The 72,089-nt window shown below is 37.0% G+C and overlaps 5 protein-coding genes across 6 annotated transcripts in view; 4 read left to right on the plus strand and 1 right to left on the minus strand.

The window, feature by feature from the left end:
- The first annotated feature begins 18,577 nt into the window (after positions 1–18,577).
- Positions 18,578–36,426, plus strand: LOC107094837 (CTTNBP2 N-terminal-like protein). The gene is made up of 5 exons (XM_015390699.1): positions 18,578–18,718; positions 21,691–21,798; positions 31,823–32,074; positions 32,527–32,634; positions 34,945–36,426. The coding sequence occupies exons 1-5, from the start codon at positions 18,713–18,715 to the stop codon at positions 36,214–36,216; spliced, it is 1,746 nt and encodes a 581-aa protein (XP_015246185.1). The 5' UTR covers positions 18,578–18,712; the 3' UTR covers positions 36,217–36,426.
- A 3,837-nt stretch (positions 36,427–40,263) lies between these two features.
- On the minus strand, positions 40,264–45,264 carry capza1 (capping protein (actin filament) muscle Z-line, alpha 1). Its single transcript, XM_015390728.1, has 10 exons — positions 45,105–45,264; positions 43,707–43,770; positions 43,352–43,403; positions 42,667–42,730; positions 42,365–42,571; positions 42,214–42,293; positions 41,997–42,075; positions 40,937–41,008; positions 40,789–40,851; positions 40,264–40,690 (listed from the first exon to the last, which is right to left on the minus strand). The coding sequence occupies exons 1-10, from the start codon at positions 45,141–45,143 to the stop codon at positions 40,550–40,552; spliced, it is 861 nt and encodes a 286-aa protein (XP_015246214.1). The 5' UTR covers positions 45,144–45,264; the 3' UTR covers positions 40,264–40,549.
- Positions 45,265–46,798: 1,534 nt separating this feature from the next.
- On the plus strand, positions 46,799–59,297 carry LOC107094859 (acylamino-acid-releasing enzyme-like). Of its 2 annotated transcripts, XM_015390732.1 has the most exons (23): positions 46,799–46,927; positions 47,319–47,448; positions 47,535–47,661; positions 47,761–47,848; positions 48,601–48,676; positions 48,776–48,867; positions 49,372–49,446; positions 49,544–49,681; positions 49,777–49,868; positions 49,997–50,037; positions 51,217–51,338; positions 51,452–51,512; positions 51,617–51,714; positions 51,787–51,838; positions 51,919–52,007; positions 52,102–52,240; positions 52,909–52,992; positions 53,365–53,445; positions 55,988–56,076; positions 57,313–57,503; positions 57,632–57,734; positions 58,606–58,712; positions 58,794–59,296. In XM_015390732.1, exons 1-23 carry the CDS (start codon positions 46,916–46,918, stop codon positions 58,897–58,899), a joined length of 2,193 nt encoding a protein of 730 aa, XP_015246218.1. In that variant the 5' UTR covers positions 46,799–46,915; the 3' UTR covers positions 58,900–59,296. The 2 variants fall into 2 exon arrangements, with proteins under 2 accessions (XP_015246218.1, XP_015246217.1); XM_015390731.1 differs by lacking the exon at positions 46,799–46,927 and having other exon boundaries at positions 47,108–47,448; positions 58,794–59,297.
- Positions 59,298–62,424: 3,127 nt separating this feature from the next.
- LOC107094851 (toll-like receptor 7) lies at positions 62,425–66,006 on the plus strand. Its single transcript, XM_015390713.1, has 3 exons — positions 62,425–62,521; positions 62,742–65,711; positions 65,800–66,006. Exons 1-3 carry the CDS (start codon positions 62,519–62,521, stop codon positions 66,004–66,006), a joined length of 3,180 nt encoding a protein of 1,059 aa, XP_015246199.1. The 5' UTR covers positions 62,425–62,518.
- A 4,360-nt stretch (positions 66,007–70,366) lies between these two features.
- Positions 70,367–72,089, plus strand: part of LOC107094849 (ERC protein 2-like) — a gene marked incomplete at its 3' end in the record, with an annotated part of 2,974 nt that continues 1,251 nt past the window's right edge. The window contains exon 1 of the mRNA XM_015390711.1: positions 70,367–70,469. The remainder of the gene's footprint in view (positions 70,470–72,089) is intronic.

The following is a 72,089-nucleotide window of genomic DNA, read 5'->3' on the forward strand; positions in this document are numbered from 1 at the left end:
TATGTCACGTCTCCATTTGGACATAATAAATGAACAGATTAGAGCCTGTCTTTTACAACACTTTATTGTATAAAGACTGAACTCTGCAATATTTCCACCAACATCTTAAAATAAGTGCATTTTTCTTGATTTAAACAGAGAAATTAGATGCTTTACCAATGAATTTATATTTAAAATAAGAAAAAAACAGCTGCAGTTTCTTATTTCAAGTGCATACGGTAATAATATATAACTATAAATAATAATCTAATTATTTCAGTTTAGGGTTAAAAAAGCTCATTCCATTGGCAGATCATCTTATTTTCCTACGCAAATTAAAGGTAAAAGACATATTTTAAGACATTTTTGCTCATTATCAGAACTCATTTTTGCAGTGTAAGTATTTCACTGCATGGGCACACTCCTTTTTAGGTAATTTCAGATTGGTCTCTAAGCAGGAGGCAGATAATTAGTAATCTCAGTGTATGGACAATGTGAACTGTGTGTCTCTGCAGGGATTTCTAAAACGGTGTGAAACATACAGCTACCAAAAATTATAAACTACGTTGGGAAATTTCCTTTAGTTTGTCTAAAAGTTTGGACTCATTCTTATTAAAAAATATAAATAAAATAAATTCAAAGGGAGAAAATCTATTCCACTCTAATTACGCACACTTAATGCTCTATAAATACTTAGTTTTAGGTTAAATTGCAGTATTCATATGTTTTATATTCATATGTTTTATATGAATACTGCCCCAATATAGATCTGTTTTATTGTTAAAAAAAAAAAAAAAAACAGATCTATATACAGTAGGGGCACATGTTGCCCAGAAAAGTTATAAATTGTTTCATTTTTTTTTTTTAAACTCATAATAGAAGCTCTTGGGAACACAGCGGGGTAAGATGGCCCCTGTGTTTGACTGTACCGGGTTTTCTCCAGTAGTTCTTTTGCACATTTAGTCATTTACGTTTTTAACATTTTTTATATATTCTTTTTATGACTTGTTTAATTACATCACCATTTTTTTTATTTTCATTTATTTATTTATTTTACTTGAATGGAAACACATGAATCAATGGGTCAGCAAATGCTTCAACAGACTATAAGATGTAAGAAACTTGATTCTCTTGTGTTACTCCAATTTGATGTATGGCATATTTTTGATCCTCTTAAAATAAGAAAAACATCCAGGAACATCTAATAACTTTCAAAATCTAAAAGATTATGTTACAATAATGATAGTTTACAGGTTAGTTCTTTTGCCTAAGTCTACAATCCAGATGCTCTTATGTCAGCCAAAGAGTCAATGGTTTACTGGGCACCTGTAGAGGTTTTCTACCTTCATTTGTCTGCTGCTCACCTGTTTATTACTGGTAAAATCCAGATGCATGAATCCCAATGGATCCAGTACTAGTGTGTGGGTTAGTTTAAGATCTGACCATAGACTCATCTGAAGTGCAAAATTGTATGATTTTTTTCAGCCTCTACCTGTTACTCAGTCACAGCAACGTCATCTCACCTTCAGCTTGCTGTGTGTGGAACAGCTTATCACATCCATCAGCTTTTCACATTGAAATTGTACACATTGTAAAATCACTTCGAATCACTGGAATTTAATTTATGTGCTGTGATGTTAGCACTTTCAGGCACTCATTACGGAATATGGCCTTTTTCAACACACTCCATCAGCAACAAGTCTTTTGCTCTCAATAATCTTATACAAAAGATTTTATGTTTTTAACTGAAACGTGACAGCAATGCCTAATGTATGTTCATCTAAAGGAACTCTGACCAGGAAACTGCTCTGTTCTCAGCTGCTGTGTTTACAGCTGTGTTTACAGACTGCCTGTGTCCAAACATCCGCCCTAACCCTTCAATCACTATATAACAGTCCGCTCAGACTGATGATCACTACTTTTCGCTCCCCGTTTGTCACATGACTCCAATGCCTGCCTCCATCTTAGTTCTCTTTGTTCACTTTTCAAGGTGTATTGTGGAAAATTTTGAGTCCTCTACTTTTTCATCCACAAGACTAGAAAACCATTATATGAAAACAGACCTATTTTTTTACTCATGAGCAACTTTCACACTGGTTACATCAGTGTGAAAAAAGACTATTCGCACAACTAAAACATGACTGTAATCGATTGTAGTCTTCTTTGGGAACTTTTTTGGGCTTGCAAAACAGCTACTGTATTCCCCTTACTGAGCTGTTGTCAACACAAGCCCAGTGTGTAAGTTAAAAAAAAGAAAAAGCTGTATATAGAGCCATGTGACACTTCAGGCAATACTAGTAAATTCTGATTCATTTTGTTTCCTTAAGGTAGGTCCATATAGTTGTTGTTTTTTTCTTTTTCTCCACAAATCTAGACAGCCACTAGCTTTAGGTCCTTGTCAAGAAAACAGCCATAAACAATCTTGTTATCCATCTGTTTGCCACACCTTGAGTGAGCAATAATTAAAGACCTTAATTGTATTTGCTGTGGAACAAACCTGTTTTCTTCAGAGGCAAGTTCCTTCTTTTTCGTTGTTGCTCTCATATTGGGAGTAAGCATAAGGCACTGCAACTATAAATTATTTATGCTTACGTTCTCTAATACCTTGGGCTATTCAAAAAGGCAGCAGAGCAGTGTTGGAGCAATATAAATAAGTCAGCAACATATTTTTGTTTTGTTTTTTAAATCTGACATGCAGACATACCCATCACAAATTACATCTGTACTCTGCAGCAGCAAGTCACGTTTGCATGGATATATGAAATGGAGAGATCTATAGACACAAACTGAGATTTAAACACTAGCCCTGTAAGACTGGCTTTTGAGAAAGAAGAAAGAATTACATTACGTACATTTTAAACAACATCAACTGTTTTCTAGATGTAATGGGTAATCTTTTTTTCCTTTATAAACAAAAGCATGTAATCATCTATCCACTGCTGTTGCTGGAAATAAACACAGCAGATTGATTCGATGCCATTTTTCAGTAAAACTTGGATTTCTCAGTACCTGTCTTCACAAGACTTGTTCTGTAATTTATGAGGAGAACTGTCAGTATACACATGTGCTTTGTGAGCCCCAGCTGCATATATATTCCTGCTGCAGCACCTGTGATGATGGATGTTTGGTCAATGGGGGAGACTGCATGATCCATGAGTGCTGTGACTCCATTCCTACACAAACAGGTTAGAGGGTAATTAAGTGCCACTTACATGGGGCAGTTAAGAATTCACAGAATCACACACAAAAACAAAGTTACACACACACACACACACACCAACTTGTCTCACTGTCTTTTTGGGGCCTTTCCATTGATTTCTATAGCCTAACCAGGACCTTTATCTTAAATCTAACCATTAGGGGATTATATTAACCCTAACCCTCAACATCTTAGTCCCAAACTTGACCCGTGACCCAAAACAGAAATTCCTTTTGTGGGATCAAGGCATCTGGCCCGACAAGGAGCAGTACCGCACAGTGAGCTATATTTCCAGTAATGGAATAGGTTGGAGGAGGGCAACAAACCAGGAGCAGGACCGCTGCCATTGCCTATGTGCCCTGAAAAATGACCTCCAGCAGGCCACAAATGTGCATGGGTTTGCACAAGGTGTTAAAAACCAAATCTATGAGGATGGTATGAGGGCCGGACATCCACAGATGGGAGTTGTGCTAACAGCCGAACACTGTGCAGGACACTTGGCATTTGCCAGAGAACACCAGGATTGACAAATGAGCTCTTCACAGATTAAATCAGGTTCACACTTAGCATACGTGACAGACATGACTCGACACACCGTGGAGGGTGATCTGCTGATTGGCCCTTGGTTCCTCCCAATGCAGGACAATGCTAGACTTGGTGGGGCTGCAGTGTTTCAGCAGATGATGTGCTGAAGTTCTGAAAAGTTATAAAACCCCTGCAGTAAAGGCCATTTAATGTAGAAAAAAATATCCGACTTTGAAAATCACTTACCTACACACTTTTAGTTGAAAATTGAAAATGAATAGTAGCCTAGCGGTTATTGATAAATACCATACATGATCTTCTGCATTGTGAACCGGTTTATGTTTTTTGCCTCATCCTGAGCCTTCCAACGCTGTTTCTATCAGCTCAGGAGACTATCGGAGTCTATCATTACCTGCGTGAAGGACTGATGGTTAGGCAGGAGTCCAGCTCATCTGACACACTGATGGATGTAATTTACTCTAGTATGAGAGGCTGACAAGGTAAGCCTGTTTGGGTTGGGCTCTCTCTAATCCTTTGTGTTTGCCTGCACACTGTGGGGCTAAAGATGAGAACAGACAGAATTACAAGATTTTCCATCACTCAGTCTATGATGGGTTTACACAAGTCCTAATCCAACAAATGCATGTTATGTCACCTTTTCCATTCTTCACTTCAGGGATTAGAGGATCCAACTCTAAGAGCATTTTTTTCATGACGCACATAATATACAGTAACCCCTGCTAATCCACATGCACATCGTTTCCACAATATACAGTGACAGTGTAACACATCTGATGCTTTTTCTATGAGCATTCTTGAAAGTTCTTTGTAGGAACATCTGACACAGTTAGTGATGGATTTTACAGTCATTACAAGCTTATTATTTGGTACATTTCAGTAAGCCCTCCAACTGTTGCATAACTCAGTTAGATGTATCATTGATGAAAATACCCAGATAAAAAAGGGTTTCTGCCTTGGAATGGTATCTTTGCCTAGATAAAAACCGTCAAAATCAATCCCCTATAATCTTGTTGCAGCTTTTCAAAGTTTATTTTATTATGGAAGAAATAAAGACAGGGTTACAGAAGGAGGAAAAAAAATGCTTCAGCAAAATGAGGATCTTAAACATTCAGCCAACGCTACATAGGAATGGTTTAAATAAATTATTTTTGAATCCAGTCGAGAATTAAAACCTATTGGGTTTTTAACCTGACAAAATGTTTAAATATATATATCTATATGTAATGATCTGGAACCATGTTTACTTAACATTTTTAATTCATTATTGGTATTTTGACATGATAACCCAGCTGCAGGCTTGCGTATCTAATGGATAGCCTACATTAGCAAAATTTTAGAGATCATTATTACATTACCCATAACTGATCATTCAATTTGAAGGTGCTCTTTTATTACTTGCTCTCCTTTTTCCTCCTCTGAACTAGTCTCAACTAAAATATTTATGTCTGAAATATTACAGCTTATCGTCTTGTGGAGCGGTGTACCCATACTGTTATTGAACAGAGTCACAGGCGAGCAGTGAAGACAGAGAACAGGACCAATTTATATATTCATAGATCGCTAGCAAATGAGGCAAGAGCTACATCTAAGCCGTTTTAAGGCATGAAGAGATTAGTGATGAACTGAGAGCAGTTTTAATAATCAATGCCTGCAGAGCAACTTTTCAAAGTATAAGGCTCAAGTTATGACATTAAAACTTGTTATCCCTCCCAGGGCAGTATATATAGCTGCCTCATCAAAGTAGGTGGTGTTATAAAAAAACATGCAAGGTGGCTTTGGTGTTGGTGCCTTTATAAAGCCAGCCTAGAAAAAAGTTCCCACTAAAAGGTCGAGGATGAAACACTCCTAAATAGATGCTTTCTTAATTTACTTAAAGTTTTCAGTCCAAAAAAAGTGGAGAAACATTTTATTATCTAATCAATTCTAACACATACTCCATAGAGACAGAACTACAATGTGTTTTATAGCAAAGCAAAAAGTATTAAAAACCTATAAACTGTTTTACTATTTGCCATGTTTGTTATATATTTTTTTTATTTTATTTTCTAGTGTGATTTGTTATAGATCAGCACAAAGAGCAACATATAAATGAAATGGAAGTAAGGGAGGACAAACTCTCCCAAAATAAATAGATGTGCAGCCAAATACCTTTATAAGTACCTTTTTTTTTTTAAATAGACGACACCCGTGTATGCTTCATTCCCAAAAGAAATATAGCTTTTTGTCATGATACAAATATTTGTTAGAAAGTCTTAGTGAATTATTAAACATCCTGAAAACCAATGAATACAACAAAGAGTAAGCGACAAGGTTTTTAAAAAGTTTGAGGCAGCGCCAGGTTACAAAACAGGGTTCCATTCTTTGAAAGCCTCACTAAGCCTCTTTCAGTTCATCATTCATGTTATAAAAACTTTGGCACAGATGCAAACCTGCGAAAACATGGTCATCATCCTGAACAGAAGGAGTGAGGATAAGAAAAAGCTTTTTTGCAAAGTAGTGTTTTACATATGGGATTTGCCTATATGTGCAGCACGTTAACACGAGCTGCACATAAAAGAGTATAAACCCGAGTTTACATTAATTAATTTTGAAATATATAATGTGGAATAAACCAATGCAAATTGTACAAGATTATTGAGAGAACACAGAAAAATTGCGTGACACTTTGTGGAGAAAAACACTGCCAGATAGTAAAAATATACAATGACTACACAATGAATTGAAAACAAACTGTATTTATAAGTGCTGAGCTGCCTTTACTAATTGACAGGAGTAAATAAAAAAAAGAGAAAGAAAGAAAAACAGACACAAAGACAAAATCAAATATTAATGGAGGGATAAAATATCCAACTTACTGACTTCTTCAAATACAAAAATAAGAAGTGCAATTATAACTGTTTATATACATTTACATAGAATAAATCGAAACTAATTTTGAAAACTGAGATTTTTTCTTGTTCCAAGGTAATCTTGTTTAAAATCGTACAGCAGAGCAGCTACTTCCTGGCATGCACACACTGTTATGTGTAGCCCAGAATCTTTGGATACATTTTATTACATATTTTTGTTATATTCTCTATTGTTAAAAAAAGGTTGTGTATATAGGAGTTTAACAATTTATAGTCTACTGTAGTTAATTTGCTACTTAATAAATAAAAGTGAATATATAAAATGATTTGCATAGATTGGATTTACCATGTGCTAAAATGATGTATCTCAGTGTAGGGGACCTGGATGGTGTTAGTGAGGAAGGGAAGAAGCTGTGTTTGTGCTGAGAGGTATGCAGACTCGTACCATTGGCAAGAGTCTGAAACAGTTGACAGGAGTCAGCTGCATTCTTTTCTGCTTGCCTCATAGTTCTGGAGACATGCAGTTCCTGAAGAGAAGTAAAACTGCATCCAATCACCCTCTCTGCAGAGAGAAATAAGAAAATAATAAAGGGCATCCTGTCCGTTTCTCTGGGGTTGGCAGCAGCGTACCAGATTGTGACAGAGGAGACGAGGATGGACTCATTGATGGCAGATTAGAAGTGCACCTTCATGGTTTTTGGCAGGTTGGACTTCTTCAGGAGGGTCAGTTTGAGCATTTATGAAAGAAGCAGACATGAAGATAAAGGTTATTGTGGATAAGCTTCAGAGTGTTTGTGTTTTGATGGTGCCTTTGTTTTTATTGGTATAGAAGTTCAGAGCATTAACATATATAGTGCAAATATGCAGTATGTTTACTATGTGTTCACTGTGTCCATTATTTATCTTCCATCAGTTTCCTTACTACTGTGTTTTTTATATAGTTGTTCCTTTTTCACTTCATTCTGCTCATTCATTATTCACATTTACTTTAGGATTTAAACTCACTGGTTAACATTCAGACTTCGCACAAAACTGAGAAAAGCTCTGAATAAAGGTCTTTAAGTTGTTTTAAACACTCATTTAGCTTAGCATAGATCTTTCATCTCTAATCTGAGGTCAATTCCCTCTCCCCTCTGCACATCTTCTAGAGTCACATCTGAATGTAGAGCACATGAATACTATGAATTCAGCATTTTTGTACATCTCTGAAGGCAGTGATAGTGGTTGGTCTCTGTAGAGATCTATGTGGGTCTCACAGACTACATTGCACACTGCACTTTCCTCTTACTCTTGTGATAGACAGGGAACAATGTGATAAACTCTAGCCTTCTAACATTATTGCCTCAGGAAATTTGTAGAGATCATCACTCCAATTCTCACTCAATCATGAAAGGGAGTGGATCTTGTTTTTGATTTGTGCACCGGTGGGTGTAATCAAACACTGACAGTTAAGAGTGAATGGCGGGCAATTAGGAGTGATTAGAAGCCACTAACTCACAATCAGAGCACTGCATGTGTTTATCAGTGTTTTGTGATTCTTTTTGGGGGGTCCGTTTTTTTTTATAGCTAATGTTGTTGTCATAAACGGGACAGATAGACCTAGTATTTAAGGTGAGACAGACAGTGGGAAAGTTCAAAATGTTCATTAAAATAAATAGATACAGAAGCACGGAGCTATGGATCTGTGCACCGCAGCAACTGCAGGGAGGTGAAACACAGCTAAGAGACCACAATCATCTGACTGGAGAAGATTATCTGTGGGAGTCACTTACCTGGATAAACAGTTCAGTCCATCTTTTCAGAGGAAGGCAGGATCCAGCCAATGGACTGCCAAAGGAGCTACAGCGCAGAGCCACTTAGAGTGTCCCTGACGCAGCAAACACAGTGAGCAGGCAGGAATCCGAGCCTGCTCAGGGAAACAGGACAGTTCTGGAATCCAGGAGTCCGTGGGCTGGTCAGGGGTTCCAATACACACAGGAAAAGACACGTCCAGGGTTCCAGGAATCACACACAGAGCGTTGAACAACAAGCTCAGACAGAAAAGCACAGATGCAAACAGGCAGGCTCAATGGTTGAGGGACAAAGACAAGACATGATACAGAGATTACTGCAGAACTTTAAACTGTGCTCCACCTAGGAGCCAGGACACAATCAGGAGACAAGATGAACACTAAAAACCTCTAAAACTCATGACCTCCGGGGACAGGAACACAAACCTTGGAAATAACTCTAACGAAACAAATTAACAAACATCAAACAATGATCTGGCCCCAATAGCTGGGCTGACCTGTATATAAAGCAGAACGAGCAGATGGATAAGTGACAATTAGAGATCGAGTCAAGCAGGTGAGTGACATGAGCAATTAAGGTCAGCTAGCAGGGCAGATAATGACAATTGTAGCCCCAATCATTACTGACACAGCAGAAGAAATTATTTTAGGCTGTACACAGTTAGTATTAGTTTGTCCAATCAATAAATACATAGTTAATAAACTATGTTACTGGTTCAACATTTTATTTTGGTTGAACATATCCTTCTTGGTTGCTGTGCACCAGAATCGTCATCATTATAAATATCCAAAGCACTGAACAGTTACAGACTGTGTCTATGTGGTCATTGTGAATTAAGTTCTAATGTTTGTCAGGATCCTCTACCTTTATTATATCATTGTGTTAACGATGCTATTGATATTGCCACTATACGCTCATTACGTGACATTTACACAAGTATTGATGGCCACCATATTAAAAAAATTCTGAAATCCAACTTGCAATGTACATGAGAAACATGAAATAAAATGCTTTTATCCCAAAGGGTCAGGCAATAGAGGCTGAGGTAAGGGAGGCCAACTTGCATAATAGGACTAACACAAGACCTTTTTATAACCAAAGTAAACTCCAAAGGGGCACATTCTGCATGTAAAAGCTATCTGCTCTCTACTAAAATAAATGTTTATGCACGTGTTGCACACGCAGCAAATCATCTTACCTGGGCTAAGCCCCAACAAATATTGGGTCCTACAGATGTCCCTGCCATCACCACTTAACCAATAGATTTTCTATGACCCTTAGTTGAGCTGCCTTCATTTGTTTTAGGCCAAGCCAATGAGAGACAATCTAGAGCCCCACTGGATGCTTTCATTGAGGGCTATTACATTGCAGTTGGTGAGGCTAAAAAGACGCTAATTGAAGCATCTTTTGTAGAACTCTTTGAGTCAAATCCTTGAGGCCCAATGACATAGAATTATTAGATGTGTCCCTGGTTCAACATGCCTGAATCAAACAACTGAATAAAATTTACCTTTACAGACAAACAAAGAATCCCTACTAAAAAAAAAAAACAATGGCTTAAATTGAGGCCATCAGACTTTGGCTCAGTTTTTCTGAAAACATTTCAAGACCTAAACAGCAGTCTTTGTCAATTCTGGTGGCTTGCACTCGAACAACTTGCACGTCACCAGAATAGACAAAGACTACTGGATAGATGTCAAAACCTTTTTTTTTTCTTTTCTTTTTTTTTTTTTTTTTATTTACTGAGCAAAGGTTTGGCTGCCTGCTATTTAAACCTCCTTTATGTTTGTCATGACCTCTGTGACAGAATTTGTACAATCTACAAAAAATGTGGTATAGACATTGGATATTTATGTAAGATACTAAGAGGGAAATTACCATGGCCTAAATAAGACAAAGCCACCAGATAAGGGTTTTAAGAGGAATAAATCCCAACCAGGTCTAGTCCACATTAGCGGGTGTGATCTTACAAACAAGTAAATGTCAGGTTCTAGCTTTTTTGCTGTGGTGTGATGGAGTAAAGGCATTACGTCTAATGGTGCAAAGAAAAGAGGTGCCTGTGTACAGCCTGTTGAAAAAATCACTCCCCAAAAAACACTGGAAAACACTGGAAGAGTGCAAAGAACCATAGAGATTATCCTTCCTACCAGCTGCTATCAGACTTTTTAACTCCAGCATCTTTAAAAGGATCAGGTTCAAAGAAATTAATCTCTTCATCTACATGATCACTGGTAATCTTATTTTCTAATTTAATTTCTGAATTGTGAAGTTCTTTTTTTTGTTGTTGCTTTTTTATTACAAAAATTGTGTAAAACATGTCAGATAGAAGGTCCCTCTGGCCTGCCACCAGGTGTTGCAGGTAAGTGACATTGCAGCAGCACAATATTACTCAGCTCCCCTGAGTCTGGGTCCCAGAACAGTAAGCAGTCTGAACGCCATTAACTGTGCTCCTATGACTCAGAGGATTCAGAGAGACTCAGCGCTGCAATGTGGCTTTTTTGGGGGACATACTGCTCATGATAGTACATGTAGAGCGATGTACAGAGAACTAAAAGTAAATGTTTAAAGCTGCCGCAATCTACAGACTTAAAAAAGAGGTACAAACAAAAAAATAAAAAAGAACAGAATATAAAATCTTAAGAACATATGAGATTGCTTTAGAGAAGATGATTATGCTGTACTGAGATGCTAAGCTACAGCAACATATGATATTTTAAGTGCAGAAGATGGTTATTCATAAATAAACTCTGTTCTCCTCTTCAGGACAGTTGTGACGCTTTCATTACCCTATACTGCCATCTGTTGGCTTGGATACAATTATCTTTTCAAAATTTAAACTGAAGGATAAAAATATCTTGTTTATTTTTCTATGAATTATCTCCTAGCCAAATATTTTTCCTTTCAGGTGTAGGCATATAAATAACCCCTATTAACTGATTTGATGCAAATTCATGCTCTAACAGTCATCAGCCTCCACTGTGCTCCAATTTCAATGTCTGTCCTTTCTAACCAGCTGCCATGGTTAGGCCAGTGTCTCCAGAATGACTCATACCACGCTACTTTATAAATGCAAAGATGAAAAAATACACACAAACTCTAATTCACTGCTTAAAGAGGGCAGCACTCACCAGCTCCTCTGCCAAGTTCCTGGTTGACTGATTAGCGTTCCAGTTAACCACAAACATAATGCCATAGCTCATTTTCAGGCCTCACTTTACAGCTCCACCACTAAATATGTTTTTATAATGGGAGGAAATTAGATTTCTTTCATAGTGGAATACTATAATGTACGTGCAAGTACTAAGTGTCTCATTACATTTTATGTTTACGGTCAGCGGGTAAGACAGGCAGGTGTTCCTGTCAATGTCAAAGATTGTCTCTGAGGGAGAAAGCTGACAGGCGGATCACAGACTTCATTAGCAGGTCAATCATTTCCTCTTAGACAGCATCTGGAGGACATGAAGGCCACCCAGCATCTGCCAGACACTTGTGCAGTCAATGATGTCAAAACTAATGTAACCACACTGAGTTACATTGCATTAGTTTGCCAAAAACTGATTTGTATCGTGATGTTTAATTTGATAGCAGCTTAAAAAAGTCAGATGTATGAGATTTTTTTTCACCTTTATCTGTCACCAGATTCTCTTTCTTTACTTTATATTTACCTAATTTATGTTCAAAAATCATTTTTCCCGTTACACTCTTTTTTATATACAAATACCTTGTATTTCTTGACTGTGGTATTTTGAAAGTCAAGATTGCAAAACTGATTTGAACCAAACAGGGAGAAACTAAATTATCCTCTCTCTGCGTAGCACTGCAGTCAGACTGACAGACATTGGCAAAGCGCTGGGCGCCCACGCACACACTAAGTAGGCTGACATTGATACATTCACAACATGGGATCATGAGAGTACAAGAGGAGAAATGTAAAAAAACAACTCTATTTATTCTCAGCTGACCCAGCAACAGCCAACGGCAGTCTCTCTACATCAGAGTGGTGCATGTTTTTTCCACCAAATGACATTTGACAAATAAGGTTGTCTCATCTTCTGCCTAAATCTTTCCTTTAATCATTTCTATTAACAATCCATTCATATGATAATTGCTTAAATGAGCCAAATTTCTTATATTATTGCGTAATATCCATGCAAATAGAGATCAAAAAGGAGGATTTTGTTGCACAAATAAATTATGACAAATTGTGTCAGTGTCGATCTGTGTGTACACCACCGGGTTGCATATTACAACAAACGAAGTCACACAAAGGATCAACATTAGGTCATATGTTTTATTGGTATAACGAAAGGAGCAGAGCAGAACGCAGGATGTCAGCAGGTCTTATGAGAGACATGATTCATGTTTGAATTACATCTAACCAAATGGCATATGAGCAAACACAACACAATCTAACATATATGGAAAACATATATTTAAAAATGTGATTTAGACATACAGAAAACCGTATTTGACTGATGGTCTTAACTTAATATCTTGAGCTATATTTTGTCTAGAAATCACTAAATTTTAATGATTCTGCCCTTGTGGACTTCTGTGTTTAACTGGGTTTCTTTTTATGTTATCAGTTCCACTTTGATTCATGTTATTCTGAGTTTTCTTGGTTTATTTTCAATTTTGTGTTAGATTTTGTGCCCCTATCAGATAATTAGTTCTCCAATTGTTTCTGTCTCCCACTCTATGCTGGTTTCTCGTTGTTGCTTGGATCTCAACGTGTGCTCTCCATGACGTCTCCTGGTTTTTGGTATTTTGTTGTTGGATTTTGTTTGTTGCCTTTTTCCATTAAATCAGCAAAACTCATATCTGCCTCCCTCATCTCTGCATTTGGATCCTCTACCAACCTCCAACCCACATTGACATAAATGGCTTAGCACAAAAATAGATTAAAGGTTTAGCACATTAAAATGCAGGTTATACTGAATTTTTATTGCACAGTTGTGCTTAGGCTGGCTGCAATAAAAAGCCATTCCAGAATGTGTGGTTTTAGTACATACCACTATGGTACTTATGATTCACGTTTTGAGGGAGTGTGCAATTCATACGCTGACTGCAAGGATTTCTACAAGAGCTGTGGCCCAAAATTGAAAAGATAATTTATTTTACCATAATTTTTTTTTCAAAGGTTTTTCTGAGAATTGGTCAGTACATCCAACCTAGCCTAATGACTGACGAACACAGGTAACCACATCGGCACAGGACCTCCATATCCTGCATCTCCACCTTCAGGATTGTATGAGACCAATCACCCAGAAAGCTGCTGCAAATATCAGGGGGAAAAATTTAAAAGTATCTTGGGTAAACTGATCTGCATGCCGATCATCCTCCATTGCCCCTCGATTTAACTGCAATGGCTTGTTGTAACCAATTTTAATGGCCAAACGTTTACATCCGCTGGTATCTGACATTTTGGAGCAGTGTTCTCTTTACGGATGATCCCCACACTCAAATCGAAAACAGCAAATCAACAAAACTTTTTAAAGAGGCATTACAAAATGTTGTAATGATACTGCAACTTGTGGCAAAAACACAGCACTGCAGCACTTTAGCTCGGTCTCATAGCTCCTGCTCCTACTTAACACGTTTTTGTTTGTCTTTTTACTTTTATTCACCTTACCTGGAGTCATCATTGGTGGCTGAGTTGAGCTGGAATGCCAGTCGCTTCTGGGTATCCACAAAATCCATTCAGAATATAACACTTCAATTGTTTGCTAGGTCAGACCTATTCAACATAGACGCGCTTGACGTCACATCCACAGAACAACCCGGCAACCTCTGACCAAATGTAAATTCAGAAAAATAGGCTGAAGTCTTATAGATGCATCGAGAGCTTAAATGTTCAGAACATTTGTGTAACTTGCATACTTTTGCATAGTTTTTTTTTTTTTTTTTTTTTCCCAGAATTCATGGTTTTGACTTTCATTATCCATGTGTAATTCAGTCAGATAATGATGTCCAAAAGGACCAAGGCTGTCCAGATTCTACACAGTAGTCTAGAGTTCCTTGACATACAGTAGGATCTAGGAACTAAAGTTCAAATTCAGAATCACACCCAATTTTCGTTGTATAAGGCAAATGGCAGACAAATAGAGTGGTGTTGCAGATACAATGAAGATTATGGTATGGGCAAGCAAATTTTATACTATGGAAACAAGCTCAAATTATTGTTGGAATTTTTTAATGAACAGCGGTTTGGTGACAACATCAGGAAGCCTTTTTCAATGAGTCTAGCTTGAGGTACACCTGTGCAATAATCTATTTAGCACTTTGATATGCAGCACCTGTGAGGGGACTAGCTGGGTAAAGAATAGTTCTCACAATCAGATTCAAACAGATTTGTGAACTATAATAGAGACAAATTGGCCATCTATGCACACACAAAAATAGTCCTTAATCTTTAAGTTCAGCTAATGGAAAATGGGAGCAATAGCAAAAGCTGCTATCCTACTGTTTCTGGCAAATCCTAGGGGTTAATGTTCTCCTTAAGGAAGGCTAAACAAAGTCTGAGACCTCTCACAGCAGAAAAAAAATGATTATTGAGAATAAGACATTAGCGACAATACAAACAGTTGCTGTCACTGTGCAGTCTAGGTACTAAAAGAGCAACTTCATCTTAACTTTGAGTAGAGGTTATCACGTTCTGCCCTTACATTACCGCTCCCTGATTGGAGAAAATGGATGTGTTGTGTACATGGCAGGAGCACCGTGGGGAAGGTATTCTACATAGGACGATGATGGCCACACATTTTCCAGGACAGGAGGGACTACTGCTCAGAAAACAGAATTCACAAACACTACTCAGACATGCATCAATTAAGTGCAATTAAGTGGGTTATCACACTATGCATGGCTATGATGTAGAACAACAATTATAACAGAAACTTGAAAAATTGCATGAAACTGAAAGCTGTTTGGATTGAAAGCATCTGGAGTAGTCCAAAGCCCCCCTGCTAGACCCACTGACATTTGTTTAATGGGCAAACATGTCGGCTGGGGATCATACCTCATCCTGCACCACCTTGACCACCCAAGAAGTACCCCAGGATCCTGTTTGTGTTCTTCAGCTTGGCCATCAACAGCATCAATGCAGACATCCCCCACTAGGAGCTAGTAATTCTGTTTGAATTACTAGCTTCCCAACTGACCAGCAACAGGTGAGACTGGAGAGCCTCTAAATATTTCAGGCTCTTTCTAAATCTCTTATTCTGTTCACCATGGGATTTAGAATTTTGTCACTAAATGTTCTTAGAGCTGTATATTGGTTTCTGAGCAAATTATTTGATATTCAAAACAAATATGCTATGCCATTCATTATTTAAGCTGTATATAATATTCCAGCCTTTGACTAAATCTTGATATCTGCTCTTTAAAACATCTTCTGTTGTGTTTCAAAAAATATACACCCGCATGTAGTTGAGAAGCGCAGTAAAGTACATGGCTATGATATATATATATAAAAAAAAACACATGTAAAGGATGCTATTTTATCTTTTCTAACAGCCTAAAGCATTAGACTTTGTCTGGGTGAAAACATGGACCTAAACAGGTTATTAATGTTGCATCATGTCGTTAAAAGGTGAGGAATGGAGAAAAATGATTTGATCTTTACAATTTACAAGCAGATAAAAAAAATGTTAGCAAATTTAAATGCATTTTCAATTCAAAAGTAATTTTGGGAAGCGATGGCCCAATCTGATATTGTTAGTGGAAATCAGAATGACTGAATACAGAAGCCAAATAAAGGGGATTGTATGCCACTGTATACAGTCAGTCTGTAAAGTTATTTATTAGGAGTAGGAATCATATTTCTTTTACTTCTATTAGTTATCTAAAAGGTAAAAACTTAGGACTGCATTAAGCATGAAATTCACTTCGGCAGCCATTAAATGCTAGGAACACCTCAGGTAGGTTTTGCTTACTTGTGATATTAAGGTGGTACATCAAAAAACAAAGTTTTACTGATTAGATTCTGGAAAATTGTTTTAGTAGAACTTAAAATCGAGGTTGGATAAGATAAATAAAACATTCATGTTTTAATAACTAAGTAGTTTGTAAGTTAAAGGTTTCCATTACCTCATTATAGAACATCAGATAAACAGAAATTGACATTGGTCAATGACAAGGGAAACTAAAAATGGAAATATTTGTTTTTACCCCTACAAATCTTGATTTTGCAAGGTGCTCATTGTCTCTCCGTTCTCCCCTAGTGGTGGGAACAAGCTGTTACTTCCTAAGTCACAAGTAAAACTCAGGTCTTTATAGCCACATGTCAAGAAGACTAATAACACCCAAGTTAGGTCCAATTAAGTGGTTTCGATTTCAAGTCATTGGGAAGTCTAAGGCTATCTTTTAAATGTTAACAATGTAACAAAAAGTTTTTTTGTTCTCTCAACTATTTCTATTGTGAATGTTAATATTTTGGCTTTGTAAGACCATCAAATAATTTCAAGTAAAGACAATAAAGTTCAAATCTCTAATATCTATGCCTAAATACAGTTACAAAATAAACAAATCATGCTTTAATTTATTAAATCTGTAACCTGGGTGTGACTTCAGTTAAGTCAAGTCCACACCTGTGGATCTACTTTCGTCTGAACACAGGCAAAAGGGAAACTCACTTAATCTGTAGAAAGTTAATATCCTCACCTTTCTGACCTATCTTTACACATAAACTTGAACATACTGCTTTCAATCTGTGTACCGTCCATGGTCATACAATAGAGGGCAGTGGCATGCCTTTTATTGAACACACTATAAATGTAAAACCCTTGATTTTTGCCAAAAGGAAAAGTATTTCCTTTCACCTTTTGTTGGACTTGTATGGAATAACTGCCACAGCTATATTTAGGAGTTCCCTTTATACTACACAAATCCCATTACAAAGCAATCAGATCCCTATCTACACTGTGTACTTTCTCAACGATGGACTGTGAGAGAAGAACAAAAGAAGCAGAGAACACACTGAAGACAGTTAAATGCCAAACCTCAAAAGCAAAACAAGACAAAAAAAGCCCTACAGTAACTATTTCCCTTCCGTTGAAACAGTTACTGTTTATTGTTTTTGTGTCAGGTGGAATACAGTTTAAAGATTACTCCAAAGCCTATAAACTCAGAGCCATTCCCATGGGTGGTTCTAGACAGGGGCCAATGGGGGCCAGTGTGCATGTAGATCATGTCCTGGCCCTTGTTATGACCCCTGTACTCAAGACATAATACTCAAAGAAATTATAATATTGATCTGCGCTGGAACAGACATGGTTACTGATAGGTCCTCTGCATCTATTTCATTGTTTTTTTCTTTACAAATTCTATTTTAGTAATTATTTTAAAGCAATAAGATGATAGCTTCAGTGGTATTGAGATAGGATCCCAATTTTCATTTGCTAAATAATAATAATAAAAAAAAACAAATTTGAAAAAAAAAATGCTCTAATTCAGGTTTTACAGAAAATGGTAATTATAGCTCATTTAAAAAATGTAAAAATTCTAAATTATGAATGTATATTGACTTAATAAGAAATAGAATTTTAATTAAACCTAATTGAATAGAAATTTCAACTCATGCAGCTCTCTTAATATTTTTGAATCCCTTGCCCTGTTTTTTTATTTCATGCTTTTCTAGGCCCCTATGAAAACATTCGGGCCACCTCCTGGCCCCCTGGTACATTTGGCCTTGAACCGCCACTGCCAATTCCTAAAAAGAGAAAAAAAGAAAAGAAAAAAAAGAAAAGAAATAAAGCAAAAGCACCCAAACATTTCATAAGTGCCTGTGTGTGGCGCTGTGTGGTAGACAAACTGTGTTGTGATGCTCTTATTTGGCCATCAAGGGGAGTTGACGCATCGTGGAAAAGCAGTAAGCTCCACTCACTCTTTCTATGCTGTTCTCAAAACAAGCGTGTTTGATTGGGTTTTTTTTTTTCTTATAATTCTTATTTACTATTTGTTTTTTTAAGTAAACTAAAATAAAAACATAAATGAAAAAACCACATCAGATCAAGTCTCACTTATAAAATGATACATTATAGGACCACCGCGCTGTTATGTGTGTGTGGACAGCAATCCAACGTTGGACGTCCCAAAGTCCCGATGAAACAAAGAGGTTTATCCCGCAGACGCGGCTCCGCCCTAAGCCCCGCCCCCTGCTGCTGGTTATTGCTCAGCCTGCGGCGTCGCGCGGCGCTGATTGGAGCGCCTCCTCGTCAATGAGCGTCTGTTGTTCACGCTGCTCGCCTGAGAGCAGGCGCGCCTGTGACAGTGGACCGCATTGATTCATGCCTTAGTGGAGTCTCGTTTCTGCTTTTGGGAAACAATTAATGCGACCAGACAAGAGCGCATGAAGGTATGTTCACACGGTTTGCTCAGGGGAAAACGGGCCTCATGTTTATTTGGGTTTTTTTCCCCCCAGCTTTTTATTTAAAAAACTGTAATTACACGCTGGTCTCATAATTTAATTTCCTTTTTGTACGGTAAGTGATTTTGCAATTTTGTTAAACTTTCAGGAAATACAAGTGATGTAGGCTATATATATATATATTTATTTATATAAGTTATAGTATATATGGTTAATCAAAATGGTCTATAACATGATGGGTTTTTTGCTCAGTTCTATTTTGGCGTATAATAGTGAGCACTGGAGCGATACTGATTTAGTATTGATTTTGCCATTTTCACTGCAGGTTGCCTATAGATGATAGCTAATGCAATGTATTGATGAGATCTGTGTCACTTTGCAATTGAACTGAATTACACTGTTTTGGAAATAATGATTGGCCCATGTGTCAGACAAAGGCCACATCGGCAGGTGGATCCACTGCTGCTACTCAATGGTCATGTGTATTGAAACACACTCATTATCAGCATGGATCTCCTGATCTTATTAGAAGGATTAGACCCTGACATATCTCTTTACATCTGGAATTATTATATTTAAAGAGAAATAGTAGAAAAAATGGCACATGAAACCATAAAATATGTCTGGTGACAGTTTTCTTTCTCACCCTGTCATTCATTGAATAAATCAAATAGTTTATTTGCATATCTCTGATTTTTAACTCTGATCTGAGCATCTTATTGCATATATGAACAATTATTAATGTATTGTAAGTAACCTGCCAGGCTTTACTTATGCAAACTGCAAAACTGCCATTTAAAAGCATGTGGGCTTCAAAGTGGGTTTCAGCAATTTACTTCAGAGTGACTATTCCCATGGTGCGGCTATCCTTGGAATGCTGAAAAGATTTTCCATGGTAGCTGATTTATAAGCCATGATATCGGGTATCATTGGAGGGACTTATGGCCAAGAGCTACAATGCACAGTGATGTTTACACTGACATAAAAGAATGTTATTGGGTAAGACGGAGGACCACCCTCAAGATACATACATACAAGCGGGTAGATGAATTCAAACTCTTAATTTGTTGTGTATGTGTGGTGAGCCTAAGAAAGCCCCGAGGAATTTTGAAGAGTCAGAGAATGTACTTGGGATGCTTTCGTAAGAAAAAAAAATCTTGTAAACTGCATGGTTGTAAGACAAAGTCGGAGTTTCTTAGATAACTAAAACAAGGGCAATTGGCTTTAATACTATTTTCTAAGATGAAACATGGCGTTAAGATATTTTTATAAATAAAGATGTGTGTGATGTTTTCTGGGTCATTTTTATTTTTTTTTAACTACAGCTGGACAATATGGCTAAAATATACATCATGATAACATTTCCTTAATTCTGTTAATACGATATAACTTTGATATTGATAAAAAAAAAAAATTAAATCCTCAGAGAGACCATCAAGAATGCTCACAACAGATGCTTGTACAAATGTATTACAAATATCTGTTATGTTTATAAAAAACCTCCTGCATAACATTTCGTAAATATATAAACATTTTGCTTTTAAGAAAAAAAAAAACTTGTCTGTCAATATGCTCTGTCCAGAACTCCTCATTTTGAAAAGTTAAAATTTTTTTAAAAGTCTTTTTAAGGAGCCTTTTGCTATCTGATTATTTATTGATCAAAAATATGTTATACAGAATAATCGATTTACAAATTAATCATTAGTTGCAGCCCTAAATAAAACTTTAATGTTCTAGGAATTGGACTAAATTTTATTGGGATTTTAATTGATATTAAAATGTCAATATATATATGTGTGTATATATGTTAAATAATAAATAAACTAGCTTTGTATTATTTATTTCCCCATTGTCCTACGTAAAGGTAAATCAATATTTCCATCAAGTCTTACCAGCTTTACCAGCTGTACCTCACTGTTGGGGGTAAAAAAAGTAATATATAGAAAACATTTGTCATGATTTTTTCTTGGGAATCTGTCCTAAAGGCCAATATCTCATGTGATATTTGGAGCTCTCCAGTTGCTCTAAAGTTACGATGCACGGCTTTATGCCTTGTCATCAATTAAAATCCTACCAACATACATTTCATTTTAAATTTGTTAAATAAAAAACGTCCCTAGACCTGTACTTTTCCAATGATCTGTATAACATATATTTTCAAGCAGATTTCAGCTCACATTACACATTCCTGTTAAGGAATAAATACAATATGGGAAAATACTGTGTTAAGTAAGGTGTCCTCACAACCTATTGCAGTATAAAAACAAGGCGTGTGCTTTGAGCGATAAGCTGAATATAATCAGGGGTCAGTTATCTGACCTCACAGCTGACACAGTTTACATTCAGGGGAGTAGACGGATTCAAAGTTTTTGACCTAACAATGACTCTATCACACCTTTTTCTAAGGGGGGACATTTGAGACAACTGTTTTATGTTTCTTATGCTTTCATAGATGAGGTCAGATGTGTGATGTATGTGTCATGTCTGGCTTTTCTGGCCACAAAGGACATAGCAGATGAATCATACAATAAATAAGATAAAGAGCCCAGTGATGTCAATGTAAAATGGAAAAAAAAAAAATAAGAAAATACACCAAAAGCTAACATACATTAGCCTAAAGATCTACAGTATGGCTTTTTTATTCACATTTGAGACAGAATAAAACAGACAACTGTCCCTTGTCCCTCTGCGACTAAATGTGCTGATATGCTAATGGCTTCCTGTTTATTACGCTGAGCACAACCCTGTGAGGCCACAGATGGGACCCCCAAGTCTTGTTGTAAATTACTTCCGTACCACTCACTACAAACTCACAAGAAGAAGGAAAATCTATTGGCAGTGCTGAACACAAATACATCCCTAGTTCAACAAACTGTTCCTGATTCATCGTTTTTAAAGATATTTTTAAAATAATGGAATTTTCCGTTTCATTCTTTTATTTTCCGTCTTTCTCACCTCAGGTAGAGACGATGAATGTGGAGGCTCTAAGCCGAGCAGAGCTTCTGACCCTCCTCAGTATCCTGGAGGGAGAACTGGAGGCTCAGGATGTAGTCATACACACCCTCAGAGTAAGTTTGGAAAAACTTTGTACAAACCACCACACTTGTTCCATATTTAGGAATGAATGTACTTGAATAAGACCATAAAATAGCTGGTACTGTCATTGCCATCTGAGCAGTCCATTAAATAAAACACCAATTAGTGCTTAAGCTTTCTCTTTATAATGCTTGGAAGAATGTGAGCCAACTGGGAGGGGATGTGTAAACAGGAACCAGAGGAAACAGAGATTTTGAAGACAATGGAACGGGGGCCATTCTTGTTTCCAAATCCTTTTAATCACTTAGGCAACAGTATTATTACAGGTCAGACCAGTCTGTAGGACTATTTAGATGTTCACACGAATATGTTTGTTGCCATCCAGTCATATCTGATCAGGTTTTATAATGTCTTAAGGGGAAAACTGTTTTCCCCAAAGTTATAAGCTTTATATCCTTTATGGATATGTTAACTATTGTTTTGTTTTACGTAACACTCTGAACCCTTTTTCATATATATTTTCAAAGGTACACCATTGAACAATAAAACACACCAGAATCAGATCAAAAAGGTTAGATCCCTGTGAGACCACAGGACTCTAGTTAGTTGAAGGATACAAACAATATTTGTGTCATACAGCCTTCCTATTCAAGCAGACTGTGGAGCAGACAGTGAGGCAAACATTAGGCCGTTGTTTCCATAGAATAGCCATTTGTTTTTGTAGTTCAACATAATTCCTTACAACCGAATTTCATCTTTTATGTCAAGCAAAAGTTTAGTTTCCTTTGATACAGCTAATGAGCAGTTGAGAGCCACAAATGAAGGAAGGACAATAATCTATGCCCCAAACTGATTACCTAAATTCTAGTTATTTTTGTGATTTTAAAACCTTTGTATACATTGATATAGCAGAGGTAGGGAATCCTGGTGTAGAAATGAAAAAGACTCTAGATATTATACCAAATATTAAAAAAAAAAAAACCCACTGGACTTTGTTTTCCAAGTTTGAAGACGTTTTGCTTCCCATTCAGGAAGCTTTCTCAATTCAAAATGTCTGGAGTAGTGTTTGGGTTCCAGGCTTATAGAATGGTCCAAATAAACAAAAGCCTTGTTATGGCTTAGAAAACATGCAAACTGAACCAAGACGTATTGCATTGTCAGCTCCACAGCACAGACTAATGTTTAAAACAGGAAACATCTACGTTGCAGGACACCTGCCCTCGAGGATTTGAGTTTGAGGCCTCCAGTTTAAAGCTTTCTGGTTAAGTGAACAAGATGAAGAAAAAATACACAGGGTTTTTACTTTATATTCTTACCCACCTCTGGATACCGGACCAGCCCATGCCTACATCAAAACCTTCCAAAAGCCATTTTGTCTGTATCCAGCTGAGCTTGGAATGCGTAACACAGGCTTTAAACGTGTCTAAAGAAGTAATAACATGGTGTGCTTACTGTGTGGGTAGAGCTGACCCAGTCAGCATGTGAATGCTGTCAGTTTGGACAGCTTAACTCACCAAGGGTTGCATTTCTAGGACGTAACTCAGCAACAATCTCTACGCCATCCTCTGATAAAGGACTGTCTCTCCAGTTGTTCCTAAACCTTTCATTGAGCTCTGTGGAGCCCTTTCACGCGAGCTGAAGTGAAAGAGCACAGCTTTCCCTCAAGAACAATGCTTTTCAGTGTGTGTGACTGGTCCAATTAGCTCTCTCCAATCCTGCTGGCTTCTTTTTCACACTCACAACAAACTGCAGCTGTCCTGAGTCAATTCCAGCCCCAAAAGACGTTAATACTTTATCTAAAAGTTGTGATGACTGAAGTTAAAGGGAGGAAATATGTATATTGTTTATATGTTTTAAGACAGTGATCCAGAAGGCTCTGCAATTTTAATTATATAAGAATCTCATTTCAATGGAATGACAGAAACCACACCAACAAAACTCTCTGAAATCTGAAGCATGCAGTGTTTGATATTCACTGAGGCATATTATCAAGACAAGTGCACTGTACTGTTCTTCTGTTTTTCTCCTTTTCTATTACTTAAACACTACGACACTTTCTGTGTAGGGGGCACTTTTCTTGTTTAACCATAACCCCTCTGTTTAGTATTTACTGAGAAGAGGGTGAAATGTGTTGTTGGCTCAAATCGCTGTTTTCCCTTCTATCCACTGGGAGCCAGTGCAGCAAACTGCTTCCTGGTCATTGCAGAAATAGTTAGTGTGTAGAGGAAAGCTCAAGGGTAACAAGGAGAGCTAATCTAAAATGAAATGCCATATCTGATCACCAATTAGGGGCTTGTGACATTATAAGACTGGGAAGTTGATCAGTATCTATGTGTGAGCTGAGATGCCATTACCTCTGGGACTTGTCTCTACAGATTCTCAAATGAACTGCTTCCAGCTCTGACTTCTTAGGCAACAGAGTAGCAGTTTTTCTAGAGGGAGAATTCCTGTGAACTTACACCATGCAGTTCCTGCATTCCAAGAGGTGTGGCGTATCTTTTTAAGCTGACAATTGTCCTTATCTGTTGAGATCTAGAGCTATTATTATCCTTAGTAAAATCCACTACAGACAGAGTTTCTGTTGCTCAAAGAAAAAGTAAATTAAAGGTTTAATAGTATAAGTTTATAAGCTTGCATACTGTACACTCATTACTGCTATATTAATAAATATTTGACTTTATTTCTCAATAATAATACTAAAATTTGAATTTCTTGCATTGGACTAAAAATCTACCATAAAACTTCAAAGATAAACAACAAGAACTAAGCACACATTCATACATTTATTTTAGACTTTCTCTAGTCTGTTGAAGTCAAAATTATAAATACAGGCTAAACAATATACACAACCAAACTTAATTAATATGCAGCAATTATATGATTTTAATCTGAATGATACCCTTCAACCATTTTGATTATTTGTGTGATGATAATGTTTGTTTGGACAGTAATCCCCCGCTGAGCTGACCAAGCTCAGGACCCAACCCCTTAAAACACTATGCACTGCATGATACAGTGTTTACTGTTTTTGCGGCTGGGCACAGAGTTGATATCATGACTCCCACTTCGCTTCTACCACAATGACACCAATATAGTAATGACCAAGACTAGGGACCACCCAGAGATCCCCAGAGATCCCATGTCCCCACACCCTCACATAATCAAACACCGGCCACCACTCCCACTGGACCACCAGCGGGGCCAGGGACACTGGGGAGGCACCCTTTACCAAGTGGACAGACAGCCGGGGCAGATCCTTAGCTGCCCAGAACCTGCTCACACCTTTATACTGTACCAAAACAGAGCATAGGGGTTTACAGCCCATCTCCGCCTCAGTTCTACCACTAGCAGAATTCCCACCACTCACACCTCCATGTTAGACATCACCACCTCTCAGCATCACCTTAATGCTTAATACATCTAGAAACTGCATCACCCTAATTCCAGCATTCTCACTGACCTCAATGTCAAGGCCACCAAGTACATACCCCCTATGCCACTGACAAGGGATGTGGGAAAAAAGTGATTCAGCAATATTTCGTAATTTTCAGCTGCTCACTATAATATCAATCTTTCAATTTCTAATAGCAATAAAAATAATATAAAACATTTTTTTACCTAAAAACAATGGGGGTAAGTGGGCTACCTCTGCATCGCCACTCTGGTTGATATCGCCATGAAGCCCTTTTGCTGTGCAGCACAGCACCATACTGTGGTTGAGGCAGTAAAAATGGAAAACGTGGACTGACTCAAACCCCAAAAAAGATAGATACTAAAATAACTGAATGATCAAAACCTTCTGATGACTTGCTTCTTGTCTATCTATATATTTCATTTTGATAGCTGGCTTAAATATTGCAATATTTAGTGATTTGCAATATCGTGATAATATCATATTGTGACCCAGGTATCATGACATTTATCATACTGCAATCCATACCAACACTCAGCACTTCCACTGATTGATTTGTTTTATTTTTAGAGACAAAACCCATTTAGTCGTTTTATGTTTGTTTCTATAAATCGGACATTCTTTCCATGGAAACACAAACTGACATCAGATTTTTAAAAATAAATTGTTTTGAAACTCTTTATTCTTCCAGTTCTTAACTGTTGTTTTTGTCTTTGCGCTTCCTAGAACTGCAATAAAGGTGTTGCATCTGTTTGTTTCCAAATCCACTATAGTGATGTCACCAAAAAGGCAAAGTAATGAGCAGATTGGGACTGTGAATTCTGAGCATGTGGTTTTTCTTCACATACCCTTATCTAAAAGCCTGAGACAGCTGGACAGTGCCAGGGTGAATGTAATACTGATATGTTTGTGCTAGTTTTCTAACAAACATATTTTTAACATTCTTTGTTGGATTATACCTGAATTTATTGGGGGGTATTGGGTGTTGCACTTTATATGGGGCCCGACCAGATAATGTTGCTTATGGGCCTATTGTTGTGTCGTTATGCCATTGATCTAAGTGTACAGTATATCATCTGACCAAATTGTTAGTCTCACATGAAGACACATTGCTAAGGATATTGAGGAGCAACTAAGGCTTGATTAATATCAATAGAAAATATTTCCATTAGAATGATCTATAATTTCACTGAACTTTGATCTAGAACTACACAGATGTCTGGTGGATTTAGGCAGAGTTAGGATTTAACCACTCATCCTGTCACTGTCAAGCTAATCAAGGCTGGTGGTAGGGCTGACCTATTTTTAAAAGCTAAAGGTGACATTTGAATAGAGTTACTTACAATTTAAGTTCAGTTATTTCCCTGGGTCCATATTTACATACACAAACAAAACTCTAATTCATAATTATTGATATTGGCTTATATTAAAGGCTTCTACTGTATCATGATGTATTTACACTTGGAACACCCTAAGAACCATCAAGACTAAAGCACATCATAAACTGGAAACTACTGGAAAACCTCTGTCTATGCAAACAATTAAAGGGGAGTTAAATCAGCAGGGAGTGAGAGGATGCTGACTAACAAAAAAGAAAAAATCATCCAGGCGTGACTGAGGCTTACAGCCAAATGCCTTTAGGAGGAAAGTTTTATGGTCAGTTGAAAGAGACTAAGCGTTTCTACCACAATGACAATAAGGATGTTTGGAGCAATCAATACAATGCATTTAAATGTAAGAAATGTGCAGAACTGTTAAGCAGGGTGATGGCAGCATTGTTCCCTGGGGCCGAACAGATGCATTACACAAAGCACAAGAAACACAAATGCTACATTTTGTTTTCTACCAGAACAGTGAGCCTAAATGCACTGAATAAAGCAGGCCAAAATGAACTTTAAAATTAGGTTGTCCTAAACCCCTAACCTAAATGTACAGAGCACTGTAAAATCTCACTAAAGCATTTTTAACCTGTGGTGATGAAACAAAAAATCTTGAAAAAAATGCATGTTGTTTTATTAGTTTACCACAAACAGAACAAACTGGTGTTATTTTTTCTAAACACTTTAAACACATGCTTTTCAGACGGATCTGATTTATATACCACTGTTTGACAGATGAGTTAACTCGGTTTGGTTTAGCTTAGAAACACGTTTTGTGTGGTCAAACTTTTCCTTTCCTTCTCAGCAGGGCACTTTTTTTTGTTGTTCCACATGATGTCATGTCCTTTGGTCCTAAAATGTTTTGTCTATTTTTGCAGGCTGACATGTTTTCCTGCCTCCATAAACAAAAGGGCCTGGCAGGAGTGGGTTGCTCCGATAAGACTGTGTACTTTATAACTACTCAAGAGGCAAAGCCCAATTTGGACATGTTGTTCATAACTAAAGAAAGAGCAGAAGGCATCAGACAGCTTCCTTTTAAAGCATTGTAACTGGTCCCTATCATTGAACCACTTATACAGTATAAGGCAACACATCTGATACGGTGCAAATTAATTTATGAGGAAAATATACTTAGTATGTGCTCATTGTGTGTTTTTATCACAACCCATGTTGCCTAGACCCAGTTTGAAAACAAAGACAGTCTTTAATGTTTAATTTAAGGTGGTTAGTGATGAAATACTGATTTCCTATGAAGGTTTACCCCGGTGCTATATCAATGAATTGCCTGACAGTTTAATATTTGACTCCTGCAGATAAATCAGAGCACTTCCTTGTTCCGCCCAGCGATACTACATGTTATGCCCCTCTGAAGGCGATGTTTGTGCAAAGGCTGACAAGCTACTTCAGTGTTTCAGCACAAACTGCTTTTTCATGCAGTTAAACATTACTTTGAGATGTTTGGTTTGTGCTTTGCGGCTGTCGAAGTGCCATCTGTGGTTAATGTGTGGGAGGCAGGTGCGGGGGATATGGTTTGAGTCTTAAACACACAGCTGATTAGGTTTTATAAAACAACAGGCTGTAATCTCGGTTCTGTCTTTCTGCGGCTCATTCAAATGTTATTTAGAGACTGTAATCCGGCTCCCAGGCAAGAACTGTATAAGTGGAACTCTTGCCCCAACAAGTCCCTTTTTATTACAGTTCTAGTTTGCAGACCAAGACAAGTCCTCAACTTAAGACTGAGCTTAATGGTTGTTTAAAACTTGAGCCACAGAGCAATTTTCATCATTTTTATTGTTAGCTAAAAAAGTACAACCTTTTTTTTTTTCTTTTAGATTTCCTTTCACTCAGCCAAGCACACATTTTATAGGTTTAACAGCTATTTTAGATCTTTGCAAGAGGTGGTAATTAATCACCTTTGCAGTGGTAGCTTTTTTCACAAAAAAAGTAAGAATTGATTTTCATTTTAACATTTTCATTGCTTGAGATGTGGAATATTAAAGTCATAGAAATGGGCATTGCACTTTCTATATATTTCTATGCTCCCTGGAATTGCAGTGGCAATCCATTAAATGTTCGATATACTATGTTGGAAAGTTCTTTTTCAAATTTTCTCCCTAAATAATCTATGACTTTATTATTTTCAGTGGTAGCAAAGAGCTGATGCTGTCAATTATGTTGTTGTTGTCGTTTATTTTCATGTAAAAAAAAAAACTAGTGATCTTTTTCTCTTTTTTGTTTCTTTTTTTGTGTGTGTGTGTCCTGTCTAGCCAATATAGATTTGGCAATATATTTCCAGTATGACTGCTGCCATAAAGTTCTGCTTGATACTTTTATAGAACGTTTCATTGAAATAATAAGTATTGTTAATGTAAAACTGATCTTTTTTCATACCTGTGCTGATAGGTCAGTTCTACAATATTTATTCACTATTTACTTTTATTGTTTTGATTAATCACTGAGATATTTGATATTAAAAATATATATTGAACTACTGGAGGAGGAATGCTTGTGATTTAATGATTTTTCTTTGGCTTTTTTAAGGATATTTATTTTTCTATTAGTATTTTATCAGAAGTATGTTTTAGAATATATATTAAACCAGATCTTTGTTGGTTAGAGTAGTGCATGTAGACTTAAGGTTGAGAATATTGTTCAGATGAATAAAAAATGACCAAATAGACTGGATTAATTCAAAATATATTCAAGTGTTTGGGTTGCCAATCAAAGTCAAGACCTTCGTGCAATGTAGCAAGGCTTTCCCATATTTTTTGACTAAGCTTGAGTTGTTTTTTAAGGGATAACCCAGAAGACCTGGAGTCATGACTTCACAAAAGGTTGTTCTGAATACATATGCACAAAATCTTTTTTTAACATTTTTATTTGTTAAAAAACAAAACAACTTTTTTCTTTCCCTTTGAGATTAGGTGCTACTTTGTGTTGGTAGATAACATGCAGTGCATTTAAAGGGCAGTGGTTGTAACGTGACAAACTGTGATCAGTTCAAGGGGTGCAGGAGATGTAACTGGCTGTATTGAGTTTTTCTAAAAACACAGCAGACTAACATTGTTGCACAAGCAGTGCACTGATTACTTTGCATCACCTTATGTGATGTCCATGAATTTGACAATAACATGTTACAAACTGCAAATATTTTAAGGGAGGGAATTCTGACTTTGGTGAGATGCTGTATGAGAATGTCCATTGTTCTTTTGTAATGGTAATAGCTGACTCAGAGGGAAAGGTTTGGATTTGTAATTGGAGAACTGCAAGCGCTACCTTTTGCAGCTGGGGTGTTGTTCATGTTCACCGCTGACTTCATTGTGATTCATTTTAGGAACTCACTTAAGAAATTCAATTCTGTGGCTCAAAACACCTAGTGTATCCCCCAGAGCTTCAGGTGACTCAACAAGTTTTCCAGTGGAAATTAATATTTTAACTTTTGCTCTAGGAATGCAGTAGAGGCTGACATGCCCAAGCACATGAAATTCAAATTCAACATTATCCACGATACAAGAATACAGCAGTAAATATTTCTTATGCAATATGTTATTTCCCACAAATGGCTACAAACATCAGCTGTTGGGCAGGGATGAGAGCTTGACTGCTGCCAGGGTTGGCTTGTCTTGCCCTGTCATAAAGGAAAGCACACCCTGTCATTATGATCAGACCTATCCTGACTGGGCCTCTGTACGCATTTAGAGTGCAATATTTAATGGCCTATTTAAAGCCTGCGGTGCAAACCCTGCTAACATAGGAGAGTGTACATTTGTTGTTCTGCAGGTCTATTGCAAATTAAGATACGCATAAACAGGATAATCTTCATGCTTTGAAGTATACCTAATTAGATCTGGAGGCAATGTGTCATATTACAAAAGATGAGTGCAGGTTCTGTTAAGTTTTCTTAGGCAAATTGCCATCATTTTAGCTCCCAAAAAAAAATAAGCCTTGTATACACCATCACTGCTCTGAGCTCTCTCAGATTGTCTGTGTGTTAAAATGAGACAACCTGAGAAACGAGATGTTCTGGCTGAAAAGCAGAGCGTCGTTTGGCTTGTGGACCAGAGATTCTGCTGAAGACTGCATAAAATAAAATTTAAAGGTGTCCTGGTGTCAAATGGTGCGAACTCTTCCGGGTGTGCTTTAATCAACCAGACCAAAAACTGACCCCCAATGCCCCCAGAACTCAAACCAACGAACTGTTGTGCAGCTAATGAGACCCCCTGATGACACTGTGACCAGGTTGGAGGTCAATGAGGCCCCATGATGTATCCATTAAAAACTACTTTAACATATGTGCAGGAAAACTTTAGATTTAATTGGGATTTTGTTATCATATTACCGTGTTTGACTTGAAACCCTTTTTTTTTTGGTGATAAAATGTTACCATTTTATAAGCAGACATTTGTGTCTGTTAGTAAAATAGGGATTTAAAGTCCTTAACCCCTGCATCCCCAGAGAGGAGTTAACATCTGCCCCTTGTGGGGGTGGAACAGCAGCGCCTCATCTCTTTGTGTTTGGGTTGACAGGAACAGCCATCTGCTTGCTCTCCTGATGATAACAGCACCCAGTACAGACTTCCTGCATACAAATGAACAAACAGATGCCTGAACACCTTGTTTTTATTATTATTATCTGTCCTCCTAAAACTAAAATCAAAATAAATGCAATCAGAACAAAAACATGTGACTTTCGAGAATCACATGTAATAGTAACCAATCTATAATTTCTCACCCACAGTTCAACCTACTATTGTTTGTTTTTTTAATTATTATAGGGATTTTCTAAAGCGTTATTTAGATGAGATAAAATATATGCTACAAAACATAAGTGGACACGTACTGCTGGTATCGAGCAATCTATCAAAAGGAAGCTGAACAGCGATTTTTTTCATAATGTTGTTTTGTGTTTTTCGTTGTTTGCATCTTTTTGATTGCATTTCTTTCCTCGACCACTACAACACATTTTAGGAGGATGTGGCAACACTGCCTGAATTTTAGAACAAAATGACACAGTCGGACACGTCAGTGGCTTTTGAGGTGTACTCAATGAAACTGCTGTACTTTAGACAGTTTAAACTGTCGAATTTATCTCCCTGCTATAATGACTGCATATCTTAGCCAATCATTCCGATTCTTGTACCTTTTGTTATGTCATCTGTTCATAAGAAATAAACACATACAGTTTGGGAACCCCCACATCTTTCCAGACATTACACAAAGTACCTTATTTTACGTTTTTTTTTTTTGTTTCCATATACATTTATAGGCGCAACATCGAGATGAGTTTGTCCAAGACCGTTATGGCCAGTATGACCTCAGCGACCCATACCTGGCCCTGCAGCGGGACGACGAAGCCTCAGAGCGACAGAACACGCTCCGGCAACCCAACGCACATCCGCACGGCCGGGCGGTGAGCCCAAACCCTTTGGCTGTCCTAAAACTAGTCATGACTCACTGCAAGAGGATGCAGGAGAGGATGATGGGACAGCTGGCTGCTGCCGAGAACCGACACAGAAGGGTAAATGGAAAATTCTTCCCATATTCAGACACTAGTCCTTCTTAGATTAAAACACTTTGAGTTTGCAATACTGCCAACGTAACATAAAGGAGACATTTGTGCACTAGATTTGTTCAATAACTTTGTGCATATTGGATAGTTTATGGTTTAGTGGAGGTTTTGTCTTGTTTACACAGCAGAGCTAATCTTTGTCGGAGTGAATAAGTCATTAACCTTTAGACTGCCTAATTCATTTTCCAACCAGATATGATGCAGATCATATTTAGGGTTTTTTTTAAGAACCCTGGGAACAATATTTTTAATGCTTTGGTCTCAACACTGAGACATTTCACTGTCCTCTTACCTCTTAAATATTGAATTAGATTGAATCACTTTCATTTTGGCTACATAAGAAAACCTGGGTACATATTAATGCCCAATATTTTGAATATTTCTTGTCTGTCATTATTCAGATGATTGCTGATCTGGAGGTGGAGAAACAACGGTACGCCCATGAGTCTGCTCGCCGTGCTGACTATGTCTTCGTATTAGAGACAGAAAGAGAAAAGATGCTGCAGGAGGTGTGTGACATGCAAAGCTTAATGAATGCTGCAACAACATCCATGTCAGTGACATGGAAAAAATACATTTTTCTTAAGCATTCTTAAACATTTTTATGTTTCGGTACATTACCACCCTGAATTTGTTGTTATTTTTTACCATGTTTTTATGAAAAAGAGCAGCCCAAAGTACCAAATAACTGTGAAGTTGGAGGATAGTGATTTATAGTGCAAATCTAAAAAGTGCAGCATGCATTTACATTCAGCCTCCTTACTGTGATAGAGCACCCTTCAATGAAACTAATGTAATCCGATACCTTTGAAAGTGACTTTATAATAGATTGTATTTATCAGGATCTAATTTAAGCTAAATTTCTCTTTTCAGATTGGGTTTTATTAATTGGTGTTTTAAATATCAACTTCTCTTCAATTATGGGGGTGGGCTTTTCTTTGGAGTGAATGCATTTCTATTTGTCTGTATGGACATGAGCGAGCTTTTGTATTGGGTTCAAAGTGTAGACCATGTGATCTGTAAATCATCTATTTCAAAAGAAATCTCAAAAAAAGAAAATTGAAAAAAACAGTTTGAAAAAAATATTAAGAATTACAAAAAACAAAAAAAATTACAAAAATAATTTGAAAAAGATAAACTCTAAGGGGGGAATTAAGAAGTATTTAAAATTTCATTTCTGGATTGGATTTTGTTTTTCAATTTTCATTTAGAAAATGCATTCTTTATTTTCAACAATAATGGAATGAAATTCACGCTATACTGGGTCAGCAGATTTTGACCACTTCAGTGACTACTTTGAAATTAAATAAGTTTCACTTTAGGTAATTAGATCAAAGAGTTTTCATGTGCTTGAATTGTTAAGTAAAATATCTGAATCCAACTGAGACAAATTCACAAATTGAGAAGATTGTCGTTCAAAGGCAATTTCCATCAAATCTTACTCGGGTTGAGATAATTTTCACTGAAGAATTAAGAATTTTATTTTCACTATATTCTGTACATTTTATGTTCATTAACTAAAAGGAATCTAAAAAATGTTTCTTACCGATTCCACTTTATTAAAATTAAAATCAAATTTCATGTTCAATCTCAAATGTTTATCTTTACTCTGTACCAGAAAAGAAAAAGTAAAACACTCCCAACATCTTTTTTGGGTGACACTAATAGTCCCTCTTAGATAAGAGATGCATTTATACACCTTTTAGATTCCAGCTTTAAAATTCTTTTGAAAATCACTGGTTTGTGATGCTTAAAACTTGTGTTGATCTATTAGAAAAAGCCCCACTATAATACTTCCTGGTTGTAATGTGACAAAACATGGAAAAAGTTGAACAAAGAGGTGAGAGTCCTACATCTGCTGAAGAGGATTCTGTTCCTGTCTCATGTGACTGTCTGCACTGTGTTCTTCCTTAGTGTCCATTCTGTGATTTAAAACAAAATGACAGAGTAGGGAAGCTACACAGGCAGCTCCTCTGTGTAACGCAGTAGGGTGGAGAGGGCATGGCCTTTATATAATTTACACACACACACAGACTGGATGTAAAAGCCCAGAACTGTTCCATGGGAAACAGATGAGGAAAAGGCTATTGTTTAGTTGTCCTGCAGCCATGGTGCTTTATGGCCTCAGGAAATCTGAGATAAAGGATGTTAATGTCTAATGCAAGGTCAGCTGGCAAACACACACTGTGAGCACACAATTGCACAAGGGCCTTATGTAACACAGCATCCCTTAGCATCTTCCAGGGGCTCTCCTGCCTTTTGGTGTTATGTTTTTTTTTTTTTTTTGTTTGTTTAGTTTTTGTTTTTTCAAAGACTTGGTTTATTTCATCACCTCCAACTTCCTTTAATGCTCAAAAAAGTTATATCAAGACTACATTTCTTAGTAGCCTGATGGAAAGGTTACTTCATAAGGATACCATGCCAGATCATTATTAAAAAATGTTTAAGATTCAAATATGGTTATTTTATAAGAACCACATTTAAAAAGGCCAGCGAAAACTTATATAGAAGCAAGTCTCAAATTCCTACCAAAAATTAAGCATTGCTTTTCTTTTCAGTGTCAGATAAACTATTTAACATTCACACAAATGCACAGGATTCTAGTGAACAGCCGAAATGTATAATATGGTGAATGTATTTTAAAGCACACCTATTATAGAAATAATTAAAGAGAGTGTGTAGTGAAAATGGTTTTATTTGAAAGTATTATCAGTTAATTAAAAAACTTTTGTGTTGTTATACGAGCAGCTCGTTGTTGCCACCTTGTGGTTGAAAGCAGATGATCTGCTTCCATTGATATGTCTGTTTCTCTTGTCTAGCTGGAAGTGGAGCGTGCCACAGTGCAGAGATTGGAGAAGGAAAAGACGCAAGTGGTGAGCAAGGTAGAGGAGTCGCTGTGCCAGCAGCAGCAGCTCTCCTCCAGTCTGACGCTGGAGCTCCAGAAGGCTAGCAGCCAAGCTCAGGAGGAGGCCCAGAAGGTCTCGCAACTCCACATGCTGCTGCAAGAAGAGACCTGCGCACTCGAGAAGCTCCAGCAAGTTCTTGAGTACGAGAAGAGCAGGGTGGCCCAGCTTGAGGCCAGGTCGGAGAAACAGGTGGCTGAGTTTGATGCTGAAAGAGAGCAGATGAAAGCCAGACTAAAAGCAGAGGAGGAGAAGGGCAGGGAGCTTGAAAAACAAGTGAAAGAACTTAGAAAAAGGTTAGCTGAGCCCCAAGAATGTAAAACAGAGGTAAAAGAGGCTGTGACTGAGGTAAAGGAGTCACAGGGTAAGATGGTGTCCATCTCTGTTCAGACTGAACCAGATGGAAAGATCACTCCAAAGTCGGCTACGCTGCCAAAGGTCAATGGTCTGCAGGCTCATAAACAGACAGATCCATTAGCACATGAAGGGAAAGGAGCAGAAAATGGAGTGGATAATGGAGGTGGAGCACTTCTGCATTCCCCTATTCACCCCTTTCCTCATCCTCAGTCTCCCTCTAGCACTGCCTCCTCTTCCCTCTCCTCCTCCCCTGTTTCCTCTCCGGTTCTAGCCAAGCGTCTGGGCAGCCCGGGCTTCCTTCAGTCCTATCAGGCTGGAGTCAACCAACGATTTCAGGCTGCAAGGCACAAGTTTCAGAGTCAGGCCGAACTGGATCAGCAGCAGCACGGTGGACCCCTTTCCCCCAGAGACCTCTCCCCAACCACCGCCTCCACTCCTCCTCCACCAGAACACAGCGCGGCGAAGCAGCTGGCCCGCAACACTGTCACTCAGGTGCTGTCCCGCTTTACCAGCCAGCAGGCTGGAGCGAAGTCGCCAACGATTAACAACTCTCCATTTGGCACAGACTACCGCAATCTGGCAGCATCTCCCACAGGGGGAAGGTCGCCTTCTTCAGGGCCATTATCTCCAGTATTTCGCTCTCCCATTACTCCTCGTTCAGAGAAGACCCATCCTCCTCCAATACCACCTAAAAGGCCCGGCATGAGTCCAACTCCAGGTTCCCCTAATCACTCTGCTCGGACCAGCCTCTTTCCAGAACTGACTGGGAACTGTGGGCACAGCAGCAGCGGGCAGGAGGCATCCAAGGAATCAGACTTGGTCTTATCCTAGGGTCCAATGTCCACTTCTTAGAAACTGTTGAAAAAATCTGCTCCTTTAGTTTCTGATGTTAACTATCCCTCTTAAACTCTAAATTAGCATTCCTGTTACTGTAAAGGTAAAATGCCTTGTAAAAGCATTCATACCATCCAATCTTTTTTCACATTTTGTCTCAATTCAGCTACAATCTTCAATATGTTAAAGGTTGTTCCTGAAATGTTTGATAGGCTGGCACAAAGTAGCACTAGTGCATTATTCCCACAGTGTCAGTCGGTTTCAGAACCTGTTTGTGCTGCAAATAAACCTGCAAGCCTATTTATAGCCTAAGATCGGTCAGATTAGATGGATATCAATGTCAAACAGCTAGTTTTGCCTCAGATTTTGATCTCAAGTTTTTGAGCTTTGACTTGGCCATTCCAGTGCATAAATGTTTAACAAAACATTTCAATAGTTGCGCTGACTGTACCTTCAAGGTCACTTTCCTGCTGGACGATAAACCTCCACCCTTGGTTAAAGCTTTTTGCAGCCTCTAACTGGACTTTGTTCTAAGATTGCTATGTCTTTAAATCTATCCGTCTTATCATTTAATTTCCCTTTTCCATCAATAAACTATTTTGATTCTGAATTTAATTACATCATCTTCCCTATTCCAGTTTTCATCTAATCTGACATGAACATGCTTGTTCTGTCTTATATATATGGACGGGCAAATTTCTCGTTTGCCCTTCAATAACTGTTTTATTTTTTACCCTCTTATCTCTAAAGGCTGGATTGCTGGACTATATAACTAATATTTGTCCTGTCTTCATCTTGGTTACCAGCCTGTCACTTAGGTGGAGGCTAGTTCTATGCATTGTTTCAGTGATGGATGGGCCAGCGACATATTGACAGCCTTAAATATTGTATAATAACGCAACAGTGTGTAAAACTTCTTCACAGCACTGACCTGTCCGCTGTGTTCAGTGGTTTTCACGATGTTGTTTCTTACCTGATGTTTTCTAACAGACCTCTGAGACCTTTGACACAGCTGGATTTATTATGAGACTAATAAACACCAAAGCTGAATCTGTTAACTAATTCTAGAAAAAAGGGATTTACTGGATTTTCTCAATGGTTTCAGATAATGCTTTGCAATTTTGCCAAAATCAACTGTGATTTTTTTTCCTACCAAAATGATTTCATTCTGATTTTCCTCTGCACTAAACAGAAGCATATATATGTTCATTGTTGCATGACTTTATGCTCACTGTCGTGTGGAATATTGTTTACTTCCACTTGCATGCTTGTTATCTGCAACTTAATCTACCCTTCTGTGTGGTTGCATTACCTAAAGGGCTGGAGAAAGTCATTGTCTTTCTCTTGTTGAATGTAATATTACCAAAATTGTGTGCCTCTGCTAGTTTTAAACCGCGTTTTGTAAAATTTTGATTATTTTGCAAATGCAATCAATTCCCCAGCCCCAGTATCAGAGGAAATAGGGGTGAGCACGTTTATAAAAGCCACACCTTTTAAGATTCTTTTGGTAAAAACATTTTAAACTATTTTCCCTTTATCTGTTTCCCAATAATGCTTTACTTTGCATTGGTCTATCACATTAAATCCCAAAACAATACACTTTTTTTTTTTTATATTTTGTTTTATTATTACCTCAAAAGCACAACATGAGAAAAAAATGGGTAAAACTTTTTAAGGAATATAAGAAATTCGCTTATTTGTTTTATTTTTTTCCATTCCTATCACAGCAGTTACTGTAAAAGCTAAATCACAGAATTTTAAGTATTTATGAGTCAAGCATTAAGCCATTATTTTTGTTTGTTTTTACTTAAGGATTTAATTGTTGAAGCTGAAATAAAAAAGGAGTCGTTAATCTATTGGCTAAGGGAGCAGATCAAGTTGTAGCTATTAGAAATTTACATGAAAAATATTTTTTTTATGTTCTTGTGAGTCCCTATGCAAATTTTATGGAGACGGACCACAGTTTTGTATTGTAAATATGTCAAAGTTTTGCTATGAATGATCTTCAGATGCATGTATTGTTATTTTTTTGTTTTATTTTCATTGTCATGGAGACATTTAGGCTTGTTCTGAGCCTATTTTGCACTGCATTGTTCTGTCCTCACATCAACACATTTTTATATCAACCCTGTATATCCAGGGAATCTTGAACTCTACTCTACACAAACGGAAGATGATGCTTTGTGAGGTTTCACGGTAAATATTTTAGTAGTTGTTAGTTTTTAACACAATTTTGAAAATTTATACTGTAAATGTTTTTTTTATTATTGTCGCAATATGTGCGATGCTCTGCACTTATTTCTGTTTCTCTTACCATTTTTTGTCTTAACCTATCAAAAAAAAATAAAGTAAAACACCTGTTTTGCCAATTTATATTAAACTGTACATGTTCAACCTGCCCTTCTCAACTCTCACTAGTAAATGCTCATAATTAACATTCTCCGCATTTATTGCTGAAAACGCACAACCAACCCTAGGTCCATGTCTCCTATAGGCTGTGAAACTAATAAAAACGATCGGTCTTGAAACTTTTATAAAGACGACTTGGTTTAATCTGTCAAGTTTATTTTTAGTGTTTAGTCATTGGAATATAATTTTTAATCCCTGTTTTTAACTTCATCCAGGATGGGAGTATGGGGGAGAATGACACTAAGCTATTACAAAATGGGCTTTAATCATATTATTAGTTTAAAGGGTCTCTTGGAAATATATATATTTTATGAAATACTCCTTTTTGGATTTGATCTTAAATCAATAGTGTCAAATGTGAACTAAAACTCTGAAGACATTGTGACAGTAGTCCTTACCTCCTATATTCATGGTGACATCCAGTTTAGAGGTCCCTAGAATCAAACTCTAGCTCAGACTCAAGGGTGATCTATTTTTGCTAAAAACAAAAAAACAAGCTATAATATAGTGTTTACTCAAGTAGCCATCATGCAATTGAACTCAATACACGCAAAGCTGAATAAGCTTATCTTTTACTTCAATGGGCTATTAAAATGTAAAATGATCAAATCAAAGCCATGCTTTATCACACAACATTGGATTGTAAGTCAGTTTATTTGAACAGGATGGGGCAGTACAGTCTATACCTTTATAACTCATCAGCACACTCTTATATAATGGCGTTCGAACACAGCACATCGCGTGGCTAACAAGTAACTAATCAAGAGTCAGCCTACTCATAAGACATGTAGAACAGGTGTTTGGTAGGAGTCACGCTACATTTACAGTATATCATCTTGCCACATGGCGACGTCTTTGCATTCACTTGGCATCGACTTATACAGTTTGAACAATTATGAGTGCAATGTGCTAAGACTCCAGCAAAAAAAAGACAGTATAGTAAAATAGAAATTTTAAACATGTGAGCAGGGAGATGGAGTTCTTTACCATAGGAAAGAGATTTTGGCAAATAAATTTTGGTTAATATGACCATGCTTTCCTTTGCAAAAAAAGGAAAACCATTTACAGCAAAGTTGATACCAAAAAGTGAACAGAGGATGTAAAATGGATGCAGCAGATTTTTTTATCTTAATTCTGTCGCCAAAACTTGCATGAATGGAGAGATAAAGCATTAGCGGAGCTCAGCAGAGATGGTGAACATTCCCTCGGATCTGACAGAAAAACATACAGCTGCTAGAACACTTGTACAACAGGGCTGTGTTAGGCTTTACTTAACATTTAAATGCTTTGAACTGTGTTTGGATTATGTATTACAGATGAGCAATACTATTAACCTTCTGTCTGTTGTGTGTAACTTACCCTTACCTAATTTCCTTTTCTGGCCATATTAAAATTCCAATACTGAAGCTGATTTTCAGTCCAACCATGCAAAGTAAACAATGACTGAAAAAAAAAAAAAAAAACCTTTTGGAAAATTAATTTCCCACGTAAGTCAAACCCTGATATGAGATTGTGTGCTTGGTTTCTGTCAACAGCTGCTTTGTGCCCTGTGTGCTGAGAGCAGTGACTCTGGATTAGTTTCACCAAAACCCTTGTTTTAACCTGAAGGTACACAGTTACATGATTTCTTAAACATTTTGTTGTTTTTTTAATGAAGCAGTCCTGAGCACAGCCCTGCACACTGTCCCAACACATATTCAAAAGTAAAACCTTTTCTCCAAAACATTATTTTCATAATACCTGCACCTTCCTTACAGCAGACCCATCTGTGACAGCAGCCCGCTAACATTGAGTTACATTTTACTTTACTTCCTTCCCCACATTAATATAGTTATGCTTTGGTTAGTCCTTGCGCATATATAGATGGGTTGTGGGCCCATGGGAGTGTGCATCATCCTGGTCAGTCCCCGACCTTCCTCCACTAGGCATTCTGCATCTCCTTGCCAATTTTGTAACTTAGGATCTTATTCCAGTCGATCTTGGTGCGCGTTACAGGCAGTTGGCGACGCAGAGCCTTGAAGGTCGTGTCAGACATAGTCTGGTAGTTTTCATTGATTGCAGTCTTAGGGGGGGAAAACAAGTTATCCATTAAGATGCTTTTCATACAAAAATCTGAAAATGTGTGTGGGGAGTTGCAAAGAAATGAAAATGGATGCGTACCTGGTATTCATTTTCAGCATTCCTAATTATTTCAACAAATTCCTTTGCGGTTTGACTTTCATTCTGCAAAATGAAACATAAAATGATCCTTACTGTATCCTGAAGTGTTTACAGGTTCTGCTGCACATAAAACTGAATATTTACTTACAGTCACCACAACTGAGTCTTCAACCTCCTTATGACTAACCAGTTGGACATTCCCATCTTCATAGTAATGCACCTTGACAAAGATAAAATACTTTATTAGACAAGAGTTCAGAAGGTTAACAACATTCCAATGCATCTTGAAAAGTAGTGATCATCCACGGTCACTAGACAAACAGATATACCCAGGAATGCTTTGCGAGACCGCTCCTCGCAAAGCATCATGGGATTTGTTGTGATACCAGCCCGCTGTAGGGTATAACAAAGATGGAGCATGTACCGTGTGAGGCAGAGTCACGTGACCAACAGGCAAAAAATAGTGATCATCTGTCCATAGATTATATCTTCAGCTTTGTACAACCAGTAAAGCAACACCATGTGGCACAGGGCCGTTGTTCCCTACCTACCCTGTTCAGGGCCAGCTCTAGATCTTGTTTTAGCAGTTTCCTTGTCACTAAACATCTGATATGAATGAATGGGTCTTTAAAAACTCTGTAGAGCTTTAAGGCCTGCAGAAATGGGTAGTATAATCCTCTGAGTCATCAGAAACACATGGAAAACCCTCAGAACAGTGGGCCCTGTGGGCCAGGGTTGGAAACCATAAGATCTTGGTACGATCTGGGATAGTGATCTGTTCCTTGTCTTTAAAATGATCAAGTTTAATAAGATTTTAAAATATGAGCTACCACAAGAGCCGTTTTTCAGTTTGACTGTTGCTTTCCTTGTTTTTTTAAGTATCCTGCTAAACATTTTACACCATAGTGGATGGGAGGTCAAGTCTTACCCTGAGTTAAGAGTCAAACTTACGACATTACTGATAACAGCCTGAATTAGGTGGGAGAGCAGCATAAATATGTACAGTAGCGTTCTGCATCATCTTAGGTAAAAACTTCATCATATATTTTAATATTCTACTATAAACTCAGAGTGAAAAAAAAATCTTGTCTCTCAATCAGTCTGTGAATGTTTGCAGTTTTTACAGCATTGAAATTAATGTAAAGAAAACGCTCCAAATCGTGTACAATTCAAGCAGCACATACCTAGAGTTAGATTTCCACACTAACCTGGATTTTCAAAACTCCAACCACATGAGCAGAGGACTGACCAAGAGTGAGCTTCCACTCTGACCTGCAGCGGCCGTTCCTTTGTTGGAGAAAGCAAAGCAAGCCTTACTATACAGACAAGCACAGAGACACTTGCAGTAACCAAAACCTCTAAAGCTTCATTTGGCAGTTTATCGTTACAGATCAACGATTCTTCAGGTACGGAGGAAGAACTTACCAGAAATTTTTGGGTTGAAACTGATGTCCTTCAATGCAGGCTATAATTGTCTGCTGACCATCAACTGTTTTCTCATACACCTGTGAAATATAGACTGTAAGAATAAAAGAGGATGTTGATTTTAACCAGCCAATATTTAAGTGTAACATACCGTACAGACTCCTGTAGGGTAGTGCTCTTTGACGTAGGCACTAAGGGCAGTGTCACAGGCATCTCTCCAGCTTCGCAGGGCCCCCTCTCCATCATGGGGCTGCACATCACTGACCTCTTTCCTCAAGTGATCGAAGCGGAACGATAAACGGTTACGTGGGTCCAGGAATCGCCCCTGACCCAAATCACCATGCTCTGTTATCAGGACCTAAAAAAACAAACATAAGTGAAAGAATACTGTAGAAGCTGTTACTGTAACTTTTTCCTTTTTGTTTTTTGTCTGAGAGAAAAGTAAATAAATACCATGTCTTCATATCCTTCGATTTTGGCAGGAGTAAACTGATCCATGTTGTACTGAGCAAAGGACCTGGCAAAATAGGGTTTAAACAAGAACAATGCAGACTTTAAAAATGCTAACTTTCATGGCAAGGCAGGTTTATTTCTATAGCACAATTCAATACAAATCCAATGTAAGTGCTTTACATGAATTTAACAATAAATAGAAGAAAAATAAAATCACAATGAAAGCAAATAAATATAAAAGCAGGTAGTAAAAAAAAAAACAGTTGGATCTCAACCTTGAACTAATGATATCTCAGTTAACTTCAACAATCAAAGGCAATTCTACGGGCTGTAGAACTGCTCTAACAGGGCTGATGTGCTCTACTTCCTTAGTTCTAGTGACGCTGTTAACGTAGTCAATGCTACTAAGAGTAAATGCATTAATAAGCTTTTCTAGCTCCTGCTTAGACATTAGTCCTTTAACCCTGGAGATATTCTTCAGGTCATAAAAGCCCGACCTGGTAACTGCCTTTAATGGTCTCTGAAGGCTTTCAAAGAATAAGAGTATTTAAGAATATGTTTTCTACTTACTTGCTTACAAATAACACATTTATATTAGCACATACATTGCGTTTGCTAAATATGTCAATTTAAAAATCGAAATTATAAATGTTTCCATTTCTGATGTTAAGTAAATACTACTTACTGGGAAGCCCCCTCTCTGAGGAGGTTGTCATTATTGAGAAGAAGTCGAACATCTAGAAAGACAAACAGAAACTGATGTTATGATTTTGAGAGGGCAAAAAAATAAAAATAAAAAACAACAGAAAAAAAACATCCAAAAAGCAATAGCAGCATTAAAATAAAAGAAAAATATGCTATTTTAAGAACTCCAGAAAAAAAGCTTTACAAAAGCTGAGACTAAGAGTAATATTGGACTCAACTGTGCTTGTATAGTAGAAATGATAACGTTGGAGGAAAATAAGAAAAACTCTCAATTCAGCTGTGTAAGATCATTGCCAGGAAGAGAAAGATATATGAAGGACATTCCAACTTCTTACCATTGAAGACTTCATTGAACTCTCCGGGTGGAGCATGAGTCACAAAGTTTGCCGCTATGCGGACCTGCAGTAGTTAAAAAAAAAAAGAAACAAATAAATTGCATCTCATCCTTAAAACTATACACTTCAGAATAAACAAACACATATAATGAACTAAAAGCATCTGCTAAAAACATATTACATGAGATAATGATAAACTATTCTAGTTTGTAAACTTTATTAAGATATTTTTAATTTTCTGCTTTGTTTGAACATTTCCGCTTTTGCATTCATGAAAGCTGAGGCAAATATCGGGCTTTCAGTTTCTAAAAAAATAGATAAATAAAAATAAAAAAGTGAGTAAACCCAGTTTTGTGTATTGTAAAGCCGTATAGCCGCTTAAAGCGACCAGTAAGGTGAAATCACATTTTAAATATCAAGCAATTTAAGCTTTAGAGCACTGATTGTACTCTGGGGCTCCTACTGCACACAGTTATAAACACAGCAAAAACTTTACGTATGTATAAACATCATAAGTATAGGCAAGTACAAGTATCTGTTGTGGACATTCTTGGCAGTCTTCCTGAGGCTTTAGTTTATCTATATCCATATATACATTGCGAGAAATTAGGAAATATATCAAGTTTTGGTTGTTTCTCCCAGTCCTAGTATTTATGGGAAACCAAGCAACTTGCTATAGGTTGTAACTTTGTAAAACAGAGGTTGGATGTAGATTCAAACGAGTCACCTGACCCTGTTTAGCAGGTCAACAGACCTGTGTGATACTTTTCTGTTATCAGAGGAATGTCACCTGGCTAGTCTCTTTCCTTTTATAGAAGTCACACACTGCTTCGTTATATATCTAGATTAAACTACGGGGCAGAAATGGCAGTTTACATTTGCATTACATCCTCAAATAAACTTAGTAATAATCAAAGTTGATATAAAGTTCTCCCTAAGCTGAAGGCATTTCGAATGAGTGACATATTTTAGCTGCAACTGAATCTGTTTGACCCACAAATCTGTGAAGTAACATTAGCTGCTAATGTTAGCCAACTGTTATTTTTGTTAGGGAAGAACCTGCGACCAATGACTAATTTAGCAGGAAACGTTAATGCAGATTCAGGAAATACGCTTAAATGCTTCAATAAATTTACTAACAGTTGTCCAGAACAGGGCGTCGGACTGGTTAACACCTCCCACCTCCCCAATAACATTTGATACCGCAGCTAGCCAAGCGTCACTAGCATAGCCTAGTTAGCTCATGGTAGCTTCAAACACAAGTTTGCGTTTTTCGCAAGTATTTGAACACTGGCATTATCTTTTCCGTTCGAGGCACTGAGAGTATATAAACCTGGAAAGTCATTCAAAAATATATTTAAAATAAATGGGCAGTAAACAAAGAATTTGTAACCAAACCTTCTCTTCATCTGACAGTGGCTCCTCAAAGTCAGCCATCTTGGCTTCCTGTAATATGACCCCACCTTTCCCAGCTGACGGACACTTCCACTGCAGGGGCTCTCACTCACACAAAAGAGAACTCCAATATTTAAAAATCGTTTATGCAAAAACCTATGCTTCCCTTTCTACTATATCAAAAGCAGCTAAGAACAACCTTTAGCCAACAACTTGAAAAAGAAGTTTACCTCCAAGAACTTTATTTTAAATCGTTTGTTTTCCTGTTTACATCTACAAAATAAAAGGAAAAACGATGTACCACTTTAACTAAACCTTCCCAACTGGAAACGGCATTCTTATTTGCACTTTTGTATTATATATATTAATAATTAAGGGGCAATGCAAAATCATAATATATGTTGCCAAAAGAAGTGTTTGTCTTTCTTTTCTGTATTATTTTGGAAACCGGATGCTTGAACTATTGATTCAGCTACCTTTACGTTATAGAGCCATAGAGGTAGAAAAGTAGATGCTGCATTACTTTTGGGCAGTAGCAATATACGTGAGCGTGTCCGCCATATTGTGAGTGGCAAATTCGCAGTAAAGCTACCTGACATTAAGCAGGTTTCAAAATGAAAGAAGAGGCCCAGTTTGACTAAAACCGGTCAACCGTTTTAGATATAGTAACATACAGTCATTTCTATGGTGGGAATGGATATATACATATATATATATAATATATAAATATATATATATATATATATATATATATATATATATATATATATATATATATATATATATATATATGTGTGTGTATATAACCAGCCCCTGCGTTGTGTAATGATGAACCGTTCAGTCGTTCCAAGTCAGCCAATAAATGGTGTGTTTATTCTGCAAAGAGTGAAACAAAATTGTTCAGCACCAAATAAAATCATCCTGCCCACATCAATCCACCTTTCTCCATTGCAGTAATGAACTATGTGGTGAAGGAGGAAGTTATGTCGCCGGTTATACCCACAAAAGTAAAACTAATACTAATACTACCCAAAACTATTATACAGTTTATTGTTCTTTAAAATAATAATTCCAAGACAATACTGAAAGAGAATACATTAATAAAAATATAAGATGAAGGATTTTTGATGAATATAATTTATATAGATCAGATTCCATTTGGGAAAGGGGAAGGTAAATCAATAATTAAAAAGAAAGAAACAGAATTGTGGCAAAAATATGGGATGAAGATGAGAGCGGACAAAGAATATATAGGGTTCAAAAATCTGAAATTGTTAAAAATTATGGAGAAAGAAGCAGAAGGGAGGAGATAACTTATACTAGATTAAGAACTGGACATTACTACTTGAATGAGTTTTTGTTTGTATTAGAGAAGAGAAATATTGATTAATGTGAGGGTTGTGAAAGAAAAGAAACTGTGGATCATGTTTTGATGGGTTGCATTAAATATGCAACTGAAAAAGAGAGGATGAGGAAAGTGATTGTAGAAAAAGGGAGACAATGGAGTATTAAAGGGATTTTAGGGACAGATAGAGATAGGGAGGAAAATCTGGTTATTAATAAAGCATTTTTTTTTTTTTTTTTTACAGAACACAAAAAATAGAATATAGTAGGTGGAACTATAGAGCTACACACTCATGTACAGTAGGTGGCGCCAATCTTACAACGAATAAGAAGACAACAGCAAAACACGCCACTCACAATATGGCAGCTGCATCAACGTTAACTTCTACTCCCCTTTTTTCTATATGAAGTCCTCCCTTCATTGTGTGGTCAATTGAACAGTTGTTACCGACCCATTGACCGTTCCTGCTATGGAGTCACAGGTAGGATTTTTAAGATTATTAAATGACCATTGATCTTTATTATTTATAAAACGATTATGTCGAACAATATAAGAGATTCGATATCGACCAAATATTCTGCTTTACGGCAAAGCAAGCTGGCAGATCCAGGTTCCGTAGTTTGCTGCCAGTTCCAGCAGGAAGTTCCCTGTCATCTGGACCGAGCTGTTAAATCTCTTCAGAATGATCCATTCTCTGATGGATCCTTATATTTTAATGCACATCTGATGTTTGACGCAACAAGTCGGCCAAATATTTATTTTCTAACTTTTTCATTGGAGGCTAGCTACCTAGCTTTGAAATGAATCGGGCATTGTTCGCAGTCAAACATTTGGTTTCACTAAGGCGATGTTGTTCTTCTTTTGTCTGTCAGATGATCACCAACCCGAATGAAATCGCCAAACTCTACAGAGAGCTCAGCCTCTTTCCCTCTTTAAGCAGAGCAGACATTGGACCTGTTATTACCTCCCAGTATGGAGGCAAATACAGTAACATATACACAGGTACATCCAATACGAGTCACTCCAAAATGTTTCCATTTCTGTATGATCATCTTAATCACAGTATGCATGATTACTTGTCTTTGTAGAGTGGAGCCAGCGTGACCTGGAGAGGAATGAAAGTGTCAGGTTCTGCAGGCAATACATTGTTTTCCATGATGACAAGTCGGTGGTCTACTCTGGAGCATCTGGAAACTGCACTGAAATCAAAGGAGAGTATGTCAATAGCTGTTTTATTTAAATTATAAATATTAGTTAATTTGAGTCATAATGTTAGGAAACTAAAGCTGTGTCTTTTTGTTTGCTTCTCTGCAGAGTTTTGAGTAAAGACTCTCCCTCTGGTGAAATGAAGGCAGTAATCAGAGAATGCTCCATTAAAGGAGAGGAGAAGCAGTTTCTGGAGGTGTGTGGTGAATTATTCAGAGGTTAAAATGCATATATATCAAACAGAAGCTGTATCCACTAATCACAACTGTTCACATTTGTAATTAATTTCCACCCTGGATCAGAGGTGTCAAGTAACAAAGTACAAATACTTCGTTACTGTACTTAAGTACACTTTTTAGGTATCTATACTTTACTCCATTACCGATTTTTCTTCCTACTTCTGACTTCTACTCATTACATTTTCAAACAAGTATCTGTACTTTCTATTCCTTACATTTTTAAAATGCTACTCGTTACTCTTGGCTTCGGTTTAATGTTTATAAATATTTATTTCACGTCATGTGCGCCATCCAATGCAGACAATTGGCGCCATCCACATCTAGTGAAAACTAGTGTACTAAGCATTTAAAGTAAATTCCAAAAATGATGGAAACAAAATAACTAAAGAGAAAACTCTCCAAAAGTGCACCCAGTGAACCTCAGATTAATAATCTCCAGGGTTGTAGCAAAATGTCAGATTTCAATGAAGTTAACCAAAAAAAAAAGTTATTTATGAGATTGAACTTACTTAGAAGTAGTGTCTGATTTCAACAATGCTGAATGGTGTTTTTTTTCTTAAACTAGACGTTTTCCAAGTAATAATTTATAAATATTACTTGAAGGGAGTCCCAGCTATTAAGCTGCAGTGTACTTTTCTTTGTTCAGGAATTATTCACGAGTGATCTTACAATTAAAATCTTAAAAACTGTTTATGTTACCCTTTTTTAGATCTGGAGTAAAAACATCAAGGTGAAGAGCATCAATCTAACAGCCTTGAAGAAACATGGCAAAGTCTATGAGGATGGTAAATCATCTCCAGGAAGAACATATAAACCAGCACATTTGGTTTAATAGTTTGCTGTAACTTCTGACTTTTATTGTTTTGTTTTCTATGCCTCTTCAGAGCAATTTGGCAGCCTGGTTTGGTCGCACTCAGAAACCCACCTCCTGTATGTTGCAGAGAAAAAGCGTCCTGAGGCCAAATCTTTCTTCCAGGTGAGTTGCAGAAAGAAATGAAAGTAGATTTTTGTTTTCAGAAAGATTTTCCACTTTAGTATGCATTGTAAACCTGAGATATGACGCAGCTGTTTCTTTATCAACCTTTTTTGTTCACAATTAGTGGCATATAATGTTATCTAAATAGTTCCATTTTATTTCAACAAGCGAATGAAGTGCATGTCCTTAAAAAGTCAGAGAATAATCACTACTTAAGTGCCCTCAGCAGCTAAAATAAACATGCCAGAAGTTGTTTCATTTCTTTAAGATAACACCATCTCTCAATCAGAAAAAGAAAACACAGCAAACTGGTTCACTCTTTACGTGCTTTCACAATGAATGAACCTGAGCTATTTTCCATTGTCTTTCAAACTCAACATTCCATGACATCAGTGAAATCAGTGAAGCATGTTTTTAGAGGAAAAGAAACTCCTGAGATGATTAAAATATTTTAGATTGAGTGGCTAACAACTTTCCACTCCATTTCTTATTTTCTCTTTACAGTCGGAGCTGCCGGACTTGTCTTCCATTGAAGATGAGGAGCTGACCTTGAGGACGGAGAAAAAAGACACGGTTAAAGTGAACGCAGTAGATTGTTGTCAAAAGCTGATTTGATCTCTTTCCATCACATTGCATTATGCTACATTATAGTGTCTGTGTCCATTTAATCCTGCAGGGGGAGCAGTTTGTCTACCATGAGGACTGGGGGGAGGCATTAGTTAGCAAGAGCTGTCCAGTGCTGTGTGTTTTAGACATAGAAGGGGACAATGTGTCTGTCCTGGAAGGAGTGCCTGACAGCATCTCACCTGGACAGGTTTGCTCTACACTGCAATAATTTCAGCTTTGCTTTAAAGTTTCTGTTATCCTAATGTGTCTTTTGTTTTTGGGGATCTTTCCTCTATTCTCCAGGCATTTTGGGCCCCAGGTGACACAGGTGTGGTGTTTGTCGGCTGGTGGCATGAGCCTTTCAGATTAGGCCTGAAGTACTGCCCCAATCGGAGGTGCTTAAAAAAATAAAGTTCCATCTTAAGACATTTGGACTGTAGCATACTAAATATGCATTGAAGTTTTTTTTAGTTCAAATAATTTCCATCACAAATAAATGTTACGTTTCTGTTCTCTCTTGCAGGTCTTCTTTGTTTTATGTGGATTTGACGGGCGGGAAATGTGGTAAGCAAGAATTGTTTCTAACAGTTCTCATTAATATATTTGATTATACTAGGACTTCTAAAGTGCATTACAGTGTTATAAGCTGATTTAAGAGATAGTTAAATCAATTTGATAAAAATCTCTACAAAAAAACATAATTTCTGAATCTAAATGTTATGATTTTACAGAATTCAAATAAAAGTATTAATGGTAAGTTATGCAAAAGTCAAAGGCCAGTTCTGTTTATGTGTTCTTCAGTCAAAAGAAACAATGAGGAAGTTGCTATGGATGGATGGATGAATGGATGCTGTAACAACTTATCTAGTTCAAATCAGCAATTTTCCTTCTTTTATTTTCTTTATTTATACAACGTGTACAGATGTACTTGAACGCAGTATAAGATCCCAGCTTTTAATTCGATTTAATTCGGCCCACTTTTCTTTCTTCTCTGCACCAAAAACATGGGACATCCCCAAATAGTACAGTTTAATTTTTGCTAGAAGTCTTCTCTGTTTTAGAGTTACTTTTAAAAGCTGTGGCACATTGGATTTGACTCCTCACTTTGCACGTAAACATCTGTTTGGTAAATGTATGCAACAGGACTGCACTGGATATTTTTGTCACTAATAGGTTTATTGTTACTTTTTATTAAATAAAGCAGAAGTTATCCCAATATTCCAATTTTTTTCGAAATTAGAATCAAACTAAAACTTTCCTTCACATGAAATAACGTTTATATATTAATGTTATCATATAATAATGTCACATTAATATATTAACTTTACAACTTTCCAGAAACAAATCAACCTTTGATTCCTTTTTTTTTGTTTTATAACTCAAGAATAAGGTTTGGAAAAAAAACTTCAATAAATACAGGTGTAAAACATTGAAATTTTACATTTTCTGTTCAGAACTTTATCATCTATTAAATGATTTGCAGCACTTTTTTTTTTTTACCTGTTTTACACATTACAGTCTTTAATGTCATGCAAAAATTAACACCTGTACCAGCCAGGAAAAGCCTACTGGTTTTTGTCAAGTAAAATATACCCCCATTGGAGGGTAAAATAACACGACCATGCTAATATTTACATTGTGAATAAACTCCCAGTGAAAAATAATTTCATTTTATTTCTAATTTTGAATTGACAAAATCACGTAAAGTTGGTTATACACACCTGTCTTCAATGTCTCTAACAGAACAGCTTTCATCAGACACCAGTGCAGTGTATTCCCCCAGACTGAGCCCGGATCAGTGCCGAATTGTCTATCTAGAATGTTCTGTGTACGGACCACACATGCAGTGCAGCAGGCTCTGTATGGTAAAACAAAATTAACCCTTTTTCTTGACAGAATAACTAAAGTATTTGTTGATTAGTTTGTGAATCTCTTTTTATCTTGAAGAGCTTTGCTTAATTTATTTTTTTTTTTGCAGTACGACTGGTACACTAAGAAGACCTCAGTGGTTGTGGATGTCATTGGACGACCAAGAGAAGGTATGTAGTGCCTGATGGTGACATAAAACCCCCCACTTTCACTTTTTCTAAACCCGTCTGTAGAGATTGAAATGAAAACCAACTGGATTTGTATGACTTCACAGACGGCTTCACCGGCATCTACAGCAGCCAGTTGTCACCAAAGTGCTGGTCGGCTGATAGTCAGCGTGTTGTTGTTGCTTGTCCTCAGCGCAGTAGAAAGGTACTGTTAGTTTTTATTAAAGGTCACATTCAAAGTGGTAAAGAAACGTGTTGAGATTCCATTGTGTTTCAGGAGCTGTTGGTGGTGGACACAAGCACAGGAAGCATCACCTCTCTGACCACAAGTTAGTTTCTAACTGTACTTTAGTGAGGACAGTTTCAGGTCTTGGTTTGTTGTTATTTATTTATGAGTTTTTGGTTTTAGAGTCTGACATTGGGAACTGGTGTCTGCTGAACATTGAGCGAGATCTGATGGTGGTCAGCTGCTCCTCTCCTAACTGCCCTCCAAGTCTGGTAGGATTGCTGCTTTTCCTATAAAAACTGTCAAGCACCTGTTAAATGACATTTATGATTTCCACTCTAATAGCAAACCTTTTCTTGTGTTTAGAGGGTGGGCTTCCTTCCAGGAAAGGATTCTCAGGAGGAAGTGGTCTGGATTACTTTGGAAGAGTCTCAGATTTTACCAGATATTGACTGGCAGATAAAGACTTTCACTCCTCCAGCAGAGCAGGACAACAGTCAATACCGTAAGATAATCCTTAGAAATATTCACAGGATTTCTACTTTAACTGTTTCAATTATAAAACATCTGCCTGAATGGTCTTATTTTTAGTATTTGATGTTTATTTGATTTATTTAGACTTTATTAAGCCATGTTAGTCCCATTGAGATCTAAAATATCTTTTGCAAGATAGACCTGGCCAAGAGGACAGCAGATGCAGCAGCAGCTTTAAAACTCATGTTTTACTCATGATTTAACAAGCAGCTGTCCTTAAAACATATCAGGCAACTTTGTATGTAATTACAATGGTGTAGAAAATAATTTTGAAAAATCGAAATATTTAGTGTTTATATTACTATATAAATATAGTGATTTTTATATTTTTTTTTCTTGAGAAGGATTTACTCTTTATATGTTTATTGTGACATGTTTTGTCTAATTGTGTAAATGTATTTCAATGCCTCATAAAACAAGAAGTTTGCGTTCTTATTTGGACACTGATAGCGGTGGCCATTATTACCGTAGTTCTTTGGTGTTGAAGGAGTCTTCTTAGTGGGGTTTTACTTATTCTCTCTGCATTTGAAAATACAACTGCTTGCTAACAACAGAGTAGTAATATAGCCATAAGAAACCTATTTAATGTTGTATTAGCAATACTAAACACACTGTTAATATATTTTTATTGAATTTCAGCGGGTCTTGACTTTGAAGCTGTGTTGATGAAACCAAAAGATGTAAAGGAAGGAGTTAAACTACCTCTGATTGTCCTCCCACATGGTTTGTAATGTCGATTCTGGGTTTGCCCTACACACACACAAACATATATATATATATAATGTCACATTCTAGCATACAGATTACATTCTGTAAGTCTGGGCTTTTAATCTACTGGATTTATTTTTGGTCTCCCTTCAGTCAAGAATTTCTACTGATCAGAGTGACATTGCAGACAGTGGTTGCTATGACAGCGGTGCTCTTTGTGAACAATTGTACTGAAAACAAGCTTGTAATTAGAACACAGTTTAGAGCTTGCAGCTTTGTCTTTGTAATTATATCTTTACAATATTTTACAGTGTATTTTGTAGTTTGAACACCAGTTTCTATTCTATCTTATCAGATCTGTTTCACTGCTTCTCTTTTCCTCATTAGGTGGGCCTCACTCTGTGATTGTAGCTGAATGGCTTCTGTCTACCTCTGTGCTCTGCAAGATGGGTTTTGCTCTTTTACTGGGTAAGTTTATTTGGAAGTGTAAAGTGATACTTTATCAAACAGTGCGACAGTGTGACACTTGTCACGAAGCACACAGGCCTTAAAGTCCGTTTGATGGAAGCTATGCACTTACTTCCTTAATGATACGAGACTTTATTTAATCCAAGATGGAATCATTATGAATAGTTAGATTTTATTTTTGATTTGGAAGTTTGGTGTCTGTCTTAAGAGCTGGATGGCAGATTATGGATGAGCCATTCATACACTGTCTGCTTTAAAAATATTAATACTGTACATATGTAGAATTTATACTGAAGAACAGAGAAGAGATTTCTTCATATTAAGTTTTGATGGCAATTCCTTTCTGTTGTGGGTTATTTCTAACAATTCAAACACTTTTTGTGCACCATTTCTACAACATACTGCCACTTGGTCCCTGTAGATTACTCCAAATTAACCTATTTTTTTCCAGAAAGATTGATAACATATTGACTTTAGATTGAAAGTAAATGGTATGTGACGAAATCTTAGAAAATCTTTTCAAAAGAAGATTTTTTTTTTTGTCTTTTTCTACTTTGATATTAAAACTTATTAAAGGGAATGGTAGATTGCATCTATGGGAAATATTGTTCATTAAACCAGCAACTGTCTCTTCGGAAAGTGGAAGTAGCATATATGCAGTTTCAGAGCACATAAAGCCAAAGAGGAGTTTACAAAAGAGCCTTCCAGTAAGTTTCACATCATCTGTAAAATCTATGTGGTGATTTTTTTTCATACACACGTGGACAATAAAGACATCGCTTTTCAATCACGCTTAAACCAAATTATGTAAAAAAAAACTAACTCATAAAACAAGCTTGAAACAAAAATTATGGTACCCTTAGAAAAAACGTATATAATGTGACCAAAAGGACATTTCAAGAGGTATCCACTAATTAGCATCACAGGTGTCTATAATCTTGTAATTAGTCAGTTAACCTATATATAGGGCTACAGCAAGTCACTGTGCTGTCTGGTGAAATGGTGTGTACCAGACTCAACATGGGCCAGAAAAAGCAAAGGAAAGATTTGTCTCAGAAGTTTAGCAAGAAAATCAAGGAAAATCATGTTAGAGATAATTGTAATAAGACCATCTTCAAGTAGCTTGATGTTTCTGTCACTACATTTGCAAGTATTATTCAAAAATTTTTATTCTATGGGACTGTGGTCAACATCCCTGAACGTGGCTGCAGAAGGAAAATTGATGAAAAATCAAAGAGACAGATAATACAAATGTAAAAAAAAAATGGTAAAAAAAAAAACCCTCATTTGTTGAAATGGGGGGACCTATTGTTTGAACCCCTTAGGGGCTTTTAAAAACAAAAATGGCTGTCTTTTAGCAGAAAAACCTCTAAAGGTATTAAAGATAAACTTGAAGCTCAAGGAACATAAGTGTCAGAGCTCTTCATCTGTTGTTGTTTGCTAAGAAACAACCAAAAGGACACAATTGTTGAAAAGAAACCATAAAAAAATGTCTAAACTTGAAGGTTCTTAGAGAATGTCCTATGAACAGATGACATCATGTTCTATAATCACAGATGGTAAATTGAAGCACATCTAGAAATTAACGTCTCTACTGTGCAACATTAAGGAGGCTCTGTTATGTTAGGCTGCTCTGTTTCATCTGTCACAGGGGGTCTTGAATCTTGGAGACTTATCGGATTAGAGAGAAATGTGCTGCAGAGTGTCAGAAATCTTGGTCTCAGTCGCAAGTCATGGGTCTTCAAAAGAATAATGACCAAAAACACACGGCTATAAACACCCAGGCCTGGCAAAGGGGAAAACATTGGACTGTTCTGAAGTGAGCCCGGACTTAAATCCTACTGGGCATCTTTGGAAGGAGCTGAAACATGCTGTCTGCAGTTTGCTCAGGAGGAGTGGACCAAATGACCTGCTGAGAGGAGCAGAACTCCTATTAACAGTTACAGGATTGATTGCTTCAAAAGGTTGTACAGCAAAATAGTAAAGGGTATCATTTTTATTCTGGCCTCTTTTGTGAGTTTATCTTTTAAATCGTTCTGTTGAAGCACGTTTGAAAATGGCTGACTTAATTTTTATAGGACTTTTATTTATTATTAGTTTGGTCAGAATTAAGTTATTACTATGACCATTGAGGGGTGTTCTTTCATTAAACCAGGGGTACCAAACTTTGCATTTTCGAATTTAGAACAGTATCAACATAGATTGCACACATTTGTAATGGAAATGCTGCTGCTGATTGAACTATGAAGTGTCCAGGTTTTCACCACTAGTTTTACCGAGTGAATGTAATCCGCATATAAGAAATGTATTGTTTGATAATAGTTTTTTTTGGAAGGCTTTTCATTATTGTCACTGTTCAGTAAACAGTTCATTTCTCAGGTAACTTTGCTTTAAATACTCAAACTTATAATACAAAAGATGCATAGATCCCCATAAATGTATTAACTGAAACTCTATCCTGTATAGAAATATATAGCTAGACTTTGATCAAAGGTGTTGCTGCTTGTGTCATCACTTTTAATGTGTGTATTTATGTTTTTAGTAAATTATCGTGGCTCTCTTGGGTATGGCCAGGACAACATCCTCTCACTGCCTGGCAATGTGGGTTCACAGGATGTGAAAGATGTTCAGGTAAGAACACCTTCAACGCTACATAAAACACTATATGTTACAGAAATTCTAGTAAAATACATAGAAGTTTTTGGTGGTTACTTGAGGAAAAAAAAGTAAAAAAAATTATCCAATTATATCACAGTTGGGAATGGATTTTATGTTTTGAAAGCCAGAGTTTATGTTGAAGAATCTAAAATGAGGTCAAATTAGCTTTTAAACAAATTTAGAGCAACTGCAACGTTGAAACCCCTATAACACCATCACAATTGCAAGAATTTCATCTCTAAAGGTAGTTAAAAGATCAGATGTTTTTTTTTGTTTCAGTGGGACCATAAGTTCAATAGAGAAATCTGTTCTACCTGATCCTGAACCCTTAGAACCATCTGTATATATCAAAAATTATCTGTCCCTGCTTTCAATTTCCATAATGGATATGGATATCTAAATCATCATTGGTAAATCTCTTCTTTTGTAATCCAATCTCCCTACCTTATTTATTTGCTGCCAAAGCCTATTTTTGTTGTTTCACTTCCAACATGGCTTTAAGTTTTAATAGTTGTCTTTGGCAGTTGTCTTAAGCAGACTTATCTGGTAACAAATGTTATGCCCTAAGCCATGTTTTAAAATTTGACATTGGTGAAGCAAAGTTCTTTGCTTTGCTCTTCAAACCACCTGTTCCCATTCTGCAAAGAAACTAACAAAGTAGAAGCATCAAGCACTCACAGGGATGTTTGGTGTAAAGGCTTTGCAACCCCCTACACACACTCAGGTTTGCTGCCAAGTCAACTGCACAGTGCAAGCTGCTGTCCACTGTTGCAACAAGCTCATCCAGAAGGATTCTGCAATTCAATGGCTCAATACGATCTGTTCCGTCTCCTTAGCAAGAAAGCTTTTTAATCAATCTGTATGATTTGATTGGGTTATCTCTGTAAATAGCCTTGAGATGACATGCGGTGAACGGGTGCTTCACGAAAATTGACAAAAAAAAAAAAAAGGACAACATAGTAACCCAATACTCTCTTAAATTACCTATTGAGTTCTTTAAAACAAACTCTGGTTGGTTTTACAAAGGATGTCTGACCATAGTAACACATTTGTGTTAATTGGCTCTATATTTGTGCATAGATGTAACTCGTGGCTCATAGCAACAGTGTTTTTTTTAGATGTGCTTATTTTGTTCTCCCTTTATCACTGTCTGTTGGTTTTACAGACCTTTACTGACGTAGCATGCTGTTTGTTTTTTGCCTCCTCCAGTTTGCTGTTGAAAGTGTTCTGCAAAGTGATGAGTTTGATACGCAAAAGGTGGCAGTTTCTGGAGGCTCCCATGGGGGTTTTCTAGCCTGTCATCTAATTGGCCAGTACCCTGGCTTCTACAAGGCCTGTGTGTCTCGCAATCCGGTCATCAATTTGGCCTCCATGATTGGCAGCACGGATATTCCAGACTGGTAGGTCTCATTGTTAAAGTCCATGCACTCTTGCGCATATTTGATAATTCCTGTGGGGAAAGTGCTACAAGACAATAGCACTTTGGAACTGGTTCACTGGATTGTAAATCAAATGTTGGTTTTTGTAGGTGTATGGTAGAGGCTGGATACGATTACAGTCCTGATTGTCTCCCTGACCCTGCTGTTTGGGAACAGATGTTAAACAAGTCTCCTATCAAATACGTCTCTCAGGTATATCTATATAAATCTCAGCTGTATACTTGTTCTTTACTATTACTTTGGTAGTGATGTAATGCCAGTTAATGTCTTGTTAAAGGAAAAGTTCACTCATATTCAGAATTCAAAATTCTGAAAGTACTTTAAATATGAAATTATTACATAATGTTTAATAATGATAAGTGTTGTTAATCAAGAGTAATTTCATTTGAATGTGCTTTACCGGAGACATCCATGTTTGCCAAAGAACACTACTGCCACCTACCGGTTTGTGACGTCACGGTGCAGTATCGGCTATTGATCAAGTCCCATTGCTGTATTTTGTGTCTGTCACAACGGGCTAGTAATCAAGGCATCTTGAAAACATTCTCCCTCGAAATGTTGGCGAGATATTACGTGTTTTTTTCTCTGGCCAGAAGTTCGATGGGAATTCCTCCCTCTTCAAGTTGGCAATCCAATGACGCACATGTGTTGGATCATGAATCAGAAAAGTGAAATTTTTTTTTTTCACTTTTACCCGATTTATTACAACATCCAACTGCCATGCACGTGGGTATAGCTCTCGCAAATTTCAGTGGTGAAGTCCTCTTGAAATCTTAAATAACTGTTTTTGGTTGCAGCGTGTCTGGTAGCTCCCATTGATTTTGCTTGTAAAGCGGAGAGAATGGCGCTAGTCTTACCGCACCGTGATGTCACTGCCGGAAGATGTCAGGAGTGATGTGTTACTATATTTGGGCAAAAATGGCCGGTTCTGGACTCGAAAATAATTTTTTCTTATTTTTTTACTGATTAGTGCTAAATTCATTAAATCACTACAAACGTATTAGTTTTAGGTATAGATGATGTTCCATTGATCATTCCTTGTTGACCTGATTTTTCCTTTAAGGTTCGGACCCCAGTTTTACTTACTTTAGGGGAAGATGACAAGCGTGTTCCTAACAAGCAAGGAATTGAATACTACAAAGCACTAAAAGCCAAAAAAATCCCAGTCCGGTAAGAAAACACCAGATTCTTCTTCTGTTTTTTGTATTTCTTGTTCTTTGTTTGTTGATGCTCCAACATGTGCTTGCTCAGATTGCTGTGGTATCCTGGAAACAACCATTCTCTCTCCAAGGTGGATGCAGAATCAGATGGTTTCATGAACATCGCTTTGTGGATAATTCAGCACCTGAGTCTGTGATTGTAAATCACCGAAGATACTTATAATGTGCAGCACATGTCTTCATGTGTCTGGGGTGGGCGATTATTTTTCTGATTCATGGTGCAATTCAAAACTAAACTACTGATAATTGATCTCCAATTTTAATACTTTATTTCACCAAACGTTACCCATAATATGTATGTTTTGTGTTGCATAAATAGATAAAAAGAAACAACACATTTGATTCAACGGAAACATTTGATTGATACTTAGTTCCTCACTGGAATCAGAAAACACAAAAAGGGCTGTTTAATCCTTTGAACTTTTTTTGACTCTAATATAAGAATAAATGCATAATCAGTCTTTTTTCAGAAATTTTTTTGGGTAATTTAATGTTTTGAGTTAAACCTGCTTCTTTGATTGTATCATTCTGTGCACTTAATAAAATAATAATAAAAAGCTTTGCTGTGACAGACAAGTCCTTGAATGCAAACCTGCTTTAGATAAGCATTGGCAAATCCTCAGAGAAAATAAATGACATTACTTTCCTCCATAGTACACATTCACTTGTTATATGTGCATGTAAGTAATGTAATTGTAAATTCATGACCGAAAGAAGAAGACCGCAGATATAAGCGGATAAAATTAGTTTTTTTTCGTCTTGTGCCTGGGCTCTCCCTTAGAGATATGGTGAGGAGCTCAGTCATCTAGGTAGGAGTCAGAGTAGAACTTCTGCTCCTTCACTTCAAGAGGAGCCAGTTGAGGTGGCTCGGAAAACTTGTTAGGATGCCTCCAGGACTCCCTGGTGAGGTGTTCTGGGCACCTAAAGCGAGTTCCTCAATGCAAGTTTCTCTGCTGGCCTGGGAACAACTTGGGATTCCCGCGGAGGAGCTGGCCCAAGTGGCTGGGGAGAGGAACGTCTGGGCCTGCCTATTGAAGCTGCTACCCCTGTGAATGGACCTCGGATAAGTGGATGAGGATGGATGGATGTAAATTTATTTAGCTATTTTTTTTAATTTTGTAGATATTTTCTGGAGACTCATTTCTAAAGAACGTTTACCCAAGTTTCTAACAATAATCAGGATTCATGGAACTTCTTCAGCAAAACCCAAGAGTATTATTAAGTATTATGCAAAATCTGTCTGATTATGGTGCCTTTGGTAGGCAGCGAGGTTTGCCTTTCTTATTTTATTTTTTTATTTTTTCGAAAACAATGGTTCATGATAGTTTCCCACTTCAGTGTTAATACTAAAACATTTGTGGTCAGAGGGCTACGTACAGCTGTCCTAATTCTGACCTATTTACATTATAGTTTCAAGCTTTTATGAATATTTCTTTTTGTCCTGGAGTGGAATAATTATACAACTAACCACTCTCTTAACATATAAAAAGACAGAATTGGTCATACTTTTTTCTGTCAGGTCTCCCTGAGAAAAGAGATAGTTGCACTTCCTGGTTACTTTTAGGGGTAAAAGTAAAAAACAACAAAAAAACAAGCAAATTGACGTTTTTTTGTCAAAGTTTACACCTTGATCCCTACGTTTAGTAGTCGTCAGCATTAGGATTTTTGTTGACAAATCCAGTTTTTAAACATGTTAATATGTCCTTCAGGTCATTATAATGAGGACATCCTTAATGTGAGCCTGTTTCATCTAACAGATTTTTAATCTATGTATGGTCGTTGTTCTGCTTTAACAGTTAAATATTTCCAATTTTCAACAACTAACTGGATTTTAGATGAAGTATAATCCTTAGGAGATTAACCATTTTGTTTTTTCATCCTTTTTGTGAAATTTATCTGTACAGCAGCCACCAAAACACTGTGATGTTTCCATCATGATTGATATTTGCTTCAATGTTTTTTTAGAGTTTGAAAGCTTTACCTTGTCTCCTCCAAATATCTTGCCAAATAACTGGGTCTCTGTCTACTTTTCATATGCCATTTAGCCTGTTCACGCAATTGCAAAATTTCCTTCTAAAGGTGAAAGTCATTGGCAAAGTAGAATTCACATGCTGTGGAAAATCACAATGGTGATCTTACTGTTTTTAGTGAATAGAAATTTTAGGGTTTATGATTCTTGGTTGTTTTTGGACATCTTAAATCTGATAGTCACAGTCTATGTTTTACTCACGGCTCTAGCAAAACATGTAAATCTCAGAGCTTTCAATCAAATCATTATGCAAGTGAAGACAGACTAAGTACCAATGCAAGTAGTATTAACATTTTGGAGAGACCAGAGTCTGCATTTGAATCTGAAACTTTGGACAGTGCCTAAGATTAGGATGATAGCACAAAGACCTTCCAAACTCTGACTTGCAATAATCACCAAAGATCAGTTACCAATTGGTGACATGCAAAAATCTTATCAGCTTCAATGAGAAGGATTTTTTTACTGTGATGTCAATTGTTTCCATGATCAGTGAGGTGGTTATAAATCATGCTATATTTTAAGTGAACTGTAATCAAATACATTCAAAATATGGCAATTTGAAAATAATGAATTCAGTTGTATTTAAATCATCGGTTTTTATGGTTGTCCTTGAAAACTTTGTATTTCTAGTCTGAAACAAGCCCGTTGGTTGAATGAAAATAATAAAAAAATGTAATCCAGCTATGAGTGTGAATTATTTTGGTCATAATTTTATTTATTTACGATCTTGTATGAAAAAAAATTCCAACCCTATATAAAGAAGACCAAATTCAGCCTCAATTTAAGATATAAAAAAATACTCTTATATGCTGTATGCTATCATTTACACTTGGAAGACTTTAAATCACTGAATGCCCCAATTCAATGTAACATGCATACCCATGTTACGTTGAAACATTGGTTACATCTTTGTTTGTCTACATCTAATGTGTAAACTTACTGCCAACAAGATTTCTGTTATCTGTGTTTGACACAAGTACAGCTTCTAGCAAGGCTGCCATATACCTGAGCAGCCACAAGAGGCCTTGTAGCCGCCAAACTTCCCACACTGTGCGTCCGTGTGTTAAGACTGTGAGAGACCTTTTATAAGCAGTTGAGGAAGTGGTATATTTTCCCAGCTGTTACGTGTGCCTTATCTTCTTTTTAACATGTCACCGTGGACAACATGTTACCACATAGAAGAAGCTACTACAAAAGTGCGGTGCTTATTTACATAAAGAAACAGAAGTTTGCATACACCACTTTAAAAAGACATTACCTTTTCTATTTTTGCCTGACATGAAAATACATGAAAACTGTCCTGATTTAGGTCAGTTACAAAAGCATAGTCATTTGCAAATGACCAGAATAGAGAAAAGTATGCCATCAGTCTTTTTTTGCTTAGCCTTTAAAACTATCCTCCAACAATCTTCTCTTAGACAAAGTCAGCATCTGAAAGTAAAAAAAATACATATATGGTACTGCATAAAACTTCTTTAACAAGGACTGTTTTAAATTTTGTAATGCTTGAGTTAAATCTATTGTTGATATCCCACCATTTGTTTTATGTCACATGTTTTGCATCAGACTGAGGCCTATTAGACTGAACAGTTTCACTTCTGCATACCTGTTTTCACTTTACTGCAAAGCCTTTCGGACCATTCACAACCTCTGTTCTCTTCAAGTGGAATAACTAATAACTATCTAATGTCTCTGAAGCTGTTCAGTTAAGATCTACTCAATCTAATATGGTAAGTGACCTTCACTTTCCACCCATAGAAATGTTTTGTTTCCCTTTTCTAAGTCACAGAACTGCCTAAATTTTAGGAAAGGAAAATGTGTATTTGCAGTGACTTTAAGCCTTACATGCAATGTTTATTGAATGTAATTATAGATTTTATTAAGTTAATCTGCATGTCTCCACATTATTTTATGAGCTGTAGATGACTGAAATTCATTACACTTTTTCAGGCCCTGGAGAAAGTTCTACTCATCATGAGTCAGTTTCTGATGTATGGAAGCACCATTAATATCCATTTTTTTCCATGTGATGCTGATGTGAATTCCACCACAGTGGACTGTTCTAGCCGACCCATAGAACACATCCCGTTCATGAAGGCTACTTCTGTGGTGTCAATCAATTTGAGTTACACTAAGTTACAAGTAGTGAGAAACCATGCTTTTGCAGGTGTCCCAAACCTTAAAATTTTAAAAATAACAGGCAACTGTCAACCTGGTCAACTGCGACTTCCTGAGCAGCAAGGATGCAAAATGGAAATTGAGCCCTTTGCCTTCAAGAACCTTAGAAATCTGACATCTCTACATCTATCGGGAAACAGCCTAACATCTATACCACAATTACCAGAAAGCTTGCTTTTTCTTGACTTACAGGAGAATTGCATCTTTAATATATTTACCCCTATCAGTGCTCCAAATCTTGAAATTCTGCTGCTTTCCAAAAACTGCTATTACGCTAACCCCTGCAACCAGTCTTATTACATAAATGTAACTGTTTTTAAAGAGCTTCCTAAACTAAAAAAACTTACATTAGGGTACAATAATGTAACTGCTGTCCCTAAGGAGCTCCCGCCGTCGCTAAAGGCTCTGGATTTAAGAGAAAATACAATCACTGAGGTCCCAGATGGAGCATTTGCCAACCTGACCGCCCTCGAGAATCTGACTTTGGAGTGGAACTGTCAGCGCTGTGACCATGCGGCGAGACCCTGCTTTCCTTGTCCACAAAATCGCCCTCTCCAACTGCATCCAAACTCACTATATTCAAAAAACAGCTCCATCACCTTTCTGAGCCTAAGGGGGAATTCTCTAAAGACTTTTCCTGATGGCCTTTTTAGGCCACTAAAGAACCTAAAGGGACTGGACATCTCTGACAATCTCTTGGCATTTTCTATACAAAATGGCACCTTTTTTAGAGAGCTGACAGGCCTCACTTGGATAAGCCTCATCTACAACTATCAACCACAGATGACTTTTGGAAAACTGAATCTCTCTCCTTATATTGGACATATATCTGGTCTGCAACATCTTTTGCTAAGTGGAAACTTTTTCCATACTATTTCTAATGAAGGTTTTGACGTTCTGTCTCAACTCAAAAATCTAAAAACACTAGAACTGAGAATGAACTTTATCAGTTCGTGCAATCTGACTACCCTGAAGCAGCTACCGTCTCTAACCACTATTGATCTCTCCCAAAACATGCTAAATTTTCTTCCATGCTGTTCTGTATCATCTAGATCTGTGGCACCTGACAGCTGTCAGAACCAGAACTTGTATCAGAGTCATTTCCAAGACACTCCTCGATTTATACCAGTTAGAGAAGAAACAAGTAGGGGAAACATCTGGCAATCTGACCAATCTAATATGGCAAAAGCAACTGAAGACAGTGAGTGTCAAATTCCATCCTTAATACATTTTAAGAAAAAATACTGTGAGGGTAAGCTCATGTTTGACCTCTCTCAAAATGATATTTTGTCTCTCAATGAAAGAGTATTTATTGGCATGGAAAATGCTGTTTGTTTAGACCTTTCTTACAACTACATGAGTCAGACATTGAAAGGTGGGCAATTCAAGAACATGAAAAATTTAGTCTATCTTAACATGTCCTTCAATCGGCTGGATCTCTATCATGATGATGCTTTCAGAGAACTTCAATCCACACTGAAGGTATTAGATGTCAGTAACAATGACTTTCACTTCAAGATGAGAGGCATGGGCCATCGTTTTGAGTTTCTTCGAAATCTGTCTAACCTGGAATTGCTGAGTCTAGCTAACAATGGCATTGGGATGCGCATAGATCAAAGGCTGATCAGCAGTTCATTGCAGTACCTCTACTTTAATGGTAATCATCTGGACATCATGTGGAATGCAGGCTACAACACATACAGTCAGTTTTTTAAGAACCTAACAAAGCTAAAATTCTTGGATATTTCCAACAATAACCTGTTTTCCATCACAGCAGATTTGCTTAGTAGCCTTCCGGAAAGCCTCCAGAGCCTCAGCCTCAGCAGCAACTCCCTGAAGAGTTTTCCCTGGCAAAACATTTCAGTTCTGAGCAATTTGTGTCACCTAAACCTAAGCCACAACTTACTGAATAATTTGATTCAGCAGGAAATACAATTTGGAGCCAATTTTTCCTCTCTGGACCTAAGTTACAATCATCTCACCTCAATTCCTGAGAATTTCTTCAAAGAAGCAAAGTCTTTGCAGCATTTATATCTCAGTAACAATAAGATTAAAGAGTTAAACCATCAGCATCTCCCTGCGCCCTTTCATAATGGCAGTGCCCTTCAGACACTTACCCTGGCTGAGAACCCATTTGAATGTGACTGCAATACTTCATGGTTTGCTGAATACCTACGGACTACTCCAGTAAACATTCCTCATCTGACAACACAAGTGCGCTGTGGATATCCATTATCTCAACAAGGAGTGGTTCTCCTGTCTATAGATCAACATTCCTGCCAGGACATATATGGTAGCTTAGCCTTCCTCATCTCCTCTTTTTTGGCTTTGTCTTTTACTGCTCTACCACTGCTGAAGCATCTCTACGGCTGGGATGTATGGTACTGCTTACAGGTGCTCTGGGCAGGACTCAAAGGCTACTCTCAGCTGTCTGGTGGGGATAAAGGGAATCACTATGATGCTTTTGTGGTGTTTGACACCAAGAATCCTTCCGTGAGGGACTGGGTTTACAATGAGCTCACTGTTAATTTGGAATCCTCTGGCCACAGAAGATTTTCTCTCTGCTTGGAAGAGAGGGACTGGATACCTGGACTTTCATGCATTGATAATCTACACAGTGCTGTTCACAGCAGTGTGAAGACTGTGTTTGTACTGTCCAGAACTCCAAATGGAACTGAGATGGTCAACGGTGTGATACGACAGGCTTTCTTCATGGTTCAGCAGAGACTACTGGATGAAAAGGTGTTTTTTTTTTCCCTCTCTTTTTTGATGCTGTGGATATTTTCATCTTTTCGCAACCCTAAATTATTTGCAAAACTTTCCATTTCAGGTTGATGCAGCTGTGCTTGTTCTGTTGGATGAAATGTTTCCGAAACTGAAGTACCTTCAACTGAGAAAAAGACTGTGCAGGAAGTCCGTGTTGTCCTGGCCGAGAAACCCAAGAGCTCAACCCCTCTTCTGGAATCAAATGAGAATGGCATTGTCATCAGACAACCTGAAATTTTATGATAATAACATGAGTGAAAGTTTTATATAATTATTTGTTAACTGAATACTTAGTCTTTTTGAAATACTTAGTCCCTTATTGACATTTTTGCTTTGCTTTTCTTGTCTAGTCACACCTATGTTTTACATCATCAAATTTAACTTATTATCAGACAAAGATACCCTGTGTAACTACAAAATATATATAAAAAAAAATGTTGTAACATAAACATGTGATCAAGACCAGCCTGGCATGGTATGGAAAAATAATTGCTCTTTGATTTTTGTTTAAATTGTTTGTTACAGCCTTGGCAGCACCCGCTGTCATCAAGTATTTACAATAACTTATAGCACTTTAAATCTATGTGGAGGGATATTATACATTTTCTTTTTAGAATTGTTTAAATCAGAGGTATTGGATATTTTAAAGAATAAATGTAACGTTTAGGTTTGATACAGTTTAATGATTAGATTTAAACATTTTCATTGCCTGTTTTAGCAACTACACAATTCACAATGTGTTACTTTTCAAAAGAAAAATGGTGTTTAAATAAAATCATCAGTGAATTAACCCTTGTTCAAAAACATGTTGAGACTTTGTGCTTCCAAATTCTGTACTAGAAAGTGCATTGTATGGTTCTGTCAATTAAACATTCCCTACATATTTGACTAGTTTGATAGTATGTGATCACTTTTATGTAATGTAAATCCCTTTATTGCCCCACAGTGATGAAATTTACTCTCTGCATTTTGACCCATCCCCTTGGGGAGCAGTGAGCTGCCATTGTGCGGCACCCGAGGAGCAGTGTGAGGTTAAAGGTCTTGCTCAGAACCTCAGAGTGCAGGCTGTGGGGATCAAACCGGATACTTGCAACCTTCTCCGAGCACAAGCGCACTGCGCCAACCAATGGGCAACACTCCCCCTTTTTCTGAACCTTTTTTTTTAAACTATGTGCATGTATTAAACCACATAGATTGGGATTTTTTCCTGATGTCATATAAATCATTGTAAGGTTTTTGCCAAGAAGCATATTTTTTTTCCACTTATCAAATATTGGATTTTATAATCACTCATTATTTACTTGTCATATAAAATTTATATATGGTGTGACAAAAAAATTAGGAAAAAAAATAATAGAGGAAATATAAGATTGTATTGTAGAATTCACACATTTCAATTTGTTCCTGCTTTAAAGACTCAGTTTTATTAATGGTATTAAACTCCTTTTTCTAATCTGTGTGTATGTTTAGAAGATAACTTCTATGTTCCTTGATACGGTTATTGGTTGTCATGGTAGACTGAAGACAGGTGTGATAGCCTGGCTTAGGTAATTCATTGATTGATAAAACTACACTGTTATACACAATATGTAATCACCTGGGTCACTGTTCTAGTTAATATTATTTGCACTAATATGTCAAAATATCACTATTAATGTTAAATCTCGTTCTGATTCATAAAAAAAAAATATATATATATATATATATATATATATATATATATATATATATATATATATATATATATATATATGGTTTTCGGCTTTCATTTTTACAGGGTTATGTTTAATCTTATGGAGCAGGATTTGAACAGCATATTACACTTAGTATAGTGGAGACAATTACATTTCATTATGGTACAATTATAAAAAAGTCACACTGTCTTTCCTGATTTCATAAATATTAAAAGAGTATAGTTTTGTGGTATTCCTGCGTAACACCCACACCTCTCTGATAGTTTCACTTCTCATTAATAGTGAGGAAATGAAAAGCCTAAATATTTTGTAACAGAGATCAAAAACCAAAATCCCCATTAGCCAAATAAAGCAAAAGTCAAACTCTTTCCAAGTTAAAAGGTAAATAAACGCAACTGATATGAAAATATATGTGTCTATTAAAATAAAAACGTGTTGCAGAAAAACTAGTAATGAATGACTGATGATGTAACTTAAATAAGTATTCTACAAAAGACATAACCCTCCCTAATTTTAGTGAGAACTGTACCAGCATTGTGTTTTATAAAATATTAAAATAGAAGAGCAACAGTCAGTGAGATTTCTCCCCAATGACGTCCACTAACTCCACTTACCTTTTCGTCTCATGATCTGCCTACAGGAAATCTTTTCTGAGAGTGAAACTCCTGGCTATAAATTGTTATTCTCACACATTTTCTGCTAAATGAACAGCAGTGAACACAACAGGTGCACTGTACTTAAAGTCTTTATATGTTTAAATAATCTGCCTTAATTTAGTTCAAATACTATATATAGTATATATACAAACAATTTAATTTAAGACTGTTAAATAGGTGAAGAAATCCTTTATGCACACCCTTAAGCTGGCACAGCACTATGTTGAATAAGCTATGCACTGTATTTTAGAATTCCTTCTCCCCTTTTAAGAACAATCAGTATCCTATATCTTGACTGTTGACCGCACTACTTTGCCAGATTTCTGAAAGTTGGCTTGTAAGACAATATTTTGTCCACGACCTTCAGATATGACCCCACTCATCTGGTTAGATTAAGTTAAAGATTATGTCATCTCAAAGCTTTATTTACTTTTTTTTTTTATCTTTTTGCTCAGATTCACTCTGATGCTGAAAAACATAATTACTTCAATCTTCAACTTTAAATAAAAAAACTGCAGATACCGTTTGCCATAAATATAAAAACATTAAGGCTTAAATTTAGTTAAAAGACCTTAAGGCTCATTTTCACCATTCAGTCTACTTATGTTCAACATTCAGCTGCTTTGGTGGGATTTTCCTCACAGTATGTTCATTAGCAGCTTTTTGCTAAGGTCATACGTATAGTCATGTTACAAAGGTTTAAAAGTATGACAGTATTTAAAGGTATTATTTCAACTGTTGCGTTAATCAGCTGCCACATATGAATCAAGATGCTATGACCGAAAAATTTGATTGACAGATGACGTTAATATATGATTGGCCGAATTTAGGTGTACAGGCTGATGTTTAACTAACTGACCTGCATAAGATCACAAAAAAACACAACACAGATTTTAAGACAGGATTTCTTTTTAAATAGAAATTTTCAAAATTTTGGTCTGATAAAGAGTAAATTTATATACATGTTTAAGCCAGAATGATTTGACATTTAAATATGACTTCCCTACGACTTTACTGATAATTGTCAGGATTTTGTTGAGGTTTGTGGACCCAAACGCAGAGGCAGGGAGGCAGAGGTGAGTTTCTTGTGGATTTAATGAAGAGTTAACAAACAACTGAGGCAGGAATCAAAAAATCTAATATGAAAACAAAGTCAAACAAACCAGAAACCAAGGAGACATCTGGGGGAAAACAATCACGAGGAGGAAGACTCAGAGAGACGGAGTTGGAGGAAGTTAGACGAGGAACCAGCGCTGAAGAACTGCACAGAGTGAGTATTTATGGGAGATTGAAACAAAGAGCGGTCTACGGAGCAGATTGGGAGCAGGTGTGAACAGAGCAGAACAAGAAAGGAGCTAGGGAAAAAGGTAAACACAAGAGGGCAGCAGAGAACCTGGAAACTGAAAATAACCAGAAAACAGAACAAAATAAGAATCAAACCACTAAAACTAGAAAACATGGAGCAAAGTCAAACTGAATACTCAAAATAAAACATAACAGAACCAGAACTGTGACAGGAACTAAAAAATAACCAGAAAACACAACAAAATAATAATAAAACCACTAAAACTAGAAAACATAGAGCAAAGCAAAACTGAATACTCAAAAGAAAACATAACAGAACCAAGACTGTGAGAGTAGTTCAGACATTTTATAAAATAGGACACTGGTTTTGATTTATTTGTAGATACCTGAGGCAAGCCATACTTTAATTATGAGAAATTTGTTTGTTATTTTTCTAGCAATTAATTCAGATTACTGTCAAGTAAAAATAACTTACAAATCTCAAGTTGGCTCAACTTTGATCCATAAAATTATGCATTTGTTGACTCAGCAGCACAGTAGAAATAATTCTTAGTAGTCATAATTTAGTAAATATTACATCTAATTTAGGTTATTAAGTAAATACCACTTGATTATCTTCATTGCTTTACTCATGTATTAGAACGAATAAAAAGCAATTATTAAAAGTTACTTAAAAGTTCCCTGTGCCTATTTTTTGCATGCATTTTTAAAGTAATGCTAACTAATTGTATTTTATAGTGTATTTTATATTCTGTTAGATTATACTGCTGGAATCAAACAGATGTTGTGACCTGCCATATTTAAATGCTATTCTGAAACAGATTTATTGTTTCATAAATATTATACATATATTTTCCGTCATATTAATGCATTAATGAGTGTGAAGTTAAATCGTCCAATCATTGCCAGCTCGTGCTGCCCCACCACATCCATCGCTCGCGCACGCGCCAGCTGGGTTTGCACAACCACGCGGTCCCGCTCGTAGGACAGGTCACAGCTGAGCCGATGAGATCATGGAGGCTGAGGTCGGACGGGATACGGCCAACAGGACTGCTCGGTGATGGAGAGCTGCCTGTCCGGTAAGATGGAGCCGTGCGTTCAGTGCGCTCCTGGACTTCTTTTTGTTTTTAAAGGTGGGACCGTTAATACGATGCTTTAATAGAAAAATTGAATTGAATGCGGTCAGTTTGCTTGACAGATTATTTCTTATGTAAGATAGAAGCTCGGACTCGTGCGGCCACATATCTGTGCAACAATCTAATCCTTTATGCCGGGGTCGTAGTAGAATGATTGTGGCGTCTGTGTCGGTGTTTGTCAAAGGCAGGGTCACTGCTCCACTTATATGCGCTTCTTGTTCATTTATGCAGCTTTAAACTGCGTTAAACTGCTCATTAAAACTCATTGGTGATAATAATATTCAAAGGAAATTGTCATTCCTTTAAACTCTGTTTTTGCAGTGAGCGCGCTGACTCTCCGCAGCAACAGCTGGTTGTCTCCTAACTCAGCTGCAGGCACTTGTGAACTGATTTAATAAGATTTAAAATTCACCACTTTTGTGGTCGTATTTTTCCCGTTTGGAGATGTTATATATATATATATATATATATATATCTATATATATAGCCTCACAGCTGCATAAACCTATCTAATCACCATATGAACGATACACGTCTAAAATCTCCATTTTAGTATGTTTGGTAAAGTAATAGAGCTACAGGAATGAGCTCTAAACTATAGGTGCTTCTCTCTTTTTTTTTATAATTCATATTTAAATTTTATTTCTGCATTGTCTGACAATGAAATCTGCACTCTTGCTGTCTAAAGGCCCACCTTAAGGTTGCTGGTTCCATTGTATGCAGGACACTCTGTCTATTGTCCCAGGCCATAATAAATAAGGGATTGACTGGCAGGTTATGATTGACAGGCAGAGCAAACCAGTCTCTCAGTTGCATCCTGTTCAGGGATTCCCAGCACCCAATCCTCTTAGATCAGAGGAGGGATTATGAATTGGATTTGCCTCTGCTTTATAGTCAGTTCTCAATGTCTGCTCTCCCAACAAACTGGGTTAGCTTTCTTTAAATGCCCCTAGGCTATTTTTTTTTCTGTTGTTAGAATTATCTGGCTTTTTAAAGCATCAAACCCAACAAGCCTCTATGTTACCACCAAATATTATACCGACACAGACAGTGATAAGATATTTTTATTGTATGCGGATTTAATCAAATAGGAACACACTTGGCCTAAATCCTATTTTATGTCTCCTGCATTTAGCTAATGCCAGAATATAACTCCATTTAAAGTTTGACTTTGAATTTGCAATTGGCCCAGAGGGATGGGAGCTAATGGAAAGTGGTCCTTCAATTCTCTTTGCAGTCTCCGGAGGCCATAGCATTGTGCACAATATTATCTCTTTTGGTCAGACTTCTGCTGACACAAAAGTCCAGGTCCTCTTCAATAATCTCACTTATTGCTTTCTGTGTTGCTAAAATAGTCAAACACATACACATCCATTCTGTTTTTTGCTATTGGACATTGAGCCGGGGATACATATGCAATAAGGTAGCATTTAAGAGTAGTTTATTGTTTTCTGTATTCTGCCTCTGATTTTGATATTCTGTTCCCCCAGCTTGTATATATTGGGAATAGAGAGTCTAATGAGGTACTACGCTTGAGGTTGTCAAGTAGAATGGACAACTTTA

The sequence above is a fragment of the Cyprinodon variegatus genome, unplaced genomic scaffold (genome assembly GCF_000732505.1).
Source record: "Cyprinodon variegatus isolate N-32 unplaced genomic scaffold, C_variegatus-1.0 Scaffold509, whole genome shotgun sequence".
NCBI classification, from domain to species: domain Eukaryota; kingdom Metazoa; phylum Chordata; class Actinopteri; order Cyprinodontiformes; family Cyprinodontidae; genus Cyprinodon; species Cyprinodon variegatus.

Coding starts and splice junctions, on each gene's coding strand:
- LOC107094859 (XM_015390731.1), top strand. CDS start 47,247: ATGAATCGGGCATTGTTCGCAGTCAAACATTTGGTTTCACTAAGGCGA. Junction 53,446..55,987: donor GGGTTTTGCTCTTTTACTGG/GTAAGTTTATTT, acceptor TTATGTTTTTAG/TAAATTATCGTGGCTCTCTT. Junction 58,713..58,793: donor GCCAAAAAAATCCCAGTCCG/GTAAGAAAACAC, acceptor GTGCTTGCTCAG/ATTGCTGTGGTATCCTGGAA.
- LOC107094851 (XM_015390713.1), top strand. Junction 65,712..65,799: donor AGAGACTACTGGATGAAAAG/GTGTTTTTTTTT, acceptor TTTCCATTTCAG/GTTGATGCAGCTGTGCTTGT.
- LOC107094837 (XM_015390699.1), top strand. Junction 21,799..31,822: donor TAGTCATACACACCCTCAGA/GTAAGTTTGGAA, acceptor ATACATTTATAG/GCGCAACATCGAGATGAGTT. Junction 32,075..32,526: donor CCGAGAACCGACACAGAAGG/GTAAATGGAAAA, acceptor GTCATTATTCAG/ATGATTGCTGATCTGGAGGT.
- capza1 (XM_015390728.1), bottom strand. CDS start 45,143: ATGGCTGACTTTGAGGAGCCACTGTCAGATGAAGAGAAG. Junction 43,771..45,104: donor CACTGTCAGATGAAGAGAAG/GTTTGGTTACAA, acceptor TAACTACTGCAG/GTCCGCATAGCGGCAAACTT. Junction 42,731..43,351: donor CTCAGAGAGGGGGCTTCCCA/GTAAGTAGTATT, acceptor CTATTTTGCCAG/GTCCTTTGCTCAGTACAACA.